Source organism: Pinus tabuliformis, chromosome 2_2, assembly GCF_031772625.1.
Source record: "Pinus tabuliformis cultivar Carrire ecotype Pingquan chromosome 2_2, CPIR1, whole genome shotgun sequence".
In the NCBI taxonomy this organism is placed as follows: domain Eukaryota; kingdom Viridiplantae; phylum Streptophyta; class Pinopsida; order Pinales; family Pinaceae; genus Pinus; species Pinus tabuliformis.
This window is the reverse complement of record NC_142300.1, coordinates 904,051,666-904,123,754: the sequence shown is the minus strand read 5'-3', so window position 1 is coordinate 904,123,754 and position 72,089 is coordinate 904,051,666. Positions and strand designations below refer to the sequence as shown.

General features: G+C 38.9%; 1 long non-coding RNA gene across 1 annotated transcript; it reads right to left on the bottom strand.

Moving 5' to 3' along the window:
• Positions 1–45,038: 45,038 nt before the first annotated feature.
• Positions 45,039–50,572, bottom strand: LOC149195935 (uncharacterized). Its single transcript, XR_016255197.1, has 3 exons — positions 50,484–50,572; positions 45,269–45,364; positions 45,039–45,171 (listed from the first exon to the last, which is right to left on the bottom strand). It is a non-coding gene; the product is annotated as an uncharacterized LOC149195935 (long non-coding RNA).
• Between the last annotated feature and the right edge of the window lie 21,517 nt (positions 50,573–72,089).

The window sequence follows — 72,089 nt, the reverse complement described above, 5'->3', positions numbered from 1 at the left end:
TTCTATACTTTATGATCTAGAGAACTAAATTAAACATGCACAAGGTAATTGATTGATTTCAACCATTGTATGAAGTGAATGTTTAACCATTTAGTTTAGGATGAGTATCAACTTGAAATGGTGTTCAAAAACATTCATTAACACAATGGACTGACAAATTTGTCCTAGGAAATAAATTACAAAACAATGAGTAAGCTAGACAACAGTGCATCCTTATTACTTCAACCTTACTCTATCTAGAAACAAAATCATTTCCTTTCATAAAATGTGTTGGAAGAATAAGACTTCACAATTGAGTTTTAACATTATGATATTGATCAAAACTAAAATCAATCAACCTATGTTAGAAAAACTGCTAAAAGCAAAGTAATGAATTTAAAACTAAACAGAAAATGAATGGAAAGAAAACCTCCTTCAGTGCAGGGGCCCTCTACAACTGACTTGGTTGAGCTGCTAACTAATTAAAAATGCTCTCTTAAACTATCATTGGTCAACACACAACTTATATTATAGAAAAGAACGAAGTCCAAAATACAGAGCTGAAAATATGAACTTAATACATAAAATTCTTCGAACCCACCTCGATTCTGTACAACCAGTATTTAAAAGGAAATAATCATAATTGTCTCTGATCAAAACTAGCTACAGGTGGCTCATACATATTACAACAGAACTGTGTAAACATCTGACCAGGTACAGGTCGCTTAAATTCGAGTGAGATGTTTACAACAGAACCATTAACACAGGTGGCTGATCTGAGTTAATGCTTGCAACAGAACTATTAGATTTATTGATTAACCACGAAAGAGCAGATGAAGAGTCCTACTGCTTCTGGGTATCATATGCTTGACTCCACCTTTGACTACAATCTTGAGCTTGCTTACTTGTCGATTTGGGCTGAATGAATATGATAGAATCCATGTGGAGACGATTCTAGAGATGCCCATGTGGACAGATTCTTCATTTGACACCTGGAACCTGCCAGACCATGGAAGTAGCTACGAAATACATAGTTAGCTGCAGAATAGGCTATGTTCTGTAGCTAATTTTGCAAAAATTTATTCAAATAGAAAAAACATAAAAATATAACATGTCAATCATTTAATGCCTTCCTTAAGACAAAACCTATCATTTATCATTGATTGGGATATGTAATCTTATGGAAAAGCAAGGGAAAAAGGTGAGAAAATCTATCAAGGAGAGGGTAATTCTGAGGTTCAACAATATGTTCCTGTTTGGAAATAACAAAGAAATTATCCAGGATTTGAAGACCCAATTGTCCTCCAAATTCGACATGAAAGATCTTGGTGTTGCAAACTATATTTTGGGCATGGAAATTAAATGAGATCGGGAAAAGAGGAAGATTTAGTTAAAATAGAGGAAGTATCTCGAGACAATACTACAAAGGTTTAATATGTAGGATAGTAAACCGATGAAGGTTCCTATTCCAGTAAGTGTAAATTTATCTGTTGAACAGTGTCCCAAGACACAAGAAAAGGAAGAGGACATGTACTATGTTCCATATGCAAGTGTAGTTGGTAGCCTAATGTATGCAATGTTCTATATTATACGAGACATTGCACATGTAGTGGGAGTATTCAGTAGGTTTATGGAAAAACCAGGGAAGGAGCATTGGACAACAGTGAAGTAGGTTTTCAGGTATTTGCCTGGCACTGGTGATTATGGTCTATGCTACCAAGGAAGGCCAATATTAGACAAATTTTTGGACATTCATGTCTTTGTTGATGTAGACTAGGATGGAGATCTGGATTGGAGAATATCTACAAGTGTGTATTTGTTTAACCTATTTAGAGGTGGCAAGAGACAGTTTGTAGTGGCACTTTCAACTACAGAGGCAGAATAAATGGAAGCTACTCATGCAAGCAAGGATGTTGATTGGTTGTAGATATTGTGTTCAAGTATGGGGTTGGTACAACAAGCTATAAGTATAGACTGTGACAGCCAAAGTGAAATTTTCTTGGCAAAGAACCCTGCTTATCATTAAAGACAAAGCACATCGATGTTCAGTATCACTTTGTTAGGGATATGGTTGAAGACAAAAATGTGTTGCTAGTAAAGGTGGACACTTTGAAGAATGTTGCAGATGCATTGATGAATTCTGTGAGCACTGCGAATTTTTCTTGGTGTAGAGAAACAATGGGCATTGCAGGGCTAAACCAATGACTAAGCTCTCCTATGACCCCCTATGTGGAAAAGAAAAAACAAGTGCAAGAATGTTGGGTGTGTGTTATATTCTTTCCATGACTAGCAACGCGCATGGGGCGTAGCAGGGGGGTCACGGGGGGGTGGAAACCCCCCATTGTTGGGCGGTTGGCAGGGCAGCTACCGCCCCCCTACACAAGGTTCAGTGTAGTGGCTTGAGCATTTTTTTTGGACCCTATATTAGGTGGGCATACCTACCTAAGGTTTTGTGCATGGGTTTCACACATGGTTTTGGAAATGATGGTTTTCTACGCATGGTATTTTGTAGATTTGGTCAAGGGAACTATGGTTATGTTCTAATCCAGGGTTAATGGATTGGGGTTTATGAAAGCTTCAACATGTATATATATGTTTTGTAACATTGAAAGGAAATAATGAAAAATCATTCTGGTAGTCTTAGCTTTGGGATCCAAGGGAAAATATTTGTGTATTTGTTTTGTGTTTGTCACCATTGTATATTTCTATTTTTAATAATTTGTTTGCAGGGTATTTTTGTATAGGGTTAAAACCTACACCTCTCAAGTAACCAGCCCCTGGGTCCCACTAAGATTTTAGACCATTTAACTCTCGGACACTCCCTTGATATGGGCATGCATGTATCCAGGGTGCTTTGGACTCTCCCACAACACGAGTATGCCAACGTCTAGGGATTTTTCTACCCAACGTTGTGCCTACATCCTTGGGATTTGAGTCACTTTTTCAGGCCCAGAGACTAGGTCACTGCACAAAAGTCAATGACACCTTCAGGAATAAAAGATAACAATAGAACAATGATACAAATGCAATTGCTTTAACAAGGACTTGGCTGGATCCCTACCAACCATGAAAAGAATTTCCTCAAACATGTCATAAATATGTAATCTATAGGTTTAAACAACAACTCTGAGCATAGGGGTATCATACTTATCTGAGAATCTCTAAGAAGCAATGTTCCCTTATATCATTAGCTTCACTATCATCTATTAGGTCATAGATACATTATCAATTCATTTACAAATCAAAACATAAGGAGAGCCATACATCATCACTATCATAAAACATGCTTATAACCAACATAATAACAATAGAAATATCAAGGATACATCAGCCATAGAATCCACATAAACACCAATACATTTACACATAAGATATCAAGGAAAGGACCTATTATTAATGAATGCAAAAGCCAACCCGGGATGGGACTACCATGTTCCACCCAACCATAGAATGGTTGAGCCAATCCTCTCTTCATCCATTCACCCCTATACCATATTCCAAGCATGAATGTGGGACTCAAACCAAAATAACCAACCAGGGCATCCCGAGGCTAAACCACCTCACCCTCATCAATAGAAACTAGGCTTTACTACAATCCACACCAAATCATTAGGCCAAAAAAATAAAGATGTAATAATAGGATTTACCATGATCTCCACCAGATCACTAGACTAGAACAAGCATGGATGCCACCTGTTAACACTCAGGTTGTCCCTTAGCTCCTTAAGGGATACGGCGAGGTAACCACAAACCAATCTTTGGGCTGCAGGTCCTAGCCTACCTGCAGTCAGAGAGGGCTCTCTCTTTATGATTTAACTTTGTTTTGGGTTGATTTTAGGCTAGTTATGGTGTACAAGGGTTTTGTTTTGATTTTGGTGGGAAGGAGATATTTTCAAGTAGAGTTGGGATGCATACTGTGAGAAGTTCAAACCATTGGGCATGGAGTCATGGATTAGGGCTTGCTGTTGCATTTTCCTGGTCACAAGAGGAATATAGAGCAAGATAGCTACACATAGAAAAATATCAAGCCGGAATAAAGATGGAATGAAGGTTAGAAATGAAAGGCAACTAAGAATCTTTCATTAGCTAACATATAGGGAAGGTGGATGAAAGTTTGTCTAGGAGCAGTAAAGAATTCCTAAAAAACAGACATATAAGAAAGAAACAGGGTAAATATGATCATTTAAGTATGCATATTCATAACCATTTCTGAGGAAAACATATAGAAATAAAAAGAACTGAGAATAAGGTGCAGTTAAGAAAAACTTTAAGCTATTCTTTTTTCTTGCTATTTAGATGGTAACACAATTGTGCATAAACATAATAAAATTGTAAACAGAGGTATAAAAACTTATTGAGCCATGTAGTAGCACAGGAATTTCACAGTCACTCTTTAACCATTAATAACACAACAGTCATTTGTTCATCCAGAACATTCCAGCAGTCTTTGATTACAGAGCTTCTCAAAAATATAGCGCAAGTACAACATGAGGAATATCAAGCAACCAACCCTTTAAACAATGAATTAGGGTGGTTTATATAGGGCAAATATCTATTACAACAGACCTAAAACAGGTCTGAGGGAAATAACTTCTTTAACCTAATTTTGTCCTGAAATTAATGCAGGAAAATATCTTTGAGCTGCGCTGGAGGCGGCGGAATCAAAATGAGTTAATATGGTGTCCTTTTGGCTCTGTGCTGTTCATCTAGACATAACTGTGCATTGGGCTTTGATCCCCTGCTCTCGAGTGACTTTGATGTGCATTAACTGTGATCTGAGAGCCTTAGATGGCTTCACCGTTTTCTTTGACTTTGCTTTGGGGGTCTTTAATGTTCACCTGCTTTGGTATTGCCGATTTGATACTCTTTGCCGCTTCACTGATACTCTTTTAATTTAATCTGGGCTTCGTCTTTCCTCTGATACTCTTGAATTTGTCAAATCGCCCCTTTTCTGAACCTTTATGAAGAAATCCTGTCAAACTACGCATTTTCGGGCCTGCTGGTATCCTAGCCATAGGCAACTTTCCATTTTGACCATTTTTTCTTAGCGCTGCACGATTAGTGCTAAGCGGTAATCGCGCATCAAAAACTGCCTCAGTTTTTCATTCTGGGCATCCTTTGCTGCGATTTCGTCCTTTGCGCCTTTTTTCGGTGATGACGTCAGCATGACATCAGCAGTGGGTCCTGGTACAGCGGTGACATGGCAGGGTGGCGTGGCAGTACGGCAGGGTGATGTGGTGGCAGTGACACGTAGCAGTGGGGGGGGTCGACGCAGAGGTGACGTGGCGCTGACCTGGTGCTGTCGTCAGGGGAGGAGAGACAGAAGGCGGTTTGTGGTTTCGTCGGACCGCCCTCTGTACGAGGGTGGTAAATGTCAGAGGGGCTCCGATGCAATCAAGGGCGGACACGCGTCCCTCTGTACGACGGCAAAACCGCCAGGCTATCAGACGCTAACTGTCGAGTGACGGGGCGGCTCCGAAATCGCCGAGAGCCGTCGGATCTGGGAGGGCGGATCGGAGGGTTGACGGAGCGCGGAGCTGGCGGCAGGTTTGTGCGCAGGGCCCGCTGGAATATTTAAATATTTATTCAATGCTGCGGGGGTTTAGACTTTAGGTTTGTGGGTTTTATACATAGTTTGTGCGCCGGGGGTAAAGTTTAATCAAAATACTTAAACCAAACCCGAAAATGTGAGCGCGCAGGGTAAAATACTTAAGGTTTATGGGTAGAGGGGTGAGGAAAGAGGTTATTAGCTTTAACCAAATGTTAAGTTAATCCCAGGGTTAGGACGCAGAAGGCTAATGCTAAGCCCCAAATGAGCTCAGCATTTCCCCAAACAGATATTATAGGGCTATAGTGCCAGGGGATGGGAATATGTACATAGGGGAGCTATTTAGTGCTTTTAGTAAGGGGAAGGGGAAATAGATAGGGATTTACATAATAATGTTTAGAAGTTAATATGATTTTGTGAGGTGAAGTGTAGGGGGCTAAGTTTGTGAACTGAAACTTAGGCATAGGAAATGAATGGACTGTGGAGAAATGATTTTTACACAAGAAATGTGGCTTCTTTTCACTGAAGAAAGTCAAAGCTTGACTTAGTATTCTACAAAAATGAAGTGGTAACAGGACTTGTTGGGCAGCTCCCAAAGTCCTCAAGGGGATGTTAGTGAGTGATTTAGGGAGTGAGAAGAAGGGGGAGTTAGACATGCCTCGCTTGAGCTCCTCCAAATGAAAAAGTGCCTCATAATTGTGGTCTGAATAGATATAACACTTAAAAACATGAAATGGATCACATAGCTTGATTCTGCAACCACAAAACTACTTACCCAGCCTACTTACCTAGCATTTTTTCTTCTTTTTGCATGGGTGCACTTGGACTTGCGGACCCTGATTATCCTTTTTCTTTTGACTGCCCTCCTATCTAAACGTACCCTTATATCTTCCAAGGGCCCAGTTTAAGCAGCTGGGCTCCTTTATTTCTCTACCTAGCTACTGATCTGCCAAGATTAAATAGTTTGGACAAATATTCAATCTCTATATTCTAAAACAAGCAATTGAAACCTAGGAAAGCCAAGATTAAGCTGTTTGGCTTTCCTTTAACTGAAAAAATTCTTCAAAAATGGAATAACTTCATCAAAATTGGAATACAACAGTGGCATTTAGACTGGCACACTTTCATGGCCTCTTCTTTGGCCTCTTCTTTGGCCTCTTTCTGGAAATATGGAACCTTGCAGCACGAAAAGATGACATATTTGGCATGTAAAAATGTCGATCATGAAAGATGAATACCTGTTGCAACAGGAGGCTAACAGTGGCTCCACTTGGGGATGGCTTTTCCTTGTGAAAAGCCAAGAACAACAGGTCAGACTGCCTTGATTTTCTATTGTTGCTGTAGACTGAAACTTCCCTTGTGCTGGCTGTCAAATGATTGAAAATTTTGAAACCTGAACACAACATTCTTATAAACTGAATTTTTATACAATAGCAGCACCACCTGCTTTCTTCTGTGTAATCTATCATTACATGCACCTCTGCCTGAGAACCTGCCTTTAAAGAACTTTGCTGCGCTGTTCTAATATTCTTCCTACTATACAAAAAATAAAGGTGCTGATAATACACAAATATCAATATACAAAGGGATATATACAGAGTTGCGTTATATTCAACAACAGGGATCATGATAATGCTTTAAAATTCGGCCATTAACAGGGCCTTCTTCAGCTGTGCTGCCATCTATAGATTTGAGGAAATATGTGTTATTGCCCTGAACAACAGAGATAACAAATGGCCCTTTCCAAAGGAAATCGAATTTTGCATGCTTTCCCTTGTCTTCCCTTCGTGAGTCCCACCTTAGAACTTTGTTGCCAACACATAAATCTTCAGCCTTTGTTCTTTTATCAAACATCCTTTTGAGCTTCTCTTGCAAAATTTGAGCTCTGTCATAGACCTGCTCTCTTGTTTGCTGCAAATGAATTGTTTGATTTATCCTCCTTTGTATATCATTTGGCTCAGCTTGAATTTCCTGTAACAGCTTGATAACAGGGATGCCCAAGGATGAGGGAAATCTGGCCTCCATACCATATACTAGCTCATAAGGGCTCATCCCAATGGATCTCTTGGTTGAGAGTCTGTCTGCCCATAGGGCATTTACCAGCTTTTTGTGCCAGTTCTTCTTGTTTTCCTCCAGCACTTTCTTAATGATGTTAATCAGGCTTTTGTTGGATGATTCGGCCAAGCCATTACCTTGAGGGTAATAGGCTGTGGAGTGGCCTAAGGTGATATGAAATTTATGGCAAAAATTGATCATCTTTTTGGATTTGAAGGCAGCAGCGTTGTCAGTGATGATCTTCTCAGGGCAGCCAAATCTAGAAAGGATGTTGCATTCAAGGAATTGGATAATGGTGGTGTCATTAGCTTTCCTACATGGGATGGCCTCAATCCACTTGGTGAAATAGTTTGTGGCTGTTAGAATCCATTTGTGCTGGCCTGAGGAAGAGGGATGGATTTCTCCAATGAAGTCAAGACCCCATTGTTGAAAAGGCTTCTCGGTTGAGATGGGCTTAAGAGGCAAAGGTAACAACTTTCTTTTGCCCTCAAAGATTTGGCATTTGTGACATGAGATAGCAAACTTCTTTACATCTGCAAACAGAGAGGGCCAATAGAAACCAGCCCTTAAAATTTTACCAGCAGTGGACTTCCAATATAGATGTCCTCCACAGTCCCCTGCATGGAATTCTTTCATGACATTGTTAGTTTCATTCATGGTTAAACAATTAAGCAATACGCCTTCATGATTTTTCCAAAATAATGCACCATCTACGACACAAAACTTTGAAGCCTTCATTTTTAAAAATCTTTTTTTGGTCCTGGACAATCCTGGGGGAGCAAATAGGTTTAACAATACAAAGCATATATCAGCATACCATGGGGATTGCAAAAAGGTTTCACTGATCTGTGGAGTCGCCAGCTCCTGTTCATTGTCCAGTTGGTTAATGTCTAAGGCTTGAAAGTTTGTTTCGGACATCAGTTTGGCTAAACCTTGTCCCTTTATCAGCTTGGTTGGTTTTATTTCAAGGATGCTAGCAATCCACTTGCCTCTTTTGCCTTCTAACCCCTCTTGGTTTAATATGTCTTTTACAATAGCATTTGGCACATAAGCAATCACATGTGAGTATAAAATATAGATTTTGAAGTCTTTGATTGCTTTAACAAGGGCATAGGCCTGCTTCTCCATGATTTGGTACTTTAAAGGGGCATCCCTAAGGGCTCGGCTGAAAAAAGCAATTGGCTTTTCATTTCCTTGGTCATCCTTTTGCAAAAGAACAACAACTATGGTGTGTTCAGATGCAAATGAAAATATGATGAAATCCTTATCAAATTGAGGGCTTGTGAGGACTGGGGCTTGGGTTAAGGCAGCTTTGATACTCTCAAAGGCTTGCTTGGTTTCAAGAGACCATTTTACCTTGGCATCCTTTTTTAACATGTTGCTTAACAGTCTTATCAGCTCGGCTAGATTTGGGATAAATCTCCTTAGGAAGTTGATTTTTCTAAGGAATGCTTGCAACTCTTTTATGTTTCTTGGATATGGGATTTGAAGGATGGCCTGAATTCTTTCCGGATCGATTATGATCCCATCTTTTGAAATGATATGGCCTAGTAATTTTCCCTCTTCAAGGCCAAATAAAGACTTCTTAGGGTTCAAGGAAATACCATATTTCCTACATGTTAGGAACACTTGTCTCAAATGTTTTAGGTGCTCTTGATCAGATTTGGAGAAAGGAGTAAGGTCATCAAGATAGACAACCAGGAAATCATGGATTTCTTTGGCGAAGGCAATGTCCATTGCCCTTTGAAAGGTAGCACCTGCATTCTTAAGTCCGAAAGGCATTTTGACATATTTAAATGTTCCCCAGGGTGTTGTAAAGGCTGTCTTATCTTGGTCATCCGGGTGAATAAGTATTTGATTAAAACCTGAAAAGCGATCTAGCAAAGAGATTCTAGATGAACCCACTACTCTTTGTAGGATGTGGTCCATTTTTGGTAAGGGGTAATGGTCTTTAAGGGAGACTTGGTTTAAGTTTCTCAAATCTACACAAAGTCTAATCTCACCTGTTTTCTTTCTTGTGGGAACAAGATTTGATACCCATTCTGAAAATCTAATGGGTGCTATGATACCTGCTTCAAACATTCTTTTCACTTCCTTTTCAATCAAAGGGAGAAGCACAGGATTGATTCTCCTTAGTTTCTGCTTGAAGGGCTTTTGATTTGGTTTTATAGGGATGGTATGTTGAATAACTGAGGTGTCATAGGACTTCAAGTCCTCATAACTCCATGCAAATACATCTTGGAACTCTTTGAACAGGTCCACATACTTTGGTTTTTGATCAGGTGGCAGATTTTTGGACAATTTAATCATTTTGGGCTTCTCTGCTGTCCCAATGTTGTATTCTTCTATGGCAGCGTTTAAGGGCTGCATCTTAGGCTTTTTGGGGACATCATTAGCATCAAACATGTCTTCTAATGGAGTGAGGCCAGCGGGCAGAAAGTTGTTCTTTAAATCAATGATCTCGGCCTCTGCTTTGGCTATTTCCTCGAAATGCATCTGTTTCAGCTCTTGTATGTTTGCTTTGTCGAAAACAGTTGGGTTTAGCATTTGTTTGGCTGTTACAGCTGTTACAGCCTGCTGATTTTCGTTTGTTCGCTGTAAGGAATCATCCATGGCATCCATGTCAATGTTTAGGCCTGAAAACTCATGCTGTAAGGTAAGAAAATTGTTGATTTGAGCATCGTCTTCAAACACTTGCCAATCTTTGATATTGTTAGGGATAGCAGGCCTGTGCTTTATCTCAGAAGTAAAGTGGTGATTAGGCTCAAAGGGCAGCTTGCAAGTGCTAGCAAAAGTAGCTAGACTATGAGCATGTATGTTATGGCTTCTAGAAATTTTGGCAAGCTTGGTTTCAGTGAAGGAATTGAGTATTTCCGTAGCAGCAGAACTTTAGGCTCTCAGCCTATTGTCATTTGTGACAAAGTTGCCTTTTATTTGTTGGATGATGAGGTCGGAGTCACCTAGAATGGAAAATTTTGCAGCTCCTAGAGTTTTGAGCAGTTTAAGGCCTAAAAGGAGAGCCTCATATTCTGCCATGTTGTTGGTGCATTTGAAGTTTAGTCTGTAAGCATGACCCTCTGCATGGCTGTTATGTGTATTGTGAATCCATACACCTGCCCCTGCTCGTAACTTGTTAATAGAGCCATCAAACTCTAAATACCATGTGATTCCTTGCTTGTGGTTAGTATTAAGAGTTTCAGCCATTTTAGGTTTGGGCAGATTTGAAATTTCTATTTGGGGAGGTTCTTCTAGTATGCTGGTTGCATTGGTCGTTTTGACAGTTTCATAAGTATGGGCAACCGATTCTTCATTGATGCATGTTTCTTGTTCCAAAAGCAAAGGCTTCTCATCAGTGGGTGGGCAGCTATCATCATTGATCAATATGAAGGAATCCATATCAGAATGGATTGCATAGATTAGGAAGTTTTGTGGCTTATCCTCACTACTTACCATATATTTCATGAGTGTTTCTCTATATAGTCTCTTTGGTTGTCCAAAGACAGATATAGTGGCATAAGAGAGGTCTAATTGGAGAGATCCTTGGAGTTTTGTTCCCTAAGATCTTGATAATAGCATGCCATACTTTGGTGGAATGTCAGCAACCACCACATCCATGAGGATTGTCTTGTTTGGGTATTGGACTAAGGAGACACATAAGTCCTTGATTAAGCCTAAACACTTGACCTGACTTGAGTCAAAGGAGAATAGATCTTTGTAGGGTCTTGTGACATCAAGGTTTAGCTTCTCCATAACTGCTTTGGGCATAAGATTGTGCGATGCTCCTGAATCGAACATAGCATTGTGCAAGACTTTATCATGTATGTGCAGGCTTACATAAAAGGGCAGAACAGTTCCATATGTTGATTTTCCATTAACTTCTGGACCGAAAAGCAGCTCAGGTGTATCATCTAAAACATTGACATCATCCTTGGTCTCTGGCATTTGAAGTGATCTTTGGATTTGTTGCCTATATACATCATGCTTAGCAAGTTCAGATAGAGGGATGGATATCTTAAGTTTACCTATTTCTGCCTCTAAATCAAATGTTTTCTCTGATTGGGTTTTAGTGTTGTGATAGGCAGGCTTCCCTTTTTCCATGGGAGTATCAGCGATTTGCTCTTGTTCTTCATTGATTTCTTGAACTATTTCTGATTTGGAAAGGCTTTTAGGAGTGCTGTTTATGTTTTCCTTTGAGGGAAAAGATACAAAAGGCTGATTTTCAGAGGGCTGAACATCTGTGATATCCTCTATGGTCACTTCTTTTGGATTTGGGACTATTTTATCAACAGTTTCTATGAGGGCAGCCTTTTCTTTGATCTTCTTAGGCTGCTTTGATTCCTTCTGTTTGATGGCCTCGGGCACATCAATTGTTCTAGTTCTCAGTTTATACTGTTTGTGGACCTCATACACAGCTGAATCATAACCTTGTTTAAAGTCAAAAGACTCACCAGACTGAGTCTGAAATTGATTAAAGTCATGCTCATCTTGGTCCTGTTGGGTTAGAAAAATTTGTTGCTCACCCTTCAAATCCATCAAGTTCATATGAGTGTCTTCTGTCTGCTCACTAGATGTGGATACTTCTGTATAGTTTTCTTGGAAAGGAGGCCTTATATCCTGGTTTGGGCTAGACCTACCAGCATTTGTGTTCTGAGTTTTCTTGAAATTTGGGTTCCTTATGGTATTGGGCTGTTGTCCTTCCCATGTAGACTTCCTTTCAATGCTTTCCACTCTATCTCCCAGCTTGTGCATGCCACTGATAATAGCATCCAGCTTTTTGTCTAAGGCTGAGGGTTCTTCCTTAAAGGTGGTTCTTCTCTCAGTTCTAGCTCTATTTCTTTTGGCAATTAGGTTTGCCTCCACACTAACAACAACATTTTGCATGTCTGCGAGGCTTTGAGGGGCTCTTTCCCTTAATTGATAAGCCATATTAGTATCAAAACCATCGGGGAATTTATACAAAGCAAGATCAGGTGGAGGTCTGAGGTTCTGTGGTATTGCATTATAAACATTGTTAAATCTTGCACAATAGTCTAAGACAGCCTCTTGAGGGCCTCTTTTGATGGTGTCATATTCAGATAATATGTGCAAGGGATCTTTCTTTTTCTCCCATCTGTTAAGAAATGTTTGGTAAAGGGCCTCTGGGTTAGCTATGGAATTTGCAGCAAGGCTTCTAAACCAGGGCCTTACATCTCCTGTTAAACTTTGGACAAAAATCTTCATTCTTACACTGTCATCATCTATCTCGTAGTTCTCAAAATAGTCTTGCATCTTCTTGGTATGTTGCAGGGCTGTGCAAGAACCAGTACCATCAAAATATGTGATTTTAGTTTGATAATCCTGAGGCATAGCCCCTGGATTTGCTGGCAACTGCAATGGTGCATATCTATTAGCCATATTAACAGGTATAAGTGGAACAACAGGGATAAATGGAACGACTGGAACAACGGTAATAACAGTGGTAACGGGAGTATGCACAGTGAATGGAGGTGTGGAAAAGGTGCTTGGAGAGGTGGATGATGAACAAGGGGAAGTAGGGGTTGAACGAAATAAAACTTTGACAGGGGTTGGAACACAGCTTGGCTGGACTGTTTCAGGACTAGAATCAACAAAATCTTCTCTTCGCTCTAGCTTCCTGAGGTTCCTTGGGATTATATTGGGATTTTCAAAAGCAGCTGGGGGATTTGGGTCTGGATTTGACCTTGTATAACATGAATTCCTTTTGGGAGCCAACTTCTAACTTGTTTTTTGGGAATTTTTATAAGAAAAATGGGTTAGAAAGAAACTTTTGAAGGTCAGATTCTTCCCCAGTGGAGCTTTGCAACTTGATTTGTGAAATTATCTGAAGATTGTCCCCAGTGGAGTCGCCATTATGTTAACACTCAGGTTGTCCCTTAGCTCCTTAAGGGATACAGCCGAGGTAACCACAAACCAATCTTTGGGCTGCAGGTCCTAGCCTACCTGCAGTCAGAGAGGGCTCTCTCTTTATGATTTAACTTTGTTTTGGGTTGATTTTAGGCTAGTTATGGTGTACAAGGGTTTTGTTTTGATTTTGGTGGGAAGGAGATATTTTCAAGCAGAGTTGGGATGCATACTGTGAGAAGTTCAAACCATTGGGCATGGAGTCATGGATTAGGGCTTGTTGTTGCGTTTTCCTGGTCACAAGAGGAATATAGCGCAAGATAGCTACACATAGAACAATATCAGGCTGGAATAAAGATGGAATGAAGGTCAGAAATGAAAGGTAACTAAGAATCTTTCATTAGCTAACATAGAGGGAAGGTGGATGAAAGTTTGTCTAGGAGCAGTAAAGAATTCCTAAAAAACAGTCATATAAGAAAGAAACATGGTAAATATGATCATTTAAGTATGCATATTCATAACTATTTCTGAGGAAAACATATAGAAATAACAGGAACTGAGCATAAGGTGCAGTTAAGCAAAACTTTAAGCTATTCTTTTTTCTTTCTATTTAGATGGTAACACAATTGTGCATAAACATAATAAAACTGTAAATAGAGGTAGAAAAACTTATTGAGCCATGTAGTAGCACAGGAATTCCACAGTCACTCTTTAACCATTAATAACACAACAGTCATTTGTTCATCCAAAACATTCCAGCAGTCTTTGATTACAGAGCTTCTCAAAAATACAGCGCAAGTCTAGCATGAGGAATATCAACCAACCAACCCTTTAAACAATGAATTAGGGTGGTTTATATAGGGAAAATATGTATTACAGCAGACCTAAAACAGGTGTGAGGGAAATAACTTCTTTAACCTAATTTTGTCCTGAAATTAATGCAGGAAAATATCTTTGAGCTGCGCTGGAGGCAGCGGAATCAAAATGAGTTAATATGGTGTCCTTTTGGCTCTGTGTTGTTCATCTAGCCATAATTGTGCATTGGGCTTTGATCCCCTGCTCTCGAGTGACTTTGAGGTCTTTAACCTAATTTTGTCCTGAAATTAATGTAGGAAAATATCTTTGAGCTGCGCTGGAGGCAGTGGAATCAAAATGAGTTAATATGGTGTCCTTTTGGCTCTGTGCTGTTCATCTAGCCATAACTGTGCATTGGGCTTTGATCCCCTACTCTCGAGTGACTTTGATGTGCATTAACTGTGATCTGAGAGCCTTAGATGGCTTCACCGTTTTCTTTGACTTTGCTTTGGGGGTCTTTAATGTTCACCTGCTTTGGTATTGCCGATCTGATACTCTTTGCCGCTTCACTGATACTCTTTGAATTTAATCTCGGCTTCGTCTTTCCTCTGATACTCTTGAATTTGTCAAATCTCCCCTTTTCTGAACCTTTATGAAGAAATCCTGTCAAACTGTGCATTTTCGGGCCTGCTGGTAGCCTAGCCACAGGCAGCTTTCCATTTTGACCATTTTTTCTTAGCGATGCGCGATTAGTGCTAAGCGCTAATCGCGCATCAAAAACTGCCTCAGTTTTTCATTCTGGGCATCCTTTGCTGCGATTTCGCCCTTCGCGCCTTTTTCGGTGATGACGTCAGCAGTGGGTCCCGGTACGGGGATGACGTGGCAAGGTGCCGTGACAGTACGACAGGGTGATGTGGTGGCAGTGACACGTAGCAGTGGGGGGGGGGGTCGACGCAGAGGTGACATGGCGCTGACTTGGTGCTGTCGTCAAGGGAGGAGAGACAGAAGGCGGTTTGTGGTTTCGTCGGACTGCCCTCTATACGAGGGTGGTAAATGTCAGAGGGGCTCTGATGCAATCAAGGGCGGACACGCGTCCCTCTGTACGACGGAAAAACTGCCAGGCTATCAGACGCTAACTGTCGAGTGACGGGGCAGCTCCGAAATCGTCGAGAGCTGTCGGATCTAGGAGGGCGGATCGGAGGGCTGACGGAGTGCACAGCTGGCGGCAGGTTTGTGCGTGGGGCCCGCTGGAATATTTGAATATTTATTCAATGCTGCAGGGGTTTAGACTTTAGGTTTTTGGGTTTTATACATGGTTTGTGCGCGGGGGTAAAGTTTAATCAAAATACTTAAACCAAACCCGAAAATGTGAGCGCGCAGGGTAAAATATTTAAGGTTTATGGGTAGAGGGGTGAGGAAAGAGGTTATTAGCTTTAACCAAATGTTAAGTTAATCCCAGGGTTAGGATGCGGAAGGCTAATGCTAAGCCCCAAATGAACTCAGCATTTCCCCAAACAGATATTATAGGGCTATAGTGCCAGGGGATGGGAATATGTACATAGGGGAGCTATTTAGTGCTTTTAGTAAGGGGAAGGGGAAATAGATAGGGATTTACATAATAATGTTTAGAAGTTAATATGAGTTTGTGAGGTGAAGTGTAGGGGGCTAAGTTTGTGAACTGAAACTTAGGCATAGGAAGTGAATGGATTGTGGAGAAATGATTTTTACACAAGAAATGTGGCTTCTTTTCACTGAAGAAAGTCAAAGCTTGACTTAGTATTCTACAAAAATGAAGTGGTAACAGGACTGGTTGGGCAGATCCCAAAGTCCTCAAGGGGATGTTAGTGAGTGATTTAGGGAGTGAGAAGAAGGGGGAGTTAGACATGCCTCGCTTGAGCTCCTCAAAATGAAAAAGTGCCTCATAATTGTGATCTGAATAGATATAACACTTAAAAACATGAAATGGATCACATAGCTTGATTCTGCAACCACAAAACTACTTACCCAACCTACTTACTTAGCATTTTTTCTTCTTTTTGCATGGGTGCACTTGGACTTGCAGACCCTGATTATCGTTTTTCTTTTGACTGCCCTCCTATCTAAACGTACCCTTATATCTTCCAAGGGCCCAGTTTAAGCAGTTGGGCTCCTTTATTTCTCTACTAGCTACTGATCTGCCAAGATTAAACAGTTTGGACAGATATTCATTCTCTATATTCTAAAACAAGCAATTGAAACCTAGGAAAGCCAAGATTAAGCTGTTTGGCTTTCCTTTAACTGAAAAAATTCTTCAAAAATGGAATAACTTCATCAAAATTGGAATACAACAGTGGCATTTAGACTAGCACACTTTCATGGCCTCTTCTTTGGCTTCTTTTTGGAAATATGGAACCTTGCAGCACGAAAAGATGACATATTTGGCATGTAAAAATGTCGATCATGAAAGATGAATACCTGTTGCAATAGGAGGCTAACACCACCAAACTTCTCCACCTATACTGTGAGGAATTTTCATGTCTCCTAGTATGTCAAGATTTAATGTAATCCATAGTCTGATCCAGGGACACTAGATCATAAACCAAGACACCACCCTCTAGGATTTATCGTATATCACACCATTCACTGATAAGGATACCTAGGCCTAATCAAGGGCAACCACCTCTAGGATTTACCATATATCCCATCGTTCACTAGTCAAGGATTTATAGGCCCACCGAGGTAGCAAAAAATTCGGCTTTACTGCAACCCATAGTCTAATTCAGGGGTTACTAGGCCATGTGTTCTATCATTCGGAGATACACCTCAGTCATCTTCGAATCCGTCCAGCAATCCAGCTCAACCAAAACATGAGAACCTCATCACACCATGTCTATTCGGAAATGGCAAGGCCAAGCTGAAAAACTGTCACATCTGGAAAAACCCATGTCATAACAGAAAGGAACAACATGCAGTACCATGCATGACAAATCTAGTAAGGAAAACACACATGCAAATTGATACCTGCAAAGAATCATGTTGTAGTTTCTTGATCCTGCTCTTCCTTTCTTGATACTTCCTTCTTCTTCCCTTCTTTTCCTTTCTTGATCCAATGCCAAAGTGCTCCAAGAAAAATCTAAGTGTCCAAGAGTGAGAGAGAGGTAATAATGAGAGAGCTCCAAAATTGAACTAGAAAAAGGTACCAACTCATCCTCAAAAGCCTTTTTATCAATTAGGCCTATATTTTCTTCATTTTCCACTATTTTGCTTCAATTTCCTCCTCACATGCAACTTGTGACCCTTCACCTTCCTTTTCTCCTAGTTTCCATTATTTTCATAAATAAAATGCCAAAAATGTCATTTTGTCTTTGCAAAGCCTTAGCTATTGTCTTTGCCAATTTCCTTAGCCATAATAAACCATATAAACACCCACACTAGGATGTCTTGCCCAACATTCATCTTGGAATAAGTTTCCCATCAACCATGGTTATTATTTTTTCCATTATTAACTTTTATTACATGGAATTTTCACCAGGGCTGTTAGAAAACCCTCCCTCTTGGGGGACACCATCATCAGTGTTCAACCACACCTATACCTCAATAAAACCGTTGAAAAGAAAACATACTACCCATGGAGATTTATAACATAGCTCGATGCAGTATTTACAATGATCACTCTGCTGAAAAGGAAACCAACATGACAACATAGCAACATAATATCATGACACCCATACTGCTTATTGGAGTTTTATAACATATCTCATGGTAGTATTTGCATCCACATACATATGTACATATACCAAACATCACCAAAAAAACTATCAAAAACATATACCAAAGACATATACATAAACATTCGCTCAACCAACGAATAAGGAAGGATACATAGCCACATATGATCTTCCATCTCCCATGTAGCTTCATCAGGCCCAAAGTGCTTCCACTACACTTTAACCTATTGCATTGCTTGGTTCTATAGCATGAGCACCTTTTTCTTTGCAATATACACTAAGGCTCTTACTAGAATTTTCTACCTGACTCCACCTGCAATAGAGACCAATCAATCACATGATCAACATCTTTAACATACTTCTTGAGAAATGAAACGTGGAAAACATCATGGACTTTCACTGTCAGAGGTAGTGCAATTCAATAGGCTACTGGTCTAATCCTCTCAACAATCCTGAAAGGTCCACAAAATCGGGGTGCCATCTTGGAACATGACCCAATCAGTTTGATGTGCAAGTACAACTGTTCCCCAACCTAGAACTCCTTGAACAACCTATTATGATCTACATAGCTCTTCTTCCTATCCCATGTTGCCTTTAGATTCTTCTTGATTACCTTCATTTCCCACTCCATGTCTTCCAACATGGCCAGTCCAATCAACACCATGTTAACTGGATCACTCCAACTTATGGGAGTATTGCAACTCCACCCATACAATGCCTCAAATGGACTCATCTTCAAAGATTCTTGATACCCATTATTGTAAGACAACTATACCAGTGGAAGATACTCTTTCCACTTTTGTTGTTGATGCATCACGTAAGTCTATCCATCTATCTGCGGATGATAAGTTTTACTGAAGGCCAAATTTGTGCCCAAACGTGCAAAAAACTCCTTCCAAATCTTGGAAGTGCACCTTGCATCCCTGTCTGATACAATATTCTTCAAAACAACATGCAATCAGACCACATCTCTACTGAATACTTGTGCTACATCGCTATATTAGAATGTAGACTTCAGTGGAATGAAGTGCACAACCTTTGTCAACCTGTCCACAACCATGATGGAATCATGTTGTCTCACTTTTCTTGGAAAACCTATGATAAATTCCATGGAAATGACCTCCCATTTCCATTCTGGAGTCGCAATCGGTTGTAGCAGTCCACCTAGATGCTTACACTCTGCCTTTACCTACTGATAATCCAAACATATAGCCACAAAATCTGCTACATCCTTCTTCAGATTCAGCCAATAATAAAAATTCTTCACTTCGGTCAATGTCTTATGATAGCATGGTTGACTTGAATATGGTTTCACATGAAACTCCCTCAAGATCACCTTCTTGAGCTCACTACTATCAGGCACATATATTCTATCTCTAAACTTGACGAATCCATCTTCTGTAAGACAAAAATCCACACCCTATGCACCTGCACCTATACCACTACTTGTACCTGTACCTGTACCTGTACTACTACATGTATCTATACTTGTACCATCACCTGTACCTGTACCTATACTCTGCTACAACTTGTGCAGAATCTCCATATACTTGACATCTTGTTGACCTGCTTGCAAGATCCTACCTTGTAGATATGTCCCATAGGAACTCATAGCTTCTATATGATTTAGCTATATCCACTTGCTAATATCATATGCAACCATGTTCTCCTTTCCTTTGATGTATTTGATCTCAAAATCAAACTCATTGATCATGGCCAACCATCTAGCTTGCCTGCTGATCATATTTAGTTGGTCAAACAAGTATCTCAACCCACTTTGATCACTCATCAATACAAACCTCTTGCCAAGAAGATAGTGCCTCCACATCTTCAATGCATGTATGATCGCCGCTCGCACAAGATCATGCGTTGGATAGTTATGCTCACGCTCATTCAGTTTATGTTACTCATAGCACACTACTTTTCCTTCCTGCATAAGGACTCCACCAAGTCCCTGCTTGCAAGCATCTATATATACTACAAACTCTTTGTCCGAATCTGCAATCTTTAACATTGGAGCATGTGTCAACAACTACTTAAGCTGCTCAAAATTGGCCTCACACTCCTCTTTCCATTCAAACTTCTTACTTTTCCTCTGTAATGATGTAATATGATAAGAAATCTGTGAGAAGTTCCTGATGAACCTCTTGTAATGACTTGTCAATCTCATGAATGATCTCACTTCATCTACATTTCTAGGATTTTCCCACTCCATGATAGCTCTTACCTTTTTTGGATCCACTTCTATGCCATCCTTGGAAACCACATGTCCCAAATGGTGTACCTCAATCTGAAAGAAACTACACTTGTTGGGCTTAGGATATAACTGGTGCTCTCTCAACAATCTCAACATTGCTGCTAAATGCTAGACATTTTCTTCCTCATTTTTGGAGTATAACAATATATCATCAATGTATAAAATAACAAACTTATCCAAATACGGACACAACACACTATTCATAAAGCACATAAAGGTAGGTGGATCATTAGGCAAACCAAATGGAACTACATCAAACTCATAATTCCCATACCTAGTCCAGAAATTTGTCTTGAAAATGTCCTCCTATTTAATGCGTATCTGACGGTATTCCCATCTCAAGGTGATCTTCGAGAACACTACTACTCCCTCAGCTGATCAAACAAGTCATCAATCCTCGGAAATGGATACCTGTTCTTGATGGTCACTTTGTTCAACCTCCTCTAGCCAATGCATAATCTGAGAGTACCATCCTTTTTCTTCACAAACAATAATGTTATTCCCCAAGGTGATACACTTGGCCTCATGTATCCCTTGTCCAACATTTCCTTCAACTACAACTTCAACTCTACCAACTCAAGTGTGCTCATTCTATAAGGTGCTTTTGATGTTGGAGATTCCCTTATCACTAACTCAATAGAAAATTGTACTTCCTTGTGAGGTGGAAATGCTGAAATCTCTGCAGGAAACACATCCTGAAATTGTTGTAGAACTAGGTACCTGCTCCAAACATCTGCATCCTCAAATTCCTTGCCTTTTTCACTAGAGATATGTACAACAAATAACACACACCCTTTCCTGATACTACGTTTGGCCTGCATAGCTGTCACCATCCTAACAGATGTGGCTTTATTCTTCCCCTATAAGACTCTTGGTTCCCCATTGTCATCCACACACTCAATGGAATTGTCATAACAATCCACCTCAGTCCTATGAAGGTATAGCTAGTACATACCCAATAGCATACTATATGATCCCAACGGTAATACATTCAGATGTTTAGGCATTCCATTCAAATCAAATTCACAAGCTCTTACCCAATGATGAAATCACTTATTTGTACTTGTAGCCAACTGCACTAACCAAGGTTCTACATGCACTTCTTTATTCAAACCACACTTATCCACCAATTTAGGACTAACATAACTATAATTAGATCCAGGGTCAATCAAAATAGAAATAATTTGATCACAAAGCTTACCATCCATCTCAATGATAGATTCTTGATGTTCTTCCTGATTGTTATCTAGTGTTGCATAGATACAAGGAAAACTTTGACCAACATCCCCAATAGTTTGTGCCCCCTGTGCACTATATATCAGAGGCCTACCACCGTGATTCTGTGGGAAATCTCTCTTAAGGTGTTCCTTACTGCATGTCTAACACTCCAGCCATCTAATACCATCACCTCTATGATGTTGCTATGATAGATGTCCCTATCTAGCTACATTGAACTTCTTTTGTGGTACCACATTTCTTTCTCTTCTGCATTCTGAGGCCTTGTTCTTTTTGGCTGCCATTTACCCTTTCCTTTATCCTTATCCTTCCATTTCCATCCTTGTTGAGATTCATTCTCACGCTTTGAATTTTCATATCAATGCTTCAATTTCCCAATAACTTCCTCAAGTGATCGAGGCTCACCATACTCAATCTGATCTCTAAATGCTAATGGAGAGCCACTAAAAAATCCCCGAACTTTAGCCTTCTCATCTTTAAGATACGGTAGATACCTCAATAGCTCCGCAAACTTAGTAATGTACTCTTCATCTATCATTGATCCCATATTTATCTCATAGAATTATTTAGCCTTTCCATCATAGTACCTTTCTAACAAGTACTTCTTTCTAAAAAGCCTCTTGAACTCATGTCAACTCAAGTCCTATGTCCCGATGTCTTTGTCTTGCTTCAGATCTTCCCACTAGATATTTGCTTTGCCTTTCAGGCTGTAGATAGCAATTATGGCCATCATGTTTTTTGTGTACTCATGGAACTCAAATAACTTGTTCATCCCAAGTATCCAAGCCTCTACATCTTCTGGTTTCTTCAAGTCTCCATCAAAAGTAGGTGGCTTTACTTTCTTAAATTCATCTAGGAAGTATCCCCTATCACTCCTCCTATAAGGATGATAATGATGATGATCATGATGCCTATCAGAACCAGAACTAGAATAGTACGTGTGTCCACCACCTCTCCTATTCAGAGTATCCAGCAACCTGCCATCTCTCACTATGTCATCTCTATCCGACCCGTGACCACCATGAGACTTACTGCCAAATGCTCCATTAGTTATGTCCTCCTATCTATGGTTGATCTGAAGTGGTCCTTGTTGATGCAATTTTGACAAACTCTGAAGGAGTATTGCATTAACCTCTACTTGTTTCTATCGTGCATGCATGATTTTGTCATTGTCCACCTTACAACTCCTTATTTCTTCCTTCAATCTTCTTAATGTGTATTCTAAGTCAGAAGAGTGCCCAACACCACGTTGCTCATCTGATTCATAGGGAGAATATTGTTGGGTTGTGTTATATTCTTTCCACGTAGTTAACAGGGGGTTTGAAGGGCACCCGTAACCCCACATGTTTTTCATACGCAATGGTTTTCGGTCCATGGTATAGGACGTGATGGTTTTCGGTCCATGGTATTGGATGCTTCGGCATGTATAAATATGTATTGTAACATTGAAAGGAACATAATGAAAAATCAAGCTGGTAGTCCCAATTTTTGGATCTAGGGAAAATCTCTGTGTATATGTGTTTTATGTGTTATGATCTCGCATTGTTTATTTTCCGTGTTTTAGAATTCGTATGCATGTAATTTCTGTACGGGGTTAAAACATACATTTGGTATCAAAGCTATTTTGGCTTCAAGGGGACGCCTTTGTTGCTGATGGGTTTCGCTCGGGCCTGTGGTAGACCCTGTTCAATGGGAGATCTACAAGATTGATTCTGGAGGTGAAAGAAGATGGCGAGTTGTGGAAAGATAGAGATCGAGAAATTTAATGGTCAGAGTTTTGAGTTGTGGAAACTCAAGATGGAGGATCTGTTGGTGGATAAAGACTAGTGGATCACGGTAGATCTGGGTACTAAACCAACGGGAGTGTCTGATGAGGAATGGAAGAAGTTGGATCGGAAGGCAAAGAGCACAATATGATTGTGTGTCTCAGATTAAGTATTGCTGAATGTATCAGGGGAAGCTAGGGTGAAGGCTTTGTGGGACAAGTTAGGGACTTTGTACCAATCTAAGTCTCCGGTGAATAAACTGTTCTTGTAGAAAAAGTTGTATAACCTGAGGATGAAAGATGGAGACTCAGTGACAGAGCATCTGAATGCATTTAATACTATGGTAAGTCAGTTAGCATCTGTTGATATTAAAATTTCAGATGAAGATAAGTGCATCAGTTTGTTGTGTTCTCTACCAGATTCGTGGGATAGTCTGGTTATTGCAATAGGTAGCAATGCAACTTCCTCACATTTTGATGAAATAGTCTCATCCTTGCTGACAGAGGAGATGAGACGGAAAAATATGGAGAGCCAAAATGGTGATGCCTTGTTTGTACGAGGGCGGACCTAGAACAGAAACAAAAATAAGTCATCGAGTGGGAGATCTAAATCTAAAGGGAGATCTAAATCTCTAGGAAAATCTGTAAAGGTGGTGTGTTGGAAATGTGGAAAGGAAGGGCACTACAAAAGGGACTGTTAATCTAAATCTCTTGACAAAGGAAAGGGATCTGATGAGGCTCCTTTTGCAGAGGCGAAAACCACCTTAGATGAAGGTGGGGATGTGTACTTGGCTTCTTCAAGTACACATGTAGATCATGAGGCATTGTTGATTGACTCAGGTGCATCCTTTCACTTCACTCCCCATAGAGAGTGGTTCTATAAGTATGAGAAATATGATGGTGGTGATGTCTTCTTGGGGGATGACAGGAAGGCTAGAATCATTGGTCGTGGAAAATCAAAGTTGAAGTTGCAAGGTGGAAGGGTTAGAACGCTTTCAGGTGTTCTACATATTCCTGCATTGGCCAGAATTCTGATTTTTGTTAGCAAGCTGGATGATGCAGGTGTAAAAACAGTGTTTGAGAAGGATACCTGCAAGATGGTTCGGGGAGCACTGGTATTGATGGAGGGAGTTTGTATTGGAACTATGTACAAGTTGCAAGGTAGCACTATTATTGATGGGTGTAATAGTTCTATGGTTCCTGAAAGTGGAGCAGAAAATCTAGTGGTCTCTAGAGAGAAGACCGTGCTGTGGCATCAAAGGCTTGGATATATTGGAGAAAAGGGCCTTCAGATACTTCATGGTAAAGGTATGGTAGAAGGTATGAGTAATAGCTCTATGGATTTTGATTTCTGTGAAAATTGTGTATATGGGAAGCATAATCGGGTGAGTTTCCTCTCTGGTAGTAAGAGGGCGAAACAGATATTAGAACTTGTGCACAGTGATGTGTTTGGAACTGTGAAGGTTACATCACTGGGTAAGTCTGTGTAGTATGTATCATTTATAGATGACTTCTCAAGGAATACATGGATAAATTTCCTTAAGAATAAATCTGAAGTCTTTGACAGGTTTAAACAATTTAAGGCTCTGGTGGAAAACTAGATAGAGAAGAAGATAAAGGTGCTGAGGACAGATAACGATGGAGAGTTTTGCAATAAGGAATTTGAAGAATTCTGTAAGAAGTACGGTATAGTATGGTAGAAGACTACTCCATATACACCTCAGCAAAATGGATTTGCAGAAAGAATGAATAAGACGTTGATGGAAAGGGAAAGAAGCATGCTCAGTGGTGCTAGGTTAGGATAGGAATTCTGGGCAGAGGCGGTGGATACTGCATGTTACCTGATCAACAAGTCACCTTCATCAGCGTTGGAGGATAAGACTCCACAAGAGGTATGGAATGGTAAGAAACCCTCTCTTTCACATATGAGGATATTTAGATGTGATGCATATGTACATGTTCCAAAGGAGAAACAAACCAAGTTGGATAGTAAATCAGAAACGTGCATCTTTATTGGGTATAAGAATGGTTTAAAGGGTTATAATATTGGAACCCAGTCACACGGAAGGTTGTGTACAGCCGAGATGTGGTGTTCAGAGAGGTGAAAGATGTTATTAAATATAAGTCCAACGAAAGGAACCTGAGAAGATAGAGTTTGAGCTAAAGGAGGAAAAATCAGACTCTACAGCAGAGGAGGAATCAGAAGATGAAGAGCCACAAACTCTGATTGTGAGAAGATCAGTTCGATAAAGAAGGCAGCTTGAAAGGTATAGTCCATCTACTTTCTATTCAAATTTTTCTTTATCTATTACTTACGATCATCCCAGAACTGTGAAGGAAGCAGTAGGTTCAGAGGATGGAAAACTCTGGGAAGAGGCCATGGTTGATGAAATAACATCTTTGCACAAAAACGAGGCTTGGGATCTGGTGGAGTTTCCGGCTGGAAGGAAACCCATTGGCAGCAAATAGGTGTTAAAAAAGAAGACAAATGTAGAAGGAAAAGTGGAGAAATACAAAGCTCGGTTGGTAGCAAGAGGTTATTCCCAGGTGCCAGGAATTGATTTTGGTGATATTTTTTCTCCTGTTGCCAAGGTAACTTCTATTAGATTAATTTTATCTGTTGCTGCTGCTTTTGATTTTGAGGTAGAACAGATGGATGTGAAGACATCATTTCTTCACGGGGATCTGGAAGAGGAAATCTACATGAAGCAACTTGAAGGCTTTGCAGCAAAGGGTAAGAAAGAACTGGTATGCAAGTTAAAGAAGTCTTTGTATGGGTTAAAATAGTCACCAAGGATGTGGTATTAGAAATTTGATACATTTATACGGGGACTTGGCTTCACCAGAAGCAAAGCAGATCACTGTGTGTATTTTAAATTAATTGGTGACCGTGTTATTTATCTAGTCTTGTATGTGGATGATATGTTGCTGGTTGGAAATGACAAAGAAATTATCCAGGATTTGAAGACCCAATTGTCCTCCAAATTCAACATGAAAGATCTTGGTGCTGCAAACTATATTTTGGGCATGGAAATTAAAAGAGATCAGGCAAAGAGGAAGCTCTGGTTAAACCAGAGGAAGTATGTCGAGAAAATACTGTAGAGGTTTAATATGCAGGGTAGTAAACTAGTGAAGGTTCCTATTCTTGTAGGTGTGAGGTTATCTGCTAAACAATGTCCCAAGAGACAAGAAGAGGAAGAGGACATGTCCCGTGTTCCATATACAAGTGCAGTCGGTAGCCTGATGTATGCAATGGTCTGTACTAGACCAGACATTGCACATGCAATGGGAGTATTGAGCAAGTTTATGTCAAAACCAAGAAAGGAGCATTGGACAACAGTGAAGCGGGTTTTCAGGTATTTGCGTGGCACTAGTGATTATGGTCTGTGCTACCAAGGAAGACCAGGATTGGACAGAGTGTTGGATATTCGTGGCTTTGTTGATGCAGACTGGGCTGGAGATCTAGATCAGAGAAGATCTACAAGTGGGTATGTGTTTAACCTATTTGGAGGTGCAGTCAGTTGGATGAGTAAGAAACAATCTATAGTGGCACTATCAACTACAGAGGCAGAATACATGGCAGCCACTCATGCAAGCAAGGAAGCAGTTTGGTTGCAGAGATTGTGTTCAAGTATGGGGTTAGTACAAGAAGCTATAAGGATAGACTGTGATAGCCAAAGTGCAATTTTCTTGGCAAAGAACCCTGCATATCATTCAAAGACAAAGCACATTGATGTTTAGTATCACTTTGTGAGGGATATGATAGAAGACAAAAAGATGTTGCTGGTAAAGGTGGACACTTTGAAGAATAGTGCAGATGCATTGACAAAATCTGTGAGCTCTGAGAAGTTCTCTTGGTGTAGAGAGACAATGGGCATTTTAGGGCGGGGAAAATGACTAAGCTCTCTTGTGGCCCCCTGTGGAAAGAAAACAACAAGTGGGATAATGTTGGTTGTGTTATATTCTTTCCACGTAGTTAACAGGGGGTTCGAAGGGCACCCGTAACCCCACTTTATGGGGTCCAGGGCAGCCCCCTGGAAAATTTTGCTTTTGGACCCTGTGTTAGGTTGGGCGGACCCACCTATGGTTTTGTGCATGATTTTTGCACATGTTTTTTGGACGCGATGGTTTTTCGGTCCATGGTATTGGACGCGATGGTTTTCGGTCCATGGTATTGGATGCTTTGACATGTATAAATATGTATTGTAACACTGAAAGGAACATAATGAAAAATCAAGCTGGTAGTCTCAGTTTTGGGATCCAGGGGAAAATCTCTGTGTATATGTGTTTTATGTGTTATGATATTGCATTGTTTATTTTTTGTGTTTTAGAATTTGTATGCAGGTAATTTCTATATGGGGTTAAAACCTACAAATATTTGTAGTCAACCATCTTGCTAGTCATTTTGGTCTCTTTCCTGCAAGGCATACTATCTCATCTAAACCAAATCACAATAAACCAACATAACTTAGCAAAATTCAGGGAGGATATCTCATTTGTAAAATCATCCAAATCAATGTAATATATGTATAACATAATCATGAAAACATATATACATATAATACATAAGCACATAACCATATAACCATCATTCTAGCTAGAGTCTAGTCATGAATGCATGGCCATATCAACTACACATACCATGACCTCATGCATGACAACAACAACCATACCATTGTACATTGACAATACACAAGTGTAAACAACATGTAACCAATCATACACTCATGACGACACATTTCACAACAACAACATCCTCATTCACATGGCGACATCACTACAACCATGACCAACACCATGCTTATGAAATAAGCATACAAACCACAAGGATGATTAACAAACATGAAAACAACATGAATACATGACGGACACACATCGCCCATCAAGTCTAAGAGGTGAACCATGCTCTGATACCACTCTGTAATGCCCTCCTCCCATATCTACCCAAGTAACCAACCAACTAGGGTAAACCTATGATGAGAAGTTACTATGATATGATTCAACCTCCTAAGTCACCTCAAGGAAGTTGAACCCACAGAAACACACCATACAGACCTTCCATGTCAGCAACAAGACTCTGAGGAACTATCCCAACCTCTCAGGTAACTAGTCTCTAGGTCCCACTAATATTTTAGACCATTTAACTCCCGAACTCTCCCTTGATATGGGCATGCATGCATCCATGGGGCTTTGGACGCTCCCATAGCATGGGTATGCCAACATCCAGGGAATTTTCTGCCCAGTATCATGCCCACGTCCCAAGTATTTTAGCCACTTTTTCAGGCCCACAAACTAGGTCACTGCCCAGAACCCAATGGCACCTTCAGGAATGAAAGATAACAACAAAAAAATGATACAAATGAAATTTCTTGAACAAGGACTTGACTGGACCCCCACTAACCATGACATGAATTTCATCAAACATGTCAAAAATATGTAATTTACAAGTGTAAACAACAACTCTGAGCATATGAGTCTCATACTTATCTGAGAATTTCTAAGAAGCATTGTTCCCTTATATCATTAGCTTCATTATCATCTATTAGGTCATAGAAACATTATCCATTCATTTACAAATCAAAACATAAGGAGAGCCAGACATCATCACTGTCATAAAACATGCTTATAACCATCATAATAACAACATAAATATCAAGGATACATCAACCATAGAATCCACATATACACCAATACATTTACACATAAGATATCAAGGAAATAACCTGTTATTATTGAATGGAAAGGCTAATCCAAGATGGGACTACCACCTTCCACCCGACCATAGAATAGTTGAGCCAATCCTCTCTTCAACCATTCACCCCCATGCCATATTCCAATCATGAATGTGGGATTCAAACCAAAATAACCAACCAGGGAATCTGGAGGCTAAACCATGTCATCCTCATTAATAGAAAGTAGGCTTTACTGCAATCCATACTGGATAACTAGGCCAAAACAATAAACATGTAATAACAGGCTTTACCATGATCTCCACTAGATCACTATGCTAGAACAAGCATGGATGTCATCGAATTTCTCCACCTACACCGTGAGGAATTTCCCTGTCTCCCAGTCTCTCAGGCTTTACCGTAATCCACATTCTGATCCAAGGATCACTAGGCCCTAAACTGAGACACCACACTCTAGGCTTTACTGTATATCTCATCATTCACCAGCAAGGATTCGTATTCCTAATCAAGGGCAACCACCTCTGGGATTTACCGTATATCTTTCCATTCACTAGTCGAAGATTCCTAGGCCCACTGAGATAACAAAAAATACGACTTTACCGCAACACATAGTCTGGTTCAGGGGTTACTAGGCCATGTTTTCTATCATTTACAAATCCACCTCACTTAGCTTTGAATCTATTTGGCAATTCAGCTCAACCAAAACATGAGAACCCCATCACACCATGACTATTTGGAAATGGAAATGCTAGGCTGAAAACAATGTCACACTTGGAAAAACCCATTCCATAACAACAAAGAACCACATGCAATACCATGCATGCTACATCTAGTAAGGAAAACACACATGCAAATCAATACTTGCAAATAATCCTGCTGTAATTGCTTGATCCTATTCTTCCTTTCTTTTTCCTTCCTTCTTCTTGCCTTCTTTTCCTTTCTTGATCCAACGCCAAAGTGCTCCAAGAAAAATCTAAGTGTGCAAGAGTGGGAGAGAGAGAGACTAAGAAGAGAGCCCCAAAACTAAAATGAGAAAAGGTACAAACTGATCCTCAAAAGCCTTTTTATCAATTAGGCCTCTATTTTCTTCATCTTCCTTCAATTTACTCCTTATGTGCAACGTGTGACCTTTCACCTTCCTTTTCTCCTAATTTCCATTATTTTCATAAATAAAATGCCAAAAATGTCATTTTGTCTTTCCAAAGCCTTAGCCATTGCCTTTTCCAATTTCCTTAGCCATAATAAACCAGATGAACACCCACACTAGGATGTCTTGCCCAACATTTAGATTGGAATAACTGTCCCATTAACCATGGTTATTATTTTTTCCTTTATTATCTTTTATTACATGGAATTTTCACCAGGGTTATTACAACTCACTCTCTCAAAATTACAACAGCAAAGAACCCCTTGGTTCCCTAACAAAGTCCACAAAAAATATAAAGAAAAGCACTCCCCTTTGTTTAAGCCATCTCTTGCATGAGTCAACGGTGCATGAATTTCCACTCGGTTTGTTCATCCAACAACTCACTCGTTCACCTCTATGTTGGCACAAATCCACTCTACCACAAGGGTAGAGCAAGCCCTCATTCAGTTTCTCTCCTCATTTGGAACTATTCCCAATTTTGTACACTTTCTCTGTTGTGTGTCTCCTCATTCATTCCATTATATATATATATATATATATATATATATATATATATATATATATATATATATATATATATATATATATATATATATATATATATATATATATATGCTCCCATCGTGAATGTGAATGGTTTCTTGAGCATCGGATCAACTGCTCCATCTCCCTGGGTTGAATTTCGTTATATCTCCACTCCTGTAGAAAACCCAACTTTCAGTCTCGTTGACTCATTATGTCTCAAGTGTTAGCACTTTTGTAGTCTCGACTCACACATTCCAATCTTTGGATGTGCTCATGTGAGCATGCTTATTCCACCCCATGCCCATTTGAGCAAGTGCATTTGTTTCCGTTCTTAGCACCCTCACACCACTTCGGGCACATTCATGCCTGCTCGAGTGTCATCATGTAGGCACATTTTAATATGACTTGGGTGCCTCTCGTGTCATCTAGTCAACTTGGCGAGGAGGCTCTAGTGCTTTGGGTGCTCAGTTTAGATGGGCGCCTAGGGGCCTTACATCCTTCCCCACCACAATTCTTTACTGTCCTCAATAATCCTAGCGCATCTTAGTGTATCCTCTCCTCAAATTCACAAATTTATTTCTCCCAACTCCCCAATGAAGTTCTCGTCTCCCATCCATCCTCCTTGAGTGAATTCTTCCGAAGCACAATATATTCTCACTTCCTGTTGTTGTCAATCCTTGTAGTCTTGTAGGATACTACCTCCTCAATCTATAAATTTGGATGAATAAAAATCAATATTGGTCCACACAATGGATTTTCTCTCTTATGATCATGTATGTCTACCAAACATGGTTTCTGAATTGAGATATGAATTTCATCAAGAAACTCACCCAATGTTTGTATGGAATAGGAAATATTGCAATAGTCCTCCCTGAAGTCTGACATCTAGTTTGTCATACTAATAAATGATGCAATTTTGTACATAGTCCTCCACACCACATCTCATATGCTCCCAGAAGTAACCTCTCTCCAATAATTCTAGTGTTCTATGTTGCCCTAGGTGGCTAACCCAGGGCAAGTCATGACACTCCTTCAAGAGCTCCTTTTGGAGTCCACTCGACCTAGGAACATATATACGATTACAAAATAATAAGAGACCATCACAAATGTAGAATCTCTATTAGAAAATTATATATCATAGAGCAATGGAACACATAAAATATTGCAAAAATATAAACGCATAAAACAATAGAGACACAGATATACGTGGTTCACCTAGTTTGGGCTACGTCCACGGAGAAACAGCCAGTCCTTCTTTTTATATTATCCAGCAAACTGAAGAGATACAACCTACAGCAAATCCGCTGTAACAACCTCTTCGCTCTCAATATCCTCTCTCTTCCTCACTTAGAATACAGATCTACATAGACGTAATACAATTCCCTCATATATAGCGAGGGGTTGCCTTCTAGGGAAAGAAAACCCTAAATTAAACACAACTTCTACCGGCAGATCATCTGCCTAATGAATAACCCAGATTGACTATGAAATTACAACATTTTACAAGGCAATTTTATATCTATTCTTAGCTTTGGGGGCGCTGCCCCTGAACCCCCGATGGGGGACCGCTGGCCCCTGGACCCCCCAGCCAGGGGGGATTATCCCCCCACTGGACTCCTGCGGGGGGGGAAAAGGCCCCCCCGCAACCCCCCACTTGGAGGGGTGTACAGTCTTCCTAGGGTATACATCCGGCTGAAACGTTTGAATACAAAAGATAATCAGACTCCATTCCAAACAATCTCCCACTTGGAGACTAATTATAGCAACTCCATCGCTGCTTCATTTGCTAGACAATGACTCCACTTTGGACCTGGTTGTTTCTCATCTTCTTCATCATACTTGAAGAACAATTGAAACTGAGTAGATTCTAAGTTTCTCCCTGGTTACAACTTTTGTTAACATATCTGCAGGATTCTAGCTAGTTTGTATCTTTTCCAGCTTCAACTGTCCATCTTCCAATGCTAATAGTATGAAATGGTACTTGAGCTGTATATGTTTAGTCTTGGAATGAAATGCAAAGTTCTTTGCAAGATGTATGGCACTCTGGCTGTCACTATATAACCTACCTAACTCCTGCTTCTTACCCAATTCATCTAGAAACCTTTGTAACCAAATCATTTCTTTACTAGCCTCTGTAGCAGCAACATACTCCGCTTCTATTGTTGAGAGTGCAACAACACTTTGCAGTTTTGAGACCCAACTGACAGCTGTTCCACCTACAGTAAACACATAATTTGTAGTGCTCCTCCTGTTATCTCTGTCACTTCCATATCTGCATCAACATATCCCTATAGAGCAATGATTGAACCACCAAAGCATAATGCTTGATTTGTGGTACCTCTCAAATACCTAAGAATCAACTTCACCGCCATCCAATGTTCTTTTCCTGGATTGTTCATGTACCTGCTTACAACTCCCACTGCATGTGCAATATCAAGCCTTGTGCAGACCATTGCATACATTAAGCTTCCAACTGCTAATGCATATGGAACTTTAGACATATGAGCCATTTCTTCCTGGGTCTTGGGACACGCCTCCTTACTTAATTTGAAATGGCTAACCAAAGGTATACTAACTAGTTTTGCATTCTTCATATTAAACCTGTTCAACACCTTTTCTATGTACTCACTTTGAGACAATGTTAATTTGTGATTCTTCCTGTCTCTAGTTATTCTCATACCAAGGATTTGTTTTGCAGCACCCAAATCCTTCATTGCAAATGAATTTGCTAATTTTCTTTTGAGCACATTTATTTCCTGCATGTTAGAACCTGCAACAAGCATGTCATCTACATACAATAACAATATAATATAGCTGCTATCGTTTTTCCTTTCGAGATAAACACAATGATCAGAGTGACATCTAGTATAACCTTGTTCAGACATAAACCTGTCAAATTTTAGATACCACTACCTTGGAGCCTGTTTTAAGCCATACAAGCTCTTCTTCAACCGGCACACTAGTTTCTCCTTCCCTTTTACCTCATATCCTTGTGGCTGCTGCGTATATATCTCTTCCTCCAAATCCCCATGGAGAAAGGTTGTCTTTACGTCTAACTGCTCAAGATGCAAACCTTCAACTGCTACTAGACTTAAAATAGTTTTGATTGAAGTCATTTTAACAACAGGAGAAAAGATTTCATCAAAATCAATGCCTTTCTTCTGTGCAAACCCCTTCACCACAAGTCTAGCTTTGTACCTCTATTTTCCTCCATCTTCTTCCTTCAACTTGTAAACCCATTTATTCTGCAATGCTATTTTACCTGCAAGAAACCTGACTAAGTCCCAAGTCTGGTTATGTGCTAAGGAGCCCATCTCTTCTTTCATGGCTTGCTCCCACTTCTTCCTGGTTTCTACCTGCACTGTTTATTCATAACATTCTGGTTCACCAGAATCAATCAACAATACATAATATAATGAAGGAGAGTATCATTTAGGGGGTCTACTTATCCTGGCAGATCTTCTAACACCACTTTTAGGTGTTTGAAGTGCTTGTTGTTGTTGTGGTTGTTGTTCTGGCTATTGATCATCATGATTTTCAGGCACCATCACTTTTTCTATGATCTTGTCAAGCACTGTGTATTCTCTGTTTTCTTTTTCCTATTTCTTTTGCTGCTGTTGATCCTTATACAAAACCTTTTCATTGAATATGACATCTCTGCTCCTAATGATTTTATGTTTTTCATAATCATAAAAGCGATAACCAAAATCATTAACACCATATCCAATAAAGGTACATTTCTTTGATTTTTCCTCAAGCTTTGTTCTATTTTCTTTATTAATGTGGACAAAAGCTTCACAACCAAAAGTCTTTAAAAAAGAGCAATTTACCTTTTCACCTGTCCATGCCTCTTCTGGAATACCACCATCCAGGGAACTTGAAGGCCCTCTGTTTATTAGATAAATAGCAGTATCTACATCATCTGCCCAAAATTGTAAATGCAATCCTGCATGCAATCTCATGCACCTTGTACGCTCCATGATTGTCCTGTTCATCCAGTCACTTTCTGCAGCTGTTTTTGTTAAAATCTATGTTGCAGGTGTCACCAGGCAAAACAAGCCACATGGGCAAGTTAGAAATGACCTGGACATGGATCAAGTCCTATTGGTTTAGCTGAATTCATCAAGGGAAGCTGTGGTCAACGGTGGTCAAACGGTGGTCCTACGTAAGAGTCCTACAACAGCCAGACTCTGTTTTCCAGCACGTGAAGGATTTTGAAGGATGCATGGCCGTTCCTAACTCTATGGAGTCTGTTGCCACCTGTAGACTAACCCATGACGAGAATCTAACAACCACAGTTGATAGATTTAATATTTTCGACAACCAGTATGCTAAATCCATGGACGCTGTCTTTTACGTGTCCCCTGTTCATGCAGTTCTACAAGAAAACAATTATGTAAACTTTGTTATAGATAACGCGTTTCTATAACGCATAGTCTTAGTTTTTTTTTTTTTTGTAATATTGCTGTTAAGAGCCCACTGTGCCGTGACACTAGTTGTATTGCTGTAACTATGTTTTGAATTATGAAAGGAGACTCTGTTTCTACATGATTGCATGAGCATAATCTTGGACTGATAGCCTGTTGACCGAGGCTGTACAGAGGGCCCCTGTACACTGAGGTTTCGTTTCTCTTGTTGCTGTAAAGTTTTATGCATCATTTTCTTATTTCCATTGCATATATTTCACTTGTGTATATTTCAATTGTCATGGTATTAACATTCCACTTTTGTTCATGATTTTACAACTTTGTATAACACTGATCAGTGCATGTATGTTATGTTTCAGAATAGAGTAGGCAGCCCAGGCATCTGCATATAATTTTCACAATGATTAATGACATGGGATTAATTCTTTGCTGACTTTGCTTTTCCTAGTTTTTAATTCCATTTTGTTTTGTTGATTTCAGTTTTGTTTCTTTGCTTTATTAGTTAGCTTAGATATTAAATTGCTCATATCATTGACGGTTACCTCCGAAAGCCATAGCTAGACTACTGGCGAGGGATCGAATTATGAATGTGTAATTTGATTTTAGTTTTACTTTTCTACAATTAGATATTAAATTGCTCATATCATTGTCGGTTACCTCCAAAAGCCATAGCTGGACTACTGGCGAGGGATCGAATTATGAATGTGTAATTTGATTTTAGTTTTACTTTCATTGCAATTTCTAACTTCTTTGAGTGCAGTAGCTTAAATCATTTTTCTATATTTAGACAGCAGCAGAGATGATAGTTTTTCAGTTTTGGGAACCATTATAGAGGTCATAATTGCCTTAAAATCTATAACCATACTTGCCTTCTAGAGACCTAGGAATAGGAATTCCATTAGGAGATAAACGAAGATAAAAACCCCCAAAAACAACATAAAAATAAAAAAAGACAAAAAGTAAGAAAAAGGTTATCTTGCACATATAGTGCGCCACACTTCATCAGTTTCAGACTCCCGGATTGATAATTAATGTATCAATTTAGGACACACTAAATTGACCAAACATTTTGGCGCCGTTGCTAGGGAAGTGTAACTAGGTAGCCAATTTCTTAAAAAAACAAAAGAAGGGAAAATTGATAACTTTTTGAAGTATGCTCTCCTCTTGCACCTAGTGTGATCTGGAGGATCAGAAAAGAGAATTGTTAGTTAAATAATTTCTTGATTATGCTCTCTTCTTGCACCTAGTGTGATCTGGAAGATCATAAAGAGAATTATTAGCCCGACTTGAAAAACAATAAAAAAATGACATGCATAGAGAAAGAGATTTTAGGGGAAGGTTTATAACGAGGGCCAAAAGTTCGATTTTCACAACTCCAGCTACTTCAAGGCATAAACAAGATACAGCTCCATCATCTCCAACTCACACTCCCAGCCTTAGGATTCCTGGAATTCAAGGGGCATCAGCTGAATTAGGAGACTCTCCCACACTATCTACTAAATCTGATCTAGGAGAAGAACCTTTCTTCACTTCTACAGGGGAACACATTGTAATCAAAGAAGTAGAATCACCTGAAGAAGAGGAGGGAGAAATCCTTCCTCGTTCGCCATTAATAGAAGAACCAGAGGACCCTGAGAACTCTGAAGAAACTATCATGACAGAGGAAGTAGTATATGGATTTGGAAGAGGGGGTGGAGGTAGAGGTAGAGGAGGAGGAAATAATGGAGGAGGCAGAGGTAACAATGGGGGAAATAGGGATGGAGATAATTCATTTGGATTCCCTATAGCCGATGACGAAACTCATACGACAATGAAAAACATTTCACCATCTGTCCTCCCAAACTTTCATGGGTTGAGAAGTGAGGATCCCGAAACATTTCTATTTGAGTTTGAAGTCTTATGCCGAACCTATGACTATATGGAAGACTCTCAAAAACTCAAACTGTTTCCTTCAACATTGAAAGGAACTGCTTTGAAATGGTTCATGGGATTAGTCACTCAGTCTATTAGGACTTGGAATGATATGAAACAAACATTTTTGGATAGGTACCTAGATTATTGTATGCCCACCAATCATAAGGATGAGGTATTCAAGATGATGCAAAAAGAAGATGAAAACTTGGAGGACTTACTTGAAATATTTCAATACAAATTAAAGAGAGCAAAAATGAGTAATTTAGATGAGGAAACCTTGAAAGCCCTTCTATTAAAAGCCATTAGAGATGAATGGATAGACATTTTAAACATGATTGGGAAGGGAGATATTTCCCAACTTCCACTTCGTGACATAGCAGAACTATGTGTCCATCTCTCAAGGGGAAAATCTAAAACTACAAAAGGGCCTAGAGATCCTTCTCTGATTAGAGCAAACAAATTTGCAACTAGTTCAGTAAGCAGGGAAGAAATTGGCAATATGCTTGATGAATTCAAAACTGATATGTTAGGGAGCCTTAGTGAATAACTAGACACCCTTAAAATACAAAACAAGCAGAAAGCAGAAGCTGAAGCCTTAGCCATCTTTTGTCCAAAATGTAGAAAGAAACATGCTTTAAGGGAATGTCCCTTGGATTCAAAAGTTGTAGAAACTTGTGTGATTTGCTCAGAGAATCATGAGACCAAGGATTGTCCTTCAATTCCTGGGCTCAAAGCTGTCTTTCAAGAAGATCCAAATTCAGTAGAATCCCTTTGTTTTGTCTCAAGAAGACCTTGGCAAGGACAACAAAAGCAAGGATTTAACAATCATATGAACTTTCAGCTCCCGCCAAATTGGAATTCTTGGCAACATCCTTGGCACCAATCTCAAAATCCATATCAATCATGGGTACAAGGGATGCAAAATCCTTATGGGATATTTGCTCAATTCTACCAATATCCTCCATCTTTTCCAAATCAACAAAATCCACCAATTCCAAACCAAAACCCACAACTTTCATTACCATTTCCACAACAACAACCTTCTCAACAAAATCCAAATCCTCAACTCTTGCTTCCATTCCAACAAAATCCAAATCAACTACCAGCCCAGCCAATGCCAAATCCCAACAGCAAAACTCCTCAGAATGCTTACATGATAGAAGGACAACAATTTCCTACCTATATGACTGTTCCTCTCAATGATGTACAGCTCAGGTCTGGTAGAGTTTTAGAGAAACCTTTTATAGATGTTCAAGAGCAAGATACCTATGAGGAGAATTCTCTTAAAGCCAATAAAGGTTTTGAGGAAGGATCTCTTCAAAACCCAATCCTTCAAAAAGAAAAAGAAAAAGAGTCAACCCCCACAACTCCTATGGTTGAGCAACCTGCATCTTCATCCACACCTCCTTTCCCTGAAAGATTACAAATTGACAAAGGGGTGGAAAAATAAATCTTGTTGCCTGATTATGACTTCCTAGATGAATTAAAGAATGTCTATATCAAGATTCCCTTGCTACAAGCCATTAGAGAGATTCCTATTCTAGCAAAAACAATAAAGGAGTTGAGTCTTAAAAGACCAGGAAGGAAACCAAGAGACACAAGAAGAATCCACCTGGTAGGAAAAATTGCAGATATCATGATGTGAAAGATTACCATGCAGAAATATGTGGATCCAGGTAGTCCAATTGTCAAGACACATATATATGGGGTAGAAATTCCAAATACTTTGATTGACTTAGGGGCTGCTATCAACATTATGAGTAGGCAGACTATGGAACAACTCAAACTTCCTAATCTTCTCTTTACACCAACTTTACTACAACTTGCAGATAGATCAATAATCAAACCATATGGTGTATTAGAAGATATTTCAGTCTCCTTAGATTCTTGGGAATATCTAGTAGATTTCATGATTTTGACTCCTAAGAGTAATTTAGGAGGACATCCACTCATATTAGGAAGACCTTGGCTAGCCACAGCTGATGCTTTCATTAGTTGTAGATCTGGGGATATGTACATTTATGATGGTAGTTCAACAAAGAAATTCAATTTGTATCCTCCAACAAAAGCAATTACAGAAGTAGGAGACAATGAATGGGTCGATGATGAGGACACTATACAACCTGTCTTTACAATTTCTGAAGTTAGTGAAGATAGTCAAATTCTGAACACATTAGAAAACTTTGAAACATCTTCAGAATATGACCACACACAATTTCAGTTGAATTCTGATATTGAGTAGTTATCATCAAGACAAATGTCTATTTACTCTATGGAAGAGTTTGGTAGTTCTACCATTGAGATTTTTCCAGGTAAAGCATTGAATATCAACAAAAATTTGGAAAAGTCATAACAGGAAGAGCTAACCAAAATCTTGCAAAAACATTCTACTGCATTTGCATGGGAGTATACTGATATGAAAGGTATTGACCCTAAGACTTGCATCCATCACATCTATATCGAGGAAAACAATAGACCAATCAGACAACCTCAGAGAAGGATGAATCCAAATCTTAGGGAGATAGTGAAAGAAGAGCTCCAAAAACTACTCAATGTAAACTTCATTTATCCAATTTCAGATAGCCGATGGGTTTCTACTTTGGTTATAATACCTAAAAAGAATGGTAAATGGAGGGTATGCATTGATTACAGGGAATTGAATAAAGAAACCTTGAAGGATCACTTTCCTTTGCCCTTTATCGATCAAGTATTAGATACATTAGCAGGCAAAAAGTACTTTTCATTTCTGGATGGTTTTAGTGGTTATAATCAAATTTATGTAGCCCCTGAAGATCAGGATAAGACCACATTTCCCTGTCCATGGGGAACTTTTGCTTACTGAGTGCTTCCTTTTGGATTATGTAATGCACCCGCAACATTCCAAAGAGCAGTACTAGGAATTTTTTCTGATCTAATCCATGATTGTGTAGAGGTTTATATGGATGATTTTACAGTTTATGGTGACTCGTTTGAAGAAGCATTAGAAAATTTGGAAAAAGTAATTATAAGATGTAAAGAGACAAACCTTTCATTAAGCCATGAAAAATGCTTTATGATGTTTACTGAAGGTATTGTTTTAGGATATCATATTTCAAGGGATGGGATTAAAGTTGATAGATCAAAAGTTGAAGTCATCTCCAAATTGCCTATTCCAAATTGTCAAAGAGATGTTAGAAGTTTTCTGGGATTTACTGGATACTATAGAAGATTTATAGAAAACTTCACTAAAATAGCATCTCCACTCTTCAAACTTCTAACATCTCTTTGACAATTTAAATAGGAAGATTTAAGAACCCCCCCCAAATTTATAAATATAATAATTGGGCGAATCTCCATGGTATATAGGAAAAATGGAAGGCGATTTTATCAATAATATAATATGTATATATAATTTTCTGGCGAATCTCTCACCAGGCATGGCGAATATTTTACTCAATTATAAAATCTTGTAAGAACTTGGCAAGTCTTTCACTAAATAATAAAACTTTGTAAAGTCCTAGTGAATTTTAGCATTGTGAACTCTTAGAGAATTTTTTGAAGAAGTATAAAACCATATATGATAAGAACCACATGGTGGCAATATCACTATTTTTTTTCACATTTCCACGACATGGAACTTGTCTATAAAATTATAAAAAAACCAACCAAGTCCCTTATAATATGTAGGTAAGCTTATAACAGAGTCTGATACCTCTATTATGCTTGTCTTCATTCAAGTGTCATAGCTGCTATACTTAACACTGTGAATCACAACTCTCTCAGAACTCAACTCTATAGTGTACTTAAAACCTTTGGAAATTGAATCTGACAACTCTATAAAAAGGATTAGTGAAATAGAAGCTTTTGTTAATGAGCCCACTAACTATCACTGCTAAACAATCAATCTAGACTATGAAGTCTTCCATCTTGATCACAATCGTGCTCACGATCAAGGGAGTGCGATCACCTGGCCTGACATAATGGCCATCATAGCTTCCCTGCCAATACACAAGTATGTTCCTGTTTGCAGTTAGAAAAATTACCCAAATTACAATCTATTTACTCCAGCCTATGTTGGAAAGTTATAGAAGGATGACTAGTGCAATCAATCCATTCCTTTTAGCCCTGGATTTGTTTCAGTTTAAAACAGAAGTATACAAATATACTTGTCCAATGTCTACTGCTACTGAGCATTAGTTAATTCATAAGAAAGTATGTAAACACACAAACATAAATTCACACTCATGAATATCCCAACTTTCTATCAAGTTCTATGACTAGTGATGGAAATCACAATTATTTTCAAAAGCCTGGAATCATGCCTAAGCATCCTCTATGAATGACCCAATGCCTTCCTGGATTAGCTGTCTACATTAAAGTTGCAACAAACAATATGACATTAGGCATGGCTTCAAAGTAACAAACCGCTGCAGAACTCAGGCATAGATGGCAAGTGCAGACCGCGTTTTCAAGATATCGGTTAGAAAATCCATAGCATATAATAGCACAAATTGAGAAACTCATAATGTCCTGTCTGTTGAATATTGTAGCCAATTTTCTCACAGATTATACTGCAGAGCATAAAACTGCTGATAAATTAACATAACACACAGGCTTCATATTCCTTGTATATGGCTTCATATTCTTTGTTTTTCTTCAAGTTTGTTGCTTTACAAGACTTAAATTATTCCTTTTGAATTTGTTTTACAAGACTTAAATTATTAAAGATAATAACAAATCTTCCCAACCATTCAAGATAAATCTGATTTAACTTGAATGCACATATTCTTTATTTCCATTATCTAAATGTTTTACTGTCATGAAAAATATATATTTCCATCTCAACATGAGCTAGCAAGAGTGCCTGTATGTAACATGATATAGTGGATGAAGGAGCCAACAATGAACCACAAAAGGAGCATATTGTTGCATCTGAAAAAGCTTATGGGGTAATGCTATTTCCTTGTAGTATTTAGTCATTTATTTCTAAATCTAGGGTATTGAATCTAGCAAAACATGATTTGAATTATAGCTGTTATCTTAGGATAAAATAGGGGCTACTTGTTACTTGAAGAGGATAGCATTTCTCTCTATCCGTATAAAAAAAATTCTACTCATGATATCATTTTATGTTAATTGGATATTGACAGTTTGTATTTAGTTTATTTCAGCGTTTTATTCTAGTCATTCATATATAATCTCTTATGTTATTGGTCATACATATATTATTGTTAACCTATTACTATTTATGTAGTTCAATCATAATTGATTCTTCAATATGTAAGAGGATGGCACATAGATATAGGCATCGAATCTTCTGTACATTCATTCTGAAAATCTTAATATAATTCTCCTATTCTCTCTCCTACTTTCTTTGTATGGCCAGTGTATGTACATTTTTAGAATATCTCTTCATCATCTCATCTCACCTATTTGAATCTTTGTTAAGTTGGCAAGTTTATATTCGGCAAATTGTGCTATGAATGTTTAATGCTTTCTTTGTTCAACACTTTTCATTGGAAACTAGAATTCTATTAATGTTGAAACATTATGCTGCCTCTCTATTTTTCTATTAAAATGTATGACTGAAGTCTGAGACTGCCAAACCTCAAGCTTTGTTGCCAACAAAATGCCTCACTAGGCAGAGTAATTAACCCCTTAAACTACATGTTCCACAATCTGGGTAGACTAGGGTATGAGGGACTACAAAGCCCTTAACAAAAAAAGGAGGATACCTGCATGTTTACTGTTTGATCCAAACACTTTAACATAAAACAAAGGATATAAAAACTTCTGCATGCATTCCTTCAATGGACAGAGTTAACATGGCAGTGATTCAGGAAAAATTGGAAAAGGCGCTTTACACAGTTGAGTGCTAGTAAGGGTAGCTCTACTTGTCAGGAATATCAAGAACCAAGTAGCTCACTGTAAGAAAATGGTTAATGCTAAGGATGGTCCACCAACAATGTTGTTCAACTAAATGAAGAGTTGAACTGTAGGCCGCTGCTTACAAGTTTGGAGGACCTTGGAAATGGTGTTCTTCCCAAGAGTTGAATCTCGAACAAGTGGCACCAGCCTACATGGTCCTTGACTTCAATCTGTGCATAATGTCTGGCACTTTGATCTACAGAAATGGCTAAGAGGTGGTATATAATGTAATTGTGTCCTTCAGAACATAGATTGGTTGTCATCAATGTGCCACCGCAATGGCCAACTGGTCAGGAAGAATACACAACCCCTCTTCTATTGCAGAAACCCTGTTACGGGTTAACAAGAAGAAAGAAAAAACCAAAAAAAGAAGATAAAAAATCCAACTTTAGCCTGAACAAAAATGTGGCCATGCAAAATAAAGAGGGCCTAGTGCAATACTTGCACCACTCTGAGAAATGAATTGGATCTTTTTAAAGGTAATTGCTGGTTTAGCCATTACCTTTAAAAACTAACCAAGGGAAAACATTTACAGAAGTTCTAATATTGTAAGCCTTACCATTTCCTTTTCATTTGTCAAGTTTAATTTCCACATTTTTTATTTCAATGAAACATTAAAGGCTGCAAACTTTGTGGTTATGATCCAACTGGTAGAATAAGGATGACTTTCTATGAAGCTCAAACCACTCACAGGACCCTTTAATACCATGGGGTCTACAAAACCACAAGACTGACATAATAGATTTCATGCTTCAAGAAAACAGAAATACTTCAAGCTTGACTTCCATTACATTTTTTTACACGCACTATATGGTCTACCCTGTCCTCTGAGATGGACAGAGGTTCTTTGTGAAGACACACCAAATACAACTGAGTGATTTATGGCACAATGATTAAATAATGATAAGCCAACAAAATATGTACTATTAAACATAAGATATGCTCACTCAAGGGAAAGATTACTAGCCGAGGATTTATACTCCAAACACCTAATTGGAAGTTGGTTTATGTGGCCTCAAACCAAATGCACTTGGACTCATATTTTTTCCTTGACTAACCAGGGGAATGCCCGAATGCTTTTCCCCTCTGTGAGGGCTATGTGTCTGTCTGATCTCACTTATACGGGGGCTATATATTTGTTTAGCTTCTGCAACTTGGGGACTTAATGCAGACTCGGATCCATGAATTGGTGTGCAATCACTCAAGCTAGTTATCCGTGGACTATATGTGTGTTTGACCTCACCGCGACTTCATGTAATCATCTCATCCAAAACTTTGCCATCATTTGCACCTGTTCCCATGCTTCCTAGTCCGAACCCCTGAATTCCAGCTTCCTGCAATCAATATATGTTACAGTTCAATTTATTATTGTTCATGTTGCAGGGCTTATGAAATAGAATTGAGTAATATTTTTAAAATTTGTTTGATATGTGTCTTGCACTCACTGTTATATTGCATGGCATTCCAGGGGCTTCTTCATACTCTGCTGCATCCAATTCTTGAAGATGTGCTCCTTTGAAAAACTTGGGAAGGATATACTGCCTCGCTGGGACTAACAAGTTACAACATGATTAGTAGTGGGAAGAGAACACCATCTATAGGCACCCATGTGATACCAAAACATGCCAACAAATAACATGTCTGGAAAATGGTGAAAGTGGCAATTGTCTTGAAAGGCACCATTTCAAGAAATGTAGCATGATACTCCTAAAGTTCTCTGTAACCATCAGTTCAACATTGATCAGCTTTGAAAACTATATTACAAGCATTAAATTCAATCACATTATAGTTTGAATAAAGTTCATACTTGTATCTACGGCTTGGAGCAGTGAAAAGAAACAATAGCCTTTCCCAAAATTGATTTCCTGGCAAACTCTCTATGGCCATGAAGGCAAAGTAACCCCAAAGCATAGAAGCTGGGATCTTTCTAATGATGGGCATTACTACAAGGCAACCAACCACCATCAGAGATTGCAGCAAATTACTCAATTGCTGTTCTTTCACCTCAACAAGAAGCAGGTCATCCACGTCCTTGTCAACATTAAAAATTGATTCATCAACTGGGGCATCCATATTCCCAGTACTTGCGGCCAACTGAATTGTGGACTCTTTCAATTCCTTAAGTGCCTGCATAAATGGTTGGGACATGACAAGACAAATAAATAAAGGGAGAGGAAAATTAGATAAAATGAAACACCCAAACTCAAAAATAAGACCATTACCAAGGCAGGTGGAGGCTGATAAACCATTGGGGTCTGCATTTGCTCATAGGCTTCTTGCATGTTTCTGTATAATTGCCCTAAGGTTGAATTTTTCTGCATACTTTTCCAGATTGTTGTCACTAACTTGCTAAGCACCAACTGTAACAAAAGTACTTGTAAGTTACTCGTCTATAAAATGTCTGAATTGTGTCTTTTCCCTGAGAAGCTGCAATTGATAATTCCAATATATTAGTACCTGATGTTTGAGGGTAGCTAAGCCTTTCATGTGCATTGGAGATTCAGGAATAACACCATTTGAAGGAGGTATGCCAACAATACCACATAAAATAGTCTGTCACAATAAAAGGAAAATTTATGAATCCACTACAGATTTTTTATGGAGGTGAAAACAAAGAATGAAGAGTTAGATCAAGATGTCTTCAGGAGAGCAAAAGCTCTTCCAGAATAGGGTAGCCAGTGATAGTTGAACCTAAACATGAACCTTGGCAAAAATTACAACATAGTTCTAAATAATATATATTTACTGTGGTAATGGGCCTTGACACAATCTCTGCAATAATGGCCCTGCTTGATACAACATCATTTTTCAAGGGTTTTTTGTGAAGTTTCCTTTAAAATTTTCTATGCAGACTTCTTCCCTTTCTTCTTAGTGATTTCAGTGTAAGTGCTCGGTATACACTCTTTTAAGTGAATCTGTTCCAGCAATGTTCTTTCTGCAGTAACATTCCACCAAGAAAGTTAGCCACTTTATCAGTGGCATTCACACTGGTCACAAATGGCTGAAACATTTTTTTCAACCATTGGAACAGTGGCACTACGAACTTTAGGATCAATCCTATCATCAACTGCTCCAAATTGATCTTGCACATCCTGAATACGTATCGTATAAACAGTGATATACACAACCAATCATTTAAAATGCATACAGTCATTTCCTAGAATAGAGAATCCTTGTTTTGTTAGAGAATCCTAGTCCAAATCTTACAAGAACTAATGAAACTTCTAATTTGAGGACCAATATGATCTGCAATAGTAAAACTTATAATGTACTGCACATCTTCATTGTGCGCCAAAAGCTTTACTAATTCTTTAGCAACAGTGCAATTTGTCTTCTTACCCTCCACAAGTCTTAACAATCAATTCTTCAATTATATGTTTAGCACCCTTCACTTGAAGATAGGATAATTCTTCCCATCAAGCTTAATGTTGGGTAGAGGGATGCTTTAAAATTAAGATGAAGCTATCCTCCCCCTTGCTCAACAATTCTCTACAGATCTCAGAACAGAACCAAAGGTAATCTCAGGAACAACGTACTATACTACTATGACAAAGAACCACAATTCTGAAAGAAACATCAGTTTGGTTAGGATCTTCAAACAGCTACCAAGGAATCAAGCAAATGCTGCTATGCAATTCCAAGACTTCAAGTATCCATATGCATTGCATTGCTCTATGGCACATCAATGCAATTAATTAAGCATAGAAATAACATCTCTATGTAGCGGCACTTAAAATATTACAAAAGGTGATCATTCACTGAGGTACATTCCAAAAAATATATAATTATTGTTGCCACATCATCCAGATTTAGAATAATAATCTATTGGAATGGACACATTGATAAAAATTCCATTGTTGAGTTTGGGTTTGAGTTATTTCTTCCTCTAACTGCTCTCCAAAGCTAACTATTCAAACCAAGTCACCCTTCAATGACATACAACTCACAAGGTTCTCAAAGGCAGAAAAATCAAAAGCGTATAACAGTTAATATGTCCTTTACTGCTCCATTTTCAGGTGAAAGATTCTCAGTAATATAAACAGATCTTCCAATAGTCAACATGTAACAACAACCAAGAAAATATAGGAATCCACCAATAAACTATAATGCAAGGTCTTTTTTCTCTTTTCGAAAGGTTTCCATGAAAAACTTGTTCAAATTCATTTGTAGAGTAAGCACATAAACCGTTAATGTAATTAACCTTGAGCATGGAACATAATTCTTCTTAATCTCCATGATATTCAAGAGTCAAACTCCAATGGCAGCATTGGCTTCAACACGTCTTCCTTTTATCCCTTCAAAGCTGCCATGGGTCATGATGGCTTGATCAATGATTGCATGCTCTTAAGACCAACAGTCTATACATAATTAGACTACAGTCTATACAACAGTCTATACAGACACTGTGTTCAATCCAGATTTTGATTACAAACACCATTGAGGCCATACGGTATCTCCAATTTTTCACATCATTGAGGTCATCAGTATCTCCAGTTTCAAACAGCATTCAGGCCACATTTGCTTCAAAGTGCTTACAAGTATTGTCAAACGACAGTACATTCTAAATTTACTCATATTACACTTGAGAACTAGAACACATACCTCTTGAGAAGAGAGTTGCTGCCGCTTCAAGTACCTCAAGTGTAATATGAGTAAAGTTAGGCCTAAGCACCTTTATTATTGAGATTGAGTGCTTTCAAATACCAGGAGATAGGTGTGTGTGTTGACTTCAAGTTTGGCATGGGAGAATTATTACACACTTTAAGCAGATTCTGTGAGGTTTCAAGGCACAGTGGGAACAAATCTTCAACTAAGGAGGTTGAGAACTGTCTAGTGACCTAGAACAACTAAGTGGGTTATGTGAAGATATTTATTAAGGGTAGTTGTGTTGAAGGTAGTAGGGAGGTTTAGAACGCAAGACAGGGGCGAGTATAGTCACTGTGAGAAAGAACTTGTGGAAAATCTGGGAAAATCAAGATTGTTTGTTATGTCAAAGGTCAAAGGAATAGAGCAATTGACTAGTGGGTCATAACGTAAGGTTCCACAGTTAAGGCTGCTAGAAAAAGGGACCGGAAGAGCCAAAAATGGGAAGGTGAATGAATGAGATGGACTACGTTGAATGATGGAAATATGAGAGTAGCCAAAAGGTATGCATTAAGTGGTACTAGAGCAATATTGATGCTCTTGGGGATTGACAAGTGATTGAGGAGGTTTCTGCAGTGAACCAAAAAGATTTATAAGATTGCTCGTGAAGAAGAGACATCAAAGTTGAGACAAAGAAACCAAGAAAATTTTGGGCAAGAGGAACCTAAGAAAAAAAGTGAGGAGAGAAAGAGATTGAGAACGGAATACAGGATTGGAGCATATTAAAGAAGTACCAACCAAGTGTAGAGCTAGGAAGAACTGAGATATTGAGACCTCAGAGGTTAAGGAACTAGTAGGTAACTGGTTTGTATTTTTTTTAAATGTATACAAGGAGTTAATCCTTACAGTGGTAATAGTAGAAGGAGTGGTAACAGAGGACCAATAAAGTTCTTAAAGTGTATGTCAAGAAACTTACGACAAATAGGCTACAAAACAAAACATAGAAGGTTTCTAGCTGAGGTCCTCAAAGAGAAGAGAACAAGTGGAGTTCTCAAAAGGTGCGAAAAGTGTAGAAGCCATAGAAGACCAGAGCATGCTCAAGTGGGTTCCAGAGGAGGGAACCAGAGGAATACCAAAAGCCTAGGTTGAGGTGAAGTGGGTGAGATATTGGGTAACAAGTGATGGAGAAGAATTGTTAAAGGGGCTTGAGTGTAGCTCACAATGAGCAAGAGAAAGCTCACAAGAAAGGAGGAAAGAAGATGGCTACTGATGGACATAATTCAAAGAGAGGCCATAACAAAAGGGAGAAGCATGCCAAGGAAAATGGCATGAGTAAAGAAGAAATTGAAAAGGAGATTTATGAGTTGAAGGAGAGATTCAACATAGTCAAAATGAGGCTTGAAAGAGAATACCAAAGGTAGAGATGGGACATAAGGAAGAAGACCAAATTACTTGTCAGAAAAAAGATTTTAAGAGGAAGCCCCCTAAAGCTAGAAAGCTAGGGAGGAAGATGAAGCACCTGTTGAGCCTAAAGTTGAATTAGTTCACTATTTTGAACCAGAGCAGGGAATAGTCCTTGATGATGAGGAAGATGTTGAAGAGAGACTATCAGAGAGTCTCATGGACTGCATAAAGAGTTCAAATCAACATATGGATTTGTTGATAGAAGATATGGTGGAAAAAGCATCATAACAGTAGAGGGAGCTACACAAAGAGGATGTCGATGAGACAATAAATGAAAGTCTCATGGGAGGTTAGCTAGAAGTGCTCGTAACATATATACCATATGGGGCTAAAGAGCTTGGTGATTATGATACTGATGCTATGTGTATAGATGCAGATGATAAGGATTTTCAAGAGGGACAATCATTCATAGTTGTCATAAGAATAGAAGAAAGAGAAGGAGTACCTTCCTAAAGCATGGAAGGAAGACAAAATTTGATGTTGGAGGCATCAGAGGAGGCCAGGTAACCTTTTATTTTTAAAATTGGTGAATTTTATGTGAATGCATGCTTTGCATGTGAGGAGAATGGACAACTGGTCCAAAAGGAGAACGAGAGCACTAAATTGATACAAGAAATCCAAATTGAGGTAGTAGATGCTAGACAATCCTCAAGGAAGGATGAGTTTCCAAAAGGAAAAAACAATGCATAATGAAGCCAAGATAACCTTGCAAGCAATTTTTAGAAGTGACCATGGATCCTAGCAACCATGTGAAAGATGGATAACAAAACCAAGTTTATGTTAAGACAAGGAAGGAGGCAAAATTATCCCTCAAATGTCATTAAGGAGGAGGCCTTGAACAATCAAAGAATGCATCTATAAGAGAGAAATTGTAGAAGAGGGGATGAAGAACATCATGATGCAATGTTCTTTAGAGATCGGTTGATCAATCCAAGGTTTAAGGATTGGCTTGAGTAACATTGTTCAAAGAATGCAATCAATAAGACAAAGGTGTCGAGCTTATTGCTGCAACTGGAGAGCTTGGTTCAACAACAAGAATTATGAATGTTGGCACCCAAGGTATAGTACAATTAACCACAAAGAGAGACTCATTTGTCATGTGAAGTCCTTGAGATGAAGACTACAATTGTGGAGGAGATTGTATTCTAGTATGATGGCAAAGGATAACCAAATGAAGAGGAGAAGGGAGAAGGATTATCTCTCATCGGGCAACGATGGTGGAGGTAGCCAAGCTTTTTGAACACATTAGAGTTGTTGTTGGATGATGAAATGACAACTAAGGTAGTACATTCTAAATTTACTCATATTACACTTGAGAACTAGAACACATACCGCTTGAGAAGAGAGCTGCTGCCGCTTCAAGTACCTCTTATGAAAACTTTTCAAAAGGTCTATACAAAACTTGAACTACAGTCTATACAGACACTGTGTTCAATCCAGATTTTGATTACAAACACCATTGAGGCCATACGGTATCTCCAATTTTTCACATCATTGAGGTCATCAGTATCTCCAGTTTCAAACAGCATTCAGGCCACATTTGCTTCAAAGTGCTTACAAGTATTGTCAAACGGCAGTACATTCTAAATTTACTCATATTACACTTGAGAACTAGAACACATACCGCTTGAGAAGAGAGCTGCTGCCGCTTCAAGTACCTCAAGCTCAAACTAGTCTGTTGTTCTTTCTTGCATCAAAAGAACTGAGTACAATAAGAAACAAGTTCCATGAGTATAAAATCAACAAATACAAATGAATATTACATTTTTTATCATCACCCAACGAACAAGAACCAAACAAAACTCAAGTCTAAGGGAAGGTTTATCAACTTGATGTCGAAAGAAGTACCATGAACATGTATACCCCATCTTCTGGAAAGCAATTGCAATCTCTGAGAAAAGAAATCATCTTATTGTCTACCACAGTACAGACTATCGACATTTGAGACAAAAATTCATTCCCAAGTAGTCCAAAGCACCTCATAGCAGTTTCTCTATTACAAATCAGACAATATTAATACAACAGATTTCTTGCCTCGAAAACTTTTCAAAAGGTCTATACAAAACTTGAACTACAGTCTATACAGACACTGTGTTCAATCCAGATTTTGATTACAAACACCATTGAGGCTATACGGTATCTCCAATTTTTCACATCATTGAGGTCATCAGTATCTCCAGTTTCAAACAGCATTCAGGCCACATTTGATATAAATAGTGCTAACTGACCCATGACTCAGGCAAGAAAACACCCAATTCCCCCACTCAACCCTATGAACCAGCCCATACTTGGCAACATGACTATGACGCTCCCTCTCACCATAAAAGACATTTGAGACAATTGTATCGAGATCAAGCTGAATGAAAAATATGAACAATACAACAATCATTGCCTAGATCTTTCCAACACGAACAATACATGGGAATCAGAAGCAAGAAGTTGCCTTCTCCATCACAATATTCATCTTGGGATACTGGCAGACTGCAAACATCCAAATGCTGTAATATTTAGGGTAAGTACTGATAACTTTCCAGCTCAACAACACAACAAAAGGGAGGACACAGACAATCATAAAAAGAGTAAGCAGATCATGGCTACTTATCCCATGCTTGAATATCAGCAGAGTTAATATACCTTTTACACGAACATGAGAATAAAGGGGCCTAATTTCTCGCGCTCAGCCAACAATTCGGTCAAGTACCGACTGTTGTTGTTGCTGCTGCAGTGGCATGAGCCGTTCAAATCCAAGAAACAATGGATACCGAAACCAGAGAAGAATAAGCGGATTGAAATCTGAAAATGCAAGAATATCCCACCGAAACTGCTGCTGCTAGATTTGTGAACTAGGATGAAAAAACCTATTTCAAAACCATTTTTATACAGGGACCCAGGGAGCCATATACACCAAAACAGCGGGCTGAATCCGTCAAAACAGGGAGCCGCCCTCCATTTGAAAACAAATTAAGCTCCGCCCTCCATTTCAAAACAAATCTAACATCCCATGACCAAATCGACCCTCACAAACCACTCCCGGGACCAAATCGACCCTCACAAACCACTCCCAAACCAGAAAACCCAAACTGTAAATCAAAAATGGCCATTTTGCTCTCCCAAACCAAGAGCAAATATCAAAATGGGGGCGATTTTGATCAAATACGATTCCGCAAATATCAAAATGGGGCGATTTTGATCAAATACGATTCGGTTAGTTTATCCGCCCTGGGCTAAAATAAAAAAATAAATTAATTTTTAAATAAAATATGGGCTAATTATATAATTTTTTTTATTATTATTTTAATTAAAAATTCGCCCCATTAAAATATAAAAAGCCTTAAATTTCGCCTTTGGGCGATTATTCGCCCCTAAAATTAACCTTGGATATGAAGCACCTAAAAGCATCAACAAGGAGTAGCTGATCAAAGTTTAATGGACGAAAAGTGGAGAAAATTCCAAGGTATGGGTAAGATTTATTTCAAATAGCATTTAGAGCACATTTTATATAGTTTTGAAACCACTGCTCCATTATATGCAATGATTGACGTTGATAGCTCCATAACCGTTCCACAATCTTCGTATGATTCCTCCATAACCCTTGCATTTATTTTCAAACGACCTCATGATCAAGGTTTTGGATTTAACCTGTGTTTGGCTATACTTTGACACTCCATCTGTAATAATGTAGACGTGGTTGATTTGATCACGGCTCTTCTCCGTCGCACAAATTCCGCAGCCATTTCTTGAGCATGTTTATGTCTATTTCGTAGCCATCCAGTTTAAAATTCTGCCGGGCTCACTTTACTCCCCTACTGTTCTATTGAAATCGCGTTTGCATTCCTACCCTATTCACATAAACCTCTGCTCCGCTCTGTGAACTCACTTCCTCTATCTGTCCATTGTTTTCCATTTACAGTCACTGATTCTTCTCCATAAAGCTTGTCCATTTTCCGCTAACCCAACCGTCTCACCTCCGTTCATCCAATACCCATGCAGATGTGATTAAGACAGAAGAGAAGAATGGGTCTTTTGTTGAGAGCAAAGCCGGAAGGGCCCAAATTTATGGAAGGGTATCCGCAAGTGAAAAGTATGCTAAGAAAGGCCCGATGGTTACGATTTATTCAGAAATTGAGAGGCTACAACAGGAGGTTACGAAGACTTTTGTGAGGTCCTTTGATGGTGTAGAAGCAGAGGTTGGAGACCTTAAAATCTCAGTCACAGAAGCGTCCATAGCAGTTGCAACCGAACTCTCGTAGGAGGGAGAACGGTGGTTCAAAAATAAGAGATTTGACGAGAAAGCATGGAGGGTTATCCTACGAAATCCAGGTATGGACGTAACTATCTTTAATCGAGGAATCCATGTCTCTTCTTTACAAGAAAAATGGGCTAGTTTACTATTAATAATACAGAAATTCATCACATGTGACGGATGATTCGGCTCAATGTATATGTACTACACCCGGCTGCTGATAAATTTTCTGGAAAACCAAACTATTAATTTGCCATATTTCTTGCTAAATAGCCCGAAGAAAATGTCCACCACCGTCCAAAAGAATTTGGGGGACGTAGAACCCCATTTGTATCATCACGGCCTTGTGAAGATTTTGATAGAAAAACATTTAAAAGAAAAAAAGGATACCTGGGAGCAGTTTTTGGTTAGAAATTTCTTTGAATACCCACAAGAAACCCCTGAAAGTAGCACATCAAGAACAAGCAGAAGAAAGAAAACAAGTGATAGAATTCAGGACACTCCTATAGTTGAAGAAACTAGTAGGAGAGAAAAACTGTCTGAAAGTAGGAAGGAAAAGATTGAGGGTAAGAAGCCAAGAAAATCCAAAGGGAAAAGAAATGTTGAGGTTGTCCATCAAAACCAAGAACCTTCCTCAGAAGAGGACCACCAAATACTATCTAAAAGACTAGTCTACCTTCAGGAACAATTAGCTGGAGCAAAGAAGAAAGGCAAAGAAAAACAGAGTTCTAGCCCACAAAATTTGAGAAGAAGTTCCAGACTTAGAGGGAAATTGAGGAAAATACAAATTAAGGGGCCCCACTTTATTGATTTAGGAGGGGAAACACCGGAGAAACCTTCATCAATCTCTCCTGACCATGGCCCACACCATACTCCTATTTCTCAGCTAGATTTTGACATGAGTCCCTCTCGGCCAGATTTTGAGATCAGTCCTTCTCAACAGGATTTTGGGGTCAGCCCAAGAAAGACCACACCTAAGATAGACCCGAACCAGCAAGAAATGTATGATTATATAGAATCCTTGGAGAAAACGGCCACAGATCCAGGCACTTCATCTGCCCAACCGAATACAGCTCAAGAAGCTCAAATCCAATCACTAAAGCAGGAAATTTTTGAGTTGGAGGTCTTAAACACACATATTAAAAATGAAAATGAAACATTGAAGGAAAAAAAAAAGATTGGATAAGATCATTCATAACAACACTATGTTGCATCTTGGGCTATGGTAGAGGAAAAACAAAAGGAACAAAAGGTTGAATAGGGCTCTCATCAACCTCAAGTTCAGGTGCTTAATGTGGAAGCCTAGGATGGTAGTGGTCTCAAGGAAGAAGAAAAGAAGACTGGATGTATTGGCATAGGTCTCAGAACACATGAACTGAAGGAGGATGATCAAATTTTTGGTTGAATGGGGACATGCAACACCTTCACAGTGGGGGTATGTAGAGCTTTGAAATTACACCTCTCCTACACACTTTCCTAGAACTTTTTCCACTCACCTGGACCTCCTAAGCCATCAAAATCATTGCATATTGATTCTAAAAGAGAATTTAACGTGGTTTTCTAACTATGTTGTGTGTTTGCTGTTTGAACTAGATTTTGCTCAGTAGCTACGGAATCCAGTCACTTTCCGTAGCTGTTTTTGTTAAACTCTATGTTGTAGGTGTCACCAGGGAAAACAAGCCACATGGGAAAGTTAGAAATGACCTGGACATGGATCAGGTCCTATTGGTTTAGCCGAATTCATCAAGGGAAGTTGTGGTCAACGATGGTCAAATGGTGGTCCTACGTAAGAGTCCTACGGCAGCGAGACTTTTCTTTCCAGCACGCGAAGGATTCTGAAGGATGCGTGGCCATTCCTAACTCTCTGGAGTCTGTTGCCACCTGTAGATTGACCCATATGAGAATCTAACAGCCACCGTTGATAGATTTAATATTTTTGACAACTAGTACGCTAAATCCATGGACGCTGTCTTTCACGTGTCCCCTGTTCACGCAGTTCTACAAGAAAACAGTTATGTAAACTTTGTTATAAATAACGTGTTTCTATAATCCATAGTCTTAGTTTTTTTTTTTGTAATATTGTTGTTAAGAGCCCACTGTGCCGTGACACTAGTTGTATTGTTGTAACTGTGTTTTGAATTATGAAAGAAGACTCTGTTTCTACATGATTGCGTGAGCATAATCTTGGACTGATAGCCTGTTGACCGAGGTTGTACAGAGGGCCCCTGTACGCTGAGGTTTCGTTTCTCTTGTTGCTTTAAAGTTTTATGCATCATTTTCTTATTTCCATTGCATATATTTCACCTGTGTATATTTCAATTGTCATGGTATTAACATTCCACTTCTGTTCATGATTTTACAGCTTTGTATAACACTGATCAGTGCATGTATGTTATGTTTCAGGATAGAGTAGGCAGCCCAGGCATCTGCATATAATTTTCACAATGACTAATGACATGGGATTAATTCTCTGCTAACTTTGCTTTTCCTAGTTTTTAATTCCAGTTTGTTTTGTTGATTTCAATTTTGTTTCTTTGCTTTATTAGTTAGCTTAGATATTAAATTGCTCATATCATTGACGGTTAACTCCGAAAGCCATAGGTAGACTACTGGCGAGGGATCGAATTATGAATTTGTAATTTGATTTTGGTTTTACTTTTCTGCAATTAGATATTAAATTGCTCATATCATTGTCGGTTACCTCCGAAATCCATAGCTGGACTACTGGCGAGGGATTGAATTATGAATGTATAATTTGACTTTAGTTTTACTTTCCCTGCAATTTCTAATTTCTTTGAGTGCAGTAGCTTAAATCATTTTTCTGTATTTAGACAGTAGCAGAGATGATAGTTTCATGATCAATAGTTCATTATTTACTTGTTTGAAATAGCAGTTCATTATTTACTTGTTTTGAATAGCAGCACACTTTCATTCTTGTTCAAGCATTACTTTCATCATTAGCATGTTCTGAGACTTTCTGAAGTGTTAAGTTTTGGGAACCATTATAGAGGTCATAATTGCCTTAATATCTATAAGCATACTTGCCTTCTAGAGACTTAGGAATAGGAATTCCATTAGGAGATAAACGAAGATACAAACCCCCAAAAACAACATAAAAATAAAAAATGACAAAAAGTAAGAAAAAGGTTATCTTGCACATATAGTGCGCCACACTTCATCAGTTTATGACTCCCAGATTGATAATTAATGTAGCAATTTAGGACACACTAGATTGACCAAACATGTTTTATGAAAACTGTACCCATTCCAACGATTTTACGGGTTTTATCATCACCCAATCGAACCCGTCCAAAATCTCCTTGAACATAATCATGAAAATGTTTCTTATTAGGTGTGGCATGGAATGAGGCCCCTGAATCTACCACCCAGGCATCAATAATATTTTCTAATGAAAGAATCAAAGCATCTTGCAACACATCACTTGTTACATTCGCTTCATGATTAGTTTCTTGCTGTGCGTCTCCTTCTTTTCCCTTCCAAGACTTGCAATATTTCTTCAAGTGTCCTTTATTCCCGCATTTCCAGCACACTATCCCCGATCTGGACTTGGGTATGCCTTTTCTTGACTTACTGCAATATCTTAGGCTCTTTCCTCTTTCCATTTTTCTTCCCCTGGTCTCCGCAGTCAAAGCATTACCTGATGTCTCACTGGAGCTTTTCCATCGCATTTCCTCACTAAGGATTGCACCGACAACATTATCAAACTTTAAATTACTAGATCCAGAGACAGAGTTACTAATGGCCATAACTAAACCATTCCAACTTTCTGGAAATGAGCACAAAAATAATAGAGCCCTAACTTCATCATCAAAATTTACCCCTACAGAACTTAACTGACTTGTAACTGTATTAAAATCATTTAAATGATCAGCAACAGATCCACCTTCTGACATCTTCATATTAAATAAACGCTTCATAATAAATACCTTATTTGAGGCTGAGGGTTTTTCATATATTTTGGCCAATGTCGACATTAAACCCTTTGTTGTCGTTTCCTTTGAAATATTAAACGCTATCGACGCCGCTAGGCACAGTCGTATTGTTCCAAGTGCCTTTCTGTCGAGAATATTCCATTCTGTGTCTGTCATACTCATCGGCTTCTTTGTCTTTCCGCTCAATGGTAGGTACAGATCTCTCTGATACAGATAATCTTCCATTTGCATCTTCCACAGCTGGTAGTTTTGGCCGTTAAATTTTTCGACCCTAAACCTACCATCTTCCGCCATTGCTCCCACTCGAACCAAGAATCCTTCTCTCCTGCGAGTTTATCAGCCAAATAGACCTTCGGCTCTGATACTAGTTGTTAGAAAATTATATATTACAGAGCAATGGAACACATAAAATATTGCAGAAATATAAACATAGAAAACGCATAAAACAAGAGAGACACAGATATACGTGGTTCACCCAGTTTGGGCTACATCCACGGAGAAACAGCCAGTCCTTCTTTTTATATTATCCAGAAAACTGAAGAGATACAACTTACAACAGATCTGCTGTAACACCCTCTTCGCACTCAATCTCCTCTCTCTTCCTCACTCAGAATACAGATCTACATAGATGTAATACAATTCCATCATATATAGTGAGGGGTTACCTTCTAGGGGAAAAAGCCCTAAATTAAACATAACTTCTACCGTCAAATAATCCACCTAATGAACGTGTTAGAAAATTATATATTACAGAGCAATGGAACACATAAAATATTTCAGAAATATAAACACAAAAAACACATAAAACAAGAGAGACACAGATATACATGGTTCACCCAGTTTGGGCTACGTCCATGGAGAAACAACTAGTCCTTCCTTTTATATTATCCAGGAAACTGAAGAGATACAACCTACAACAGATCCACTGTAACACCCTCTTCGCTCTCAATCTCCTCTCTCTTTCTCACTCAGAATACAGATCTACATAGATGCAATACAATTCCCTCATATATAGTGAGGGGTTGCCTTCTAAGGCGAAAAACCCTAAATTAAACATAACTTCTACCGTCAGATCTCCGCCTAATGAACGACCCAGATTGACTAGGAATTAACACACTTTTACAAGGCAATTTTACATCTATTCTTAGCTTCAGGGGTGCTGCCCCCGAAACCCCCTGCTAGGGGGGGCTCCCCAAAGGTCGCAGCCACCCTCCCGGACCCCCCTGCAGCGAATATTTTACGGGCGGTGTTGCCACCCCATTTCGAACTGGGGTCCAATGCGGCGATACCTTTGAAAATAGAAGATAATCATGCTCCACACCCAACAATCTCCCACTTGGAGACTGATTATCGCAACTCCACCACTACTTCATTTGTTGGACAATGACTCCTCTTTGGACCCGGCTATTTCTCATCTTCTTCATCATACTTGAAGACCAATTGAAACTGAGTAGATTCTCAGTTTCTCCCTAGTTACAAATTTTGTTAGCATATCTGTAGGATTCTGGCTAGTGTGTATCTTTTCCAGCTTCAACTCTCCATCTTCCAACACTAATCGTATGAAATGGTACTTGACCTGTATGTGTTTAGTCCTGGAATGAAATGCTGAGTTCTTTGCAAGATGAATGGCACTTTGGCTATCACCGTATAACGTGCCCACATCATGCTCCTTACCCAATTCACCCATAAACCTTTGTAACCAAATCATTTCTTTACTAGCCTCTATAGCAGCAACATACTCTGCTTCTATTGTTGAAAGTGCAACAACACTTTGGATTTTTGAAACCCAACTGATAGCTATTCCACCTACAGTAAATATATATCCTGTAGTGCTCCTCTTGTTATCTCTATCACTTGCCATATCTGCATCAACATATCCCTGTAGAGAAATGTTTGAAACGCCAAAGCATAATGTTTTATTTGTGGTACCTTTCAAATATCTAAGAATCCATTTCACCGCCATCCAATGTTCCTTTCCTGGATTGTTCATGTACCTGCTTATAACTCCCACTGCATGTGCAATATTAGGCCTTGTGTAGACCATTGCATACATTAAGCTTCCAACTACTGATGCATATGGAACTTTAAACATATATTCCATGTCTTCTTGGGTCTTTGGGCACATTTCCTTACTAAGTTTGAAATGGCTAGAAAAAGGTGTACTAACTGGTTTTCAACACCTTTTCTATGTACTCATTCTGAGACAATGTTAATTTGCGATTTTTCCTGTCTCTAGTTATTCTCATACTAAGGATTTGTTTTGCAACTCCCAAATCCTTCATTGCAAATGAATTTTCCAATTTTCTTTTGAGCACATTTATTTCTTGCATGTTAGACCCTGCAACAAGCATGTCATCCACATACAATAACAATATAATATAGCTGCCATCATTTTGCTTTTTCAGATAAACACAATGGTCAGAGTGACATCTAGTATAACCTTGTTCAAACATAAACTTGTCAAATTTTAGATAGCACTACCTTGGAACCTGTTTTAAGCCATACAAGCTCTTCTTCAACCTGCACACTAGTTTCTCCTTTGCTTTCACCTCATATCATTGTGGCTGCAGCATATATATCTCTTCCTCCAAATCCCCATGGAGAAAGGTTGTCTTTACATCTAACTGCTCAAGATGCAAATCTTCAACTGCTACTAGACTTAAAATAGTTTTGATTGAAGTCATTTTAACAACAGGAGAAAATATTTCATCAAAATCAATACCTTTCTTCTGTGCAAACCCCTTCACCACAAGTCTAGCTTTGTACCTTTGTTTTCCTCCATCTTCTTCCTTCAGCCTGTAAACCCATTTATTCATCAATATAGTTTTTCCTATAGGCAACCTGACTAAGTCCCAAGTTTGGTTATGCATTAAGGATTCCATCTCTTCTTCCATGGCTACCTCCTACTTCTTCCTGCTTTCAACCTACATTGCTTCTTCATAACATTCAGGTTCACCAGAATCAGTCAACAATAATTAATATAATGAAGGATAGTATCATTCAGGGGGTATACTTATCCTGGTAGATCTTATAACACCACTTTTAGGTGTTTGGGGTGCCTGTTGCTGTTGTGGTGGTTTCTGTTGTTGTGGTTGCTATTGTTGTGGTTGTTGATTATTATTATTTTCAGGCACCTTTACCTTTTCAGTGATTTCATCAAGAACTGCGTATTCCTTGTTTTCTTTTTCCTGTTTCTTTTACATATCTGCTCCTAATGATTTTGTGATTTTTGTAATCATATAAACGATAACCAAAATCATTAACACCATATCCAATAAAGGTACATTTCTTTGACTTTGCCTCAAGCTCTGTTCTATTTTCTTTATTAATATGGACAAAGGCCTCACAACCAAATGGCTTTAAAAAAGAGTAGTTTACCTTTTTACCTGTCCATGCTTCCTCTGGAACACCACCATCCAAGGAACTTGAAGGCCCTCTGTTTATTAGATAAACAATAGTATCTACAGCATCTGCCCAAAATTGTAAAGGAAACCCTGCATGCAATCTCATGCACCTTGCACGCTCCATTATTGTTCTGTTCATCCTTTCTGACACACCATTTTCTTGTGGTGTTCTTGGAACTGTCTTCTCTCTATGAATTCCATGCTCTGAACAGTACCTATCAAACACTTTGCTGCAATATTCACCTCCATTGTCTGATCTGAGACACTTCAATTTCTTTCATGTCTCAATCTCAACCAAAGCTTTCCATTTCTTGAAAGTATCAAATACATCAGATTTATTTCTAATACAATAAATCCAAGTTTTTCTAGTTGCATCATCAATAAAAGTAGCATAATAATGAGAGCCACTAAGAGATGATACCTGAGAAGGTCCCCATACATCTGTATGCACAAGCTCTAGTTTTTCATTCTTCTTTTCTTTCCCAACTATGAGAAATCTGACTCTCTTCCGTTTTCCATAAATTCAATTCTCACAAAAGTCCAAATCAACATTCTTCAAACCCGACAACAAATTCTTTGAGTGAAGAATCTTCTTTCCCTTTTCACTCATGTGTCCGAGCCTATGATGCCATAATGCTGCATCTGCTCCTTTGGAAGTTAAAGCATTAATAGAGTTAGAAATACCATTGCATAAATATAATGTACCAACCTTTTTTCCTTTTTCTATTACCAAGGCTCCTTTGGTGACCTTCCAAGCTTTATCTGTGAAAGTTGTCACACAACCTTCACCGCCTAACTGCCCTGTTGAAATCAGATTTCTCTTCAGATTCGGAACATGCCTTACCTCCTTTAGTAGCCATTGGTTTCCATTCTGCTGTTTTACAGGAACCTTACCCATTCCAACAATTTTACAGGGTTTATCATCACCCAAACAGACTTGTCCAAAATCTCCTTGAACATAGTCATGAAAATATTTCTTATCAGGTGTGGCATGGAATGAGGACCCTGAATCTACCACCCAGGAATTAGTAATATTTTTGAAAGAAAGAATCAAAGCATCTTGTAACACCTCACCTATCACATTTGCTTCATGATTTTTTTCTTGTTATGCATCTCCTTCTTTTCCCTTCCGAGATCTACAGTCTTTCTTTAGGTGTCCTTTCTTTCCACATTTCCAGCACACTATACCTGATCTGGACTTGGATTTGCCTTTCCTTGATTTACTACGATATCCTGAGCTCTTTCCTCTTTCCATTTTTCTTCCCCTAGACTCTGCACTTAAAGCATTACCCAATGTCTCACCAGAGCTTTTCCATCGCATTTCCTTGCTAAGGATAGCACCGACAACATCATCAAACTTTAAAGTAATAGATCCAGAAACAGAGTTACTAATGGCCATTACTAAACCATTCCAGCTTTTTGGCAATGAGCACAAGAATAACAGAGCTCTAACTTCATCATCAAAGTTTACCCCTATAGAACTTAACTGACTTGTAACAGTATTAAAATCATTTAAATGGTCTGCAACAGATCCACCTTCCGACATCTTCATATTAAATAATCGTTTCATAAGAAATACCTTTTTTGAGGCCGAGGGTTTTTCATATAGTTTCGCCAACGCCTTAATCAAACCCTTTATCGTTGTTTTCTTTCAAATGTTGAAGGCGATCGATGCTGCGAGGAACAACCGTACTGTTTTGAGTGCCTTTCTATCCAGAAGGTTCCTTCTTCATCTGTCATACCCATCGGCATCTTTGTTTTCCCGCCCAATGGTAGGTACAGATCTTTCTGATACAGATAATCTTCCATTTGCATCTTCCACAACGAGAAGTTTTGGCCATTAAATTTCTCGACCCTAAACTTACCATCTTCTGCCATTGCTCCCACTCGAACCAAGAACCCTTCTTTCCTACGAGTTTATTAGCCAAATAGTCCTTCGGCTCTGATACCAGTTGTTAGAAAATTATATATTACAGAGCAATGGAACACATAAAATATTGCAGAAATATAAACACAGAAAACACATAAAACAAGAGAGACACAAATATACGTGGTTCGCCCAGTTTGGGCTACGTCCACGGAGAAACAACCAGTCCTTCCTTTTATATTATCCAGGAAACTAAAGAGATACAACCTACAACAAATCCACTGTAACACCCTTTTCGCTCTCAATCTCCTCTCTCTTTCTCACTCATAATACAGATCTACATAAAAGTAATACAATTCTCTCATATATAGTGAGGGGTTGCCTTCTAGGGCAAAAAACCCTTGCAGTGAATATTTTACGGGTGGCATTGCTGCGTCATTTCGAACTGGGGTCCAATGTAGTGATACCTTTGAAAACAGAAGATAATCAGGCTCCAAACCCAACAGAATGGCCCATATTGACTACGAAATTACAACATTTTACAAGGCAATTTTACATCTATTCTTAGCTTTGGGGGCGCTGCCCCCGAACCCCCGTCGGGGGACCGCTGGCCCCCGGACTCCCCAGCCGAGGGGGATTAGCCCCCCGAGACCCCTGCGGGGGGGAAAAGTCCCCCCCGCAGCCGCCCGCGTGGAGGGTGTACAGTCTTCCTGGGGTATACATCTGGCTGAAACCTTTGAATATAGAAGATAATTAGGCTCAATGCCCAACAATCTCTTGGTATTCCCTTCCTTTAGCTACTTCATAATGTTCTTCTCTATAGAGTCTATCTCCAACCATACACGAATATTCCTTTGCAACTCTTCTATCATTTGAATCTAACCCTGTCCTGGCATAGGTGGGTTCCCTTATTCCTTAATCACAACCAACTTTTCCTTTATAATCAAGGCATCTTCTACAACATTGAGATTCCGTGGCCTATACTCAAGGCTCATGTAAAACTCTACTACAAATTCCTTACAATGTGCCTAATTCGCTGGAAATCTGGGTTGAGATGTAAATCAACTTACTACAATGTTATCTTCCATGACCATAAATGATCTCTCAATCAAATAATTCCTCCACACATGAGGATAGTGGATGACTGATGCTATCTCCTTCTCATGAGTGCGATATCTCCTGTCCCTATCTTGTAACTTCTTGTTGTCATAGGCTATTGGGTGTCCATCCTACATCACGACACTAAGGAAAAATTTAAGTATGGAAATTTATTGTGCCAAGAGGTGCTATACAACCCAATATAAGGGGAGATGTGTAGGCGTAAATGTTTGTAAAATTTAACATTTAACATAAACATTTATATGTTGGTTCATTCAAAAAAATAAAATATAATACAAAGTATAGGGGAGATGTGTAGACGTAAATGTTTGTTAACATTTAAAGTTTACATAAGAAGTTAAAAGTAACCAAAGTAATAAAATTCAACTAAATTTAGTTTGTTATATTGTAATTTTGTTTCTATAAATAAATTATGAACAATTTTTTGGATAAAAGAAAACCATAATATATATATATATATATATATATATATATATATATATATATATATATATATAGATATATATCATTTAAAAATATATCACATATAGATAGTATCTATAAATTTAGATTTATTTTACCATATAAATTAAAACAAGTGTTGCAGGGTATCTTAGTCCCTATCATTAAAGTTAGAAATTAATTGGTCAATGCTAAATTAATAGTGGTCAACATGCAAATTGAATCCTATAGTATTTATTTGGAAGGAGCTAATAAATTGAGATATGAAGTGGATAATTTAATTGATTGCTGAGGCACAAGGACTTGCACAAATTTTGGTGGGTGGTAACTGTTGAAGAATCTAGGGCATCTAGGTTAGGATGAGATTCTTCTTATGCTGATAACTATTCGTGAGGTACTTTTCACTTTTACTTATTAGCAAAATATTCTCTTATTATTATTAGTGTGTGTTCTCTTACTTCATCAAACAGTTACCAAAAACAAAAGAGACAATAACACAAGATGTTGGATCTCAGTCAGGGAAAAACCTCTCTCTCTCCTAGAGAGGGAAACTCTTCTGCAAATTTCTCTTTTTGAAGCTTCAATTGACAAATTCCAAACCCTAGACCCTTGACAAGTAGATCCTCCATGAAAAAGACACAATCCCTCTTTCTTGTGTCCTTTAACTGATGCCTCCTTCTATATTGCACCCTGACCTCTTCCTTCGCTCTTCTTTTGACAACTGATGGAACTTTATGTAGAAACCCTAGGTCTCCTTAGAGACCTTTATTTTGGTATATTCATTTCCTTCTCAAACTCTCTTGGTAATCTTCCTTCTCCTTGATACGTAGACTAGAGAATGAGGCTTTTCTTGGGGTATATCTTCAAGTTAGAGGTTGATCCTCTTAACCTTACTGCAACTCCGATTTCTTCGCACATGTAGCTGATCTAGGGCTTGAAATAGACCCTTTTACTTGCTCCCTTTCTTCACTTTAGGTGGGACCTACTTCACTTGATATGGAGGCTTATTAGGAGCCTCTTCTTAGCCCAATCAATATTTATGATGTTGCTGCACTTATGAATCTGATGTGACCGTAGAAATACCCTTCTTCCTTCATGTTGTTACAGAATTTGGACCTAAAACAGCCATTCAAAAACTCAAATTCATATCTCTCCTTCTTCACTGACCTAGAAGAACCTTCTTTCTCTTCTACAAATCTCCTTCTTGAATCTCTTTCTTGCTTATTTTAGAGATCACTTGATGATCATTTTGTGAGGTTGAACTACCCTATATATAGGAGTTTTTCCCTCCTATTTGGGCCGACTTGAGCTAGTGAGGCTGACTTGACTTTAAGTGCATAAAAAAATTCATTCTTTGAGCCGACATGAAGATGAGACTTGTATTTGCTTTGGAGGATCACCTTTGACATATTTCTTTGACTCTAGTACATAGATTTACATAGTGTAACATGCCCACATGGGTCTTCAACAATTACATTGACTCTTTGACTTTCCTAGAAGCACTTAATCATGTGCTTGACTTATCAGATGGGCAAGAAACCCATTCTTGATAATTACAAAAACAATAATTCTTTTATTTTACAAGTACAAAAATCAACATTACATTTATGAATACCAAACCTAGTTAAAATTTCTTTGGCACTCCCTCTTAACTAGGGAGGTATTCATACATCACTTTACAAGGTGTTTGGACATTTTCAATCTGAAGAATTCACAGAAGAGAAATTGGATTAGAAATCCGTTTATTATAGCATCATAGTAACCAAAATTGTTTCCACATCAAGGCCTTGAATAAAAACTCTATCTCTCATTAGATTAGAGCACAATGTTGGCGAGACCAATGACTATAGACACCTTCATCATTGTCTCTCAAGGTACATACCCACCCAAGTGTTCACTGAGTATGACCCTCTAGGACTATTCTTGTCTTGGGTTCTCACCCATCAAAGAATATCGATCCTCTTTCCTACTCTTATCTTGGATTCCCTACACATTGTTATGCAACCAACTTAGAAAATAGAAGAAAAGATAGATCAAGGACTTCAAAATCATCCTCTTCGAGGGGGAAACCTCCTTTACATTACACAAAAGAATAATTCTTGGATGATCAAAATGACAAGACCTCCTTTCTATATATAGGAGTCTAAGGGGTCACAATATAATCAAAGTCGACATAACAATAATATTCTAAGGGCACAACAATAAAAATAGTGGGCTTCTAAGGGGCACAATAATAATAATATGGGGATAATGATGAGCACAACAATACAATAAGGTGTTCCACTTATAACAATAAGGGGCTACACTAGTAGTATAGGGACCTAACATGCCCCTCTCCTTCAAAAACATGTTTTCCTTAACGCTTGAGTAGTTATGGATGCTTCTGTATAAAATTCTCATCCTCCCATGTGGAATCTTCAGCGGGTAATCTCTTCCACTTGATGAGATACTCTGAAATTGATTGATTTCGTAGTCGTCGATGTTGGGTTGTGTTATATTCTTTCCACGACTAGCCCACGTAGTTAACCGGGGGATTAGAGGGGGGCGGAGCCTCCCCTTCGTTGCGCCGATTGCACAGAGGGGAGGTCACAGGGGGTTTGAGGGGTGCAAGTAACCCCCCTCTATGGGGTCCAGGGTAGGGCCCCAAAAATTTTGTTTTTTGGATCCTATATTAGGTTGGGTGGACCTACCTATGATTTTGTGCATATTTTTCGCACATGGTTTTGGACGCGATGGTTTTTGGTCCATGGTATTGGATGCTTTGGCATGTATAAATATGTATTGTAACATTGAAATGAAAATAATGAAAAATCAAGCTAGTAGTACCAGTTTTGGGATCTAGGGGAAAATCTTTGTGTATATGTGTTTTATGTGTTATGCTCTCACATTGTTTATTTTCTGTGTTTTAGAATTCATATGCAGGTAATTTCTGTACAGGGTTAAAACCTACATTTGGTATCAGAGCTGTTTTTCGCTTCAAGGGGACACCTTTGTTGTTGAGGGGTTTCACTCAGGCCTGTGGTAGACCCTATTCAGTGGGAGATCTACGACATCGATTCTGGTGGTGAAAGAAGATGGCGAGCAGTGGAAAGATAGAGATCAAGAAATTTAATGGTCAGAGTTTTGAGTTGTGGAAACTCAAGATGGAGGATCTATTGGTGGATAAAGATCAGTGGATCATCGTAGATCCAGGTACTAAAGAAACGGGAGTGTTCGATGAAGAGTGGAAGAATTTGGATCGGAAGGCAAAGAGCACAATATGATTGTGTGTCTTAGATTTAGTATTGCTGAATGTATCAGGGGAAGCTACAACGAATGATTTATTGGACAAGTTAGGGACCTTGTACCAATCTAAGTCTCTGGTGAATAAATTGTTCTTGCGGAAAAAGCTATATAACCTGAGCATGAAAGATGGGGACTCAGTGACAGAGCATTTGAACGCATTTAATACTGTGGTAAGTCAGTGATTTTCTATTGATATTAAAATTTCAGATGAAGATAAGTGCATCAGTTTGTTGTGTTCTCTACTAGATTCGTGGGATAGTCTGGTTATTGCAATAGGTAGCAATACAACTGCCTTGTAGTTTGATGAAATAGTCTCATCCTTACTGACGGAGGAGATGAGACAGAAAAATATGGAGAGCGAGAATGGTGATGTCTTGTCTGTACGAGGATAGTCCCAGATAAAAAACAAAAATAAGTCATCGAGTGGGAGATCTAAATCTTCATGAAAACCTGTAAAGGTGGTGTGCTGAAAATGCGGAAAGGAAGGTCACTACAAAAGGGACTGCAAATCTAAAGCTCTTGATAAAGGAAAGGGATCTAATGATGCTCCTTCTGTAGAGGCGAAAACCACCTCAGATGAAGGTGGGGATGTGTACTTGGCTTATTCAAGTACACATGTATATCATGAGGCATGGTTGATTGACTCAGGTGCATCCTTTCACTTCACTCCCCATAGATAGTGGTTCTGCAAGTATGAGAAATATGATGGTGGTGATGTCCTCTTGGGGGATGACAGGAAGGCTAGAATCGTTGATCGCGGAAAAGTAAAGTTGAAGTTGCAAGGTGGAAGGGTTAGAACACTTCCGGTGTTCTGCATATTCCTGCATTGGCTAGAAATCTGATTTCTGTAAGCAAGCTGGATGATGCAGGTGTAAAACAGTGTTCGAGAAGGATACCTGCAAGATGGTTCAGGGAGCACTGGTATTGATGCGGGGAGTTTAGATTGGAACTCTGTACAAGCTGCAAGGTAGCACTGTTGTTGATGGGTGCAACAGCTCTGTGGTTCCTGAAAGTGGAGAAAAAAATATAGTGGTCTCTGGAGAGAAGATCATGTTGTCGCATCAAAGGCTTGGACATATTGGAGAGAAGGGCCTTCGAATACTTCATGGGATGAGTAATAGCTCTCTAGATTTTGATTTTTGTGAAAAATTGTGTATAATGGAAGAAGAATCGGGTGAGTTTCCCATCTGGTGGTAAGAGGGCGAAACAGATATTAGAACTTGTGCACAGTGATGTGTTTGGACATGTGAAGGTTCCATCACTGGGTAAGTCATGTACTATGTATCATTTATAGATGACTTCTCAAGGAATACATGGATATATTTCCTTAAGAAGAAATATGAAGTCTTTGACAGATTTAAAGAACTTAAGGCTCTAGTGGAAAACCAAACAGAGAAGAAGATAAAGGTGTTGAGGACAAATAATGGTGGAGAGTTTTGTAGTAAGGAATTTGAAGAATTATGTAAGAAGTGTGGTATAGCATGGCAGAAGACTACTCCATACACACCTGAGAAAAATGGAGTTGCAGAAAGAATGAACAAGACATTGATGGAAAGGGCAAGAAGCATGTTCACTGCTCTCGGGTTAGGACAGGAATTCTAGGCAGAGGTGGTGGAGACGGCATGTTACCTGGTCAACAGGTCACCTTCATCAGCATTGGAGGATAAGACTCCACAAGAGGTATGGACTGGTAAGAAACCCTCTCTTTCACATCTGAGGGTATTTAGATGTGATGTATATGTATAGGTTCCAAAGGAGAAACGAATCAAGTTGGATAGTAAATTTGAAAAGTGCATATTTATTGGGTGTAAGGATGGTTTAAAGGGTTATAAGCTTTGGAACCCAGTAACAAGGAAGGTCATGTACAGCCAAGATGTGGTGTTCAGAGAGGTAAAAGATGTTATTAAACATGAAGTCCAACCAAAGGAACCTGAGAAGATAGAGTTTGAGCTTAAGGAGGAAGAATCAGACTCTACAACAGAGGAGGAATCAGAAGATGAAGAGCCAAAAACTCCAGGTGTGAGAAGATCAGTTCGAGAAAGAAGGCAGCCAGAAAGGTATAGTCCATCTGCTTTCTATTCAAATTTTGCTTTATCTATTACTGACGATGATCCCAGAACTGTGAAGGAAGCAGTAGATTTAGAGGATGGAAAACTCTAGATAGAGGCCATGGTTGATGAAATGGCATCTTTGCACAAAAATGAGGCTTGGATTGGTGGAGTTGCTGGCTGAAAGGAAACCCATTGGCAGCAAATGGGTGTTCAAGAAGAAGACAAATGCAGAAGGAAAAGTGGAGAAATACAAAGATCAGGTGGTAGAAAAAGGTTATTCCCAGGTGTCGGGAATTGATTTTGGTGATATTTTTTCTCCTGTTGCCAAGGTAACTTCTATTAGATTACTTTTATATGTTGTTGCTTCTTTTGATTTTTAGGTAGAAACAAATGGATGTGAAGACAACATTTCTTCACGAGGATCTGGAAGAGGAATCTACATGAAGAAACCTGAAGGCTTTGTGGTGAAGGGTAAGAGAGAACTGGTATGCAAGTTAAAGAAGTCTCTGTATGGGTTAAAATAATCACCAAGGTCGTGGTATCAGAAATTTGATACATTTATACGGGGACTAGGCTTCACCAGAAGCAAAGCAGATCACTGCGTGTATTTTAAATTAATTGGTGACCGTGTTATTTATCTAGTTTGTATGTGGATGATATGTTGCTGGTTGGAAATGACAAAGAAATTATCCAGGATTTGAAGACCCAATTGTCCTCCAAATTCAACATGAAAAATCTTGGTGTTGTAAACTATATTTTGGGCATGTAAATTAAAAGAGATCGGCAAAGAGGAAGCTCTGGTTAAACCAGAGGAAGTATGTCAAGACAATACTACAGAGGTTTAATATGCAAGATAGTAAATTGGTGAAGGTTCCTATTCCTGTAGGTGTGAAGTTATATGCTGAATAGTGTCCCAAGACACAACCAGGGAAGGAGCACTAGACAGCAGTGAAGCGATTTTTCAGGTATTTGCATGGCACTAGTGATTATGTTTTGTGCTACCAAGGAAGACTAGGGTTGGACAGAGTGTTCGATATTTGTGGCTTTGTTGATGCAGACTGTGCTGGAGATCTAGATCAGAGAATATCTACAAGTGGGTATGTGTTTAACCTATTTGGAGGTGTAGTAAGTTGGATTAGTAAGAAACAATCTGTAGTGGCACTATCAACTATAGAGGTAGAATACATGGCAGCCACTCATGCAAGCAAGGAAGCAATTTGGTTGCAAAGATTATGTTCGAGTATGGGGTTAGTATAGGGAGTTATAAGGATAGACTGTGACAGCCAAAGTGAAATTTTCTGGAAAAGAACCCTTCATATCATTCAAAGACAAAGCATATTGATGTTTAGTATCACTTTGTGAGGGATATGATAGAAGACAAAAAGGTGTTTCTAGTAAAGGTGGACACTTTGAAGAATACTGCAGATGCATTGACAAAATATGTGAGCTCTGAGAAGTTCTCTTGTTGTAGAGAAACAATGGGCATTGCAGGGCTGGATAAATGACTAAGCTCTCTTGTGGCCCCCTATGGAAAGAAAACAACAAGCGGGAGAATGTTGGGTTGTGTTATATTCTTTCCACGACTAGCCCACGTAGTTAACCAGGGGGTTAGAGGGGGGGTAAAACCCCCCCTTCGTTGCGCCGATTACGTAGTGGGGGGTCCATAGGGGTTTGAGGGGTGCAGGTAACCCCCTCTATGGGTTTGGGGGGCAGTGCCCCGGAATATTTTGTTTTTTGGACCCTATATTAAGTTGGGTGGACCTACCTATGGTTTTGTGTATATTTTTCGCACATGGCTTTGGACGCGATGGTTTTCAGTCCATGGTTTTGGAAGCGATGGTTTTCGGTCCATGGTATTGATGCTTCGACATGTATAAATATGTATTGTAACATTGAAAGGAACATAATGAAAAATCAAGCTAGAAGTCCCGATTTTGGATCCAGGGGAAATCTCTGTGTATATGTGTTTTATGTGTTATGCTCTCACATTGTTTATTTTCTGTGTTTTAGAATTCGTATGTAGGTAATTTCTCTACAGGGTTAAAACCTACAGTCGATTTCTTGTTTCTGTGACTGTTTTGTAGGAATTTACAGGGTAAGTTCCTCAGATAGAACACCAAAGGACACCGCTCACAAACAGATCACAGATCAATACACCAGTATTGTTGACGTGGTTAAAACCCTCAAAGAGGGAAAAATTCCACGGCCTGAGCCAAAGCAGCCACTTCAGGCAATTTATTAATAAAAGAATGAAAATTTACATAAGCTTCTCTCATGAACGGTTACCCTACAAATGACCCTCCATGCTCTTTAAATAGAGATCATGGACCAATTGGGTGTTAAGCCACAGATCAAGTGTCGGTAATACCGAGGAGAGAATGAACCGTCGGATCACTACATATCATGACCATTGTATTGTAATTTACAAAAGTACATAGTCAAGAAACACACTTTACCTAACTATACACTAGACCAAGTTATACTTAACTATTTCCTATGTGTCAGAATATCCTAACATCCCCCCTTAAGAACAACTTGGGATAGGATTGAAGGATGTACAAATATGACACAATAGGAGAAGGAAGGAGGCATTAGAGCCTATCCCCCCTTAGTGACAACTTCCTGAACTCCAACCATAAATCGAAGTTTAGTAAAATTCGCCTCTATGAGAGCCTTTGTAAAGATGTTTGCAACTTGATCATCTGTTGAAAAATATTGCACTTCAAGAACATGGTCGTGAATGAGCTTTCTGATGAAGTGCATGTGTAGTTCAATGTGTTTGTTGCACTGATGTTGGACTGGATCTTTGCATAGTTGAATGGCACTTTAATATCACACACAAATTGTAGTCGGATGCTGCTGCTGAA